The sequence below is a fragment of the Nyctereutes procyonoides genome, unplaced genomic scaffold, assembly GCF_905146905.1.
Source record: "Nyctereutes procyonoides isolate TBG_1078 unplaced genomic scaffold, NYPRO_anot_genome, whole genome shotgun sequence".
In the NCBI taxonomy this organism is placed as follows: domain Eukaryota; kingdom Metazoa; phylum Chordata; class Mammalia; order Carnivora; family Canidae; genus Nyctereutes; species Nyctereutes procyonoides.
Window position 1 is genome coordinate 20,817,049 of NW_026575035.1, and position 72,089 is coordinate 20,889,137.

The 72,089-nt window shown below is 38.2% G+C and overlaps 1 long non-coding RNA gene across 1 annotated transcript; it reads left to right on the plus strand.

Annotated features, from left to right (window-relative positions):
• Positions 1-17,581: 17,581 nt before the first annotated feature.
• On the plus strand, positions 17,582-29,641 carry LOC129505277 (uncharacterized). Its single transcript, XR_008663504.1, has 3 exons — positions 17,582-17,648; positions 28,441-28,520; positions 29,570-29,641. It is a non-coding gene; the product is annotated as an uncharacterized LOC129505277 (long non-coding RNA).
• The last annotated feature ends 42,448 nt before the right edge of the window (positions 29,642-72,089 follow it).

Here is a 72,089-nt window from a genome sequence, read left to right on the forward strand (position 1 = left end):
CAGTGACGGCAGCTCAACACCCATCGGCCCACTCCTGCCTCTATGCTACAAGCAATCCATCCTCATGATCACACATGTCTGCGGGACAATTGCTCGCAGGGAGGAGATTTCACCACGTGGGCACTTACTCTCCCTGGCACTCTTTTGTCATGTTTACTGGGCTGTTTTCTTCTTCTTCTTCTTCCTTATTCTTCTTCTTCTTCTTCTTCTTCCTTCTTCTTCTTCTTCTTCTTCTTCTTCTTCTTCTTCTTCTTCTTCTTCTTCCTTCTTCTTCTTCCTATTATTATTATTTAGTATGCTGTCATCTTCCCAACCAACTTACAGTCCCAAGACTGTAAGTTCTTTTATGGCCCTTCTGTGAATCTGCTGCAGCACTCTCACAGTGGCATGCCTTTGCAGGTTTAGAAGAAATGCCTGATGATTTTGATCAACTGGGCCTGCCCTGCAAATAGAACATTACCAGATACTGCCATAGATGAGTGCATACTATGCCAAATTTAAGTCACCAGGATGCAGTTAGGACTCATGTTGTTCCACTCTACACACTTGGTGGTCACTACCCTTTTTTTTTAGAGATACCACTCTTGCAAGAGCTTAAGCCCACCCTGAAAATGATTTGGAAAGATGGTGCCTGGCACATAAGAGCATGTTTAGAGGGGTAAGTGGGTCTTCTCAAGAGAACTTTCCTTAAGTTGTACTTATACTTAGAATTTAACTTTTCGTAGTCTCCCCATAAAACCTTTAATAAAATGTAAAGTATTTACTAGTTAACTGTGGGGTTTGATTTCCTTCAGAGGTGGAGAGTGAGGAAGAGCTAAGTTCTTTAATGGGGGCATAGGAGAGAATGTCATTAGGGGACTAGTCACATTTGAGTTATTTTCCAGAGTATGGAGGTGCTTCAGACCCACACCTAGTATTACACCTTTAAGTTGTCTCTGTCCACGGTCCAATTCTCTGTGAAACCAGGAGTGTGCATGGTCATCTGGAGGACAACCAGATTTCAACATACAGATTCTATGTACAAGCCTCATACTTGGCTTCTTTTTGGTTTTATTATCTCTATTTTTATACTTGCAATTTTCCTCATCAACTTATTTATCAGCTACCTTAGAATTGTTTCTAATAGAGTTAAGACAGAAAAGAGAAGAAAGAGAGGAAGAAGAAAAAAAAATAAACAATGGCTCTCAACACAGTGAGCCAGGGTGAGGCTAACTCCATTTTTCCTTGGATTTAACCAGTGACCCTAGATTTTTACGTCATCTTCTTTCCATATAAACACCACTTCCAAAAGCATCAAAGGTTTAAACTATGGAGAAATAGCAGAACTCTCCCATTATTCTAGCCATTGCTGCAAGTTTTTGTTAAAAGGGAAATAAGAAACAAATCCACCGTTTCAAAGCTGCTTATGTACATTGGAAAAAAGAAGGAAGGATAGAAGAGAAGATGGGAGGAGAGGAGAAGAGATGTGAGAGAGGAAAGAAAGGAAGACAGAAAGAACATAGAAAGACAGTATGCAGCGAGCCCGGGATTCCCTCAATTTAATTTCCAAGAAAGCTCTTGCACATTAAAGATTTAATCAACTATTCATTAGGAAGGGACATACTGGAATTAGAAGTGTGTATGTGTGTGTTTGCATATTTCAAGCTTGGGAACCCTCTTCATTCCACCATCTATCCAAAAATGTGGAGGCCCTATACCTTCATTTAGATTCACTGCCTTAGTAGAATTTGCTGGAAGGAAGCCTGTTGATTCCCACAGGAGTATTGGAACTTAACAAAAGTTGAGAACCTTGAGTGTCCACGAAGTCAAATCATTCAGTAATAACTGAAAGTAGATCTAACTAGTTTTTCTGTATGGAGATATTTACAGTACGGGTTGAAATTGTGTTCCTCTATAAAAACATGTTGTGTTTGTTTCTGATAGGTATCCCTGGAATGTGACTAGCCTGAAAGAATTTGTGTTCTCAGTTTGGGCATCTTTGGGCCATAAGATGAAGTGAAAACCCAGGCAAAATGAAGACAAGCTCATAGATAAAAATTCCCTTCCAAGTTTTCTCTATCTTTCCTTTGACTCTGAGAAAAGACTATAAATAATTATTTTTTTCTCCCTGTGCCCCAGGCTGAATCTAGGCCCTATTCTGCTCTTCCACAGAGTATGTAGCCCTTCCTAGGAGCAGGTGGAGAGTCAGTTCTAACACCTACCTCTTTTGGGGCCAACGTCTGGCACTTAGTCCAGGTGGGACCAATACACCTAAACCCCCTTCCAGTCACCAGCAATGGAAAATCTCAAGGAGTCAGTTCCCTTTATTGTTTTGGTTTTCACTTTCCTTTGCCTTCTAGCTTGTGAAGATTTCCCTTACCTATCTTAGTGATGGGTTAGGATTTTAAAGGCTGTCTTATCTAGCAGCATTTCAGTGCTTAAGGAACAGAAGGACTGTTCAATAATCAAGTCCCCCATATTTCTGAAATCTTCTGGTGGCACTATTACATTTTTTTTTCTGTACCAAAGGATCACTAAGATGTAACTAGAATTGGTGCTACCTTTATTTATACAATCACTTTGGAGGAGCTTTGCTTCTGAATCAGGAATGAAGCACTCTAGTGACCATTCCTAAAGAAATTACCTCCTTTAAGAAAACTTAATGAGGTTACCTCCTAAAGAAAACTATTTCTATATGTTGACCTGTTGGGTTAATGGAAGCTATGGTGGCTTCTCAATATTTCTAGGTAATGCTATCACATAAACTTCAGTGATCATCTTACAAGCCACTACAATTTAAACTTATCCTATCTTTGGTGTGTATTATCTAAGTGCATTAACAAATCTTAAAAATTGCTTGATTTTTAACCATTTTCTTATTGTTCAATTAAATTCATCTGTAATATGACAAAAATGTGTTTAAAAATGTGGGGATTTTGTGATGAACTATGAGAGGAAGGTACTTTCATTTGGTGGCAGGTGGAATGAGGTTCTGAGATTTTTTCCAGGACTCCGACTACCTGGGTGTTGGTAGAAGGTTAATCTTTAAGCCATTTGTATTGGTCAGCAACTTATTTTATTCTCTGTGCTTCCTTGACCTCAGATTTTAAACTGTTCTACAGAAAAAAACAATAAAAACAAACCAAACAAAAAACTAAAAAAACAAGCAACTACAACAACAAATGAACCAAATAACTGTTTACCATTTGTGCCAACTTTGAATGAAGCCATGGTTTTATTTGTCCGTTGCTCCTTTGTTTGTTTCCTTATTGATGAAATGATGGTGTGTTTCAACTTCAGAAGAGCCTCCTGGGATGAAAATGGTCAGGTCAGTAACCAGTTTCAACAACCATAGAATTTCTTACTCTATTTGCAACATAAAAAAATAATTTGAGTTTTTTGAATTACACAATAAAAGTGACATTTCTTGAAATATGAAGTAAATTTCCCTTCATTTTTTTATATCATTTTTATTTGACCAAGGGTGAAAGCCAAACTTAATAAAAAGCCATTCCCTTTCGCTTGAAAATTCAAATATTTGAAATAGCACTTAAAATGTCATCAGGAGCAATTTTAGGACACTTTAAAGACTGAATTTCCAGATGGTTAGAAGAATTGTCTACTTGTTCCTGTCTGGCAAAATGGTAATTCCCCTCAACATTCTCAAGCTCAGCCAGGAACAGGCCTAGTACTTACGAGATCCTTCACCACTTATCCATAGTTTTTTTAAATAAAAAAGTAATGTTCTTTCTCCAACTTTCACCCATCATACTCTGCCTTTAAATTTAAACAATTTAAATTTCTTACACTGAGATATGCCTCCCAACCTACCTCTAGTGGTATTCTGGCATAAATGGATAGTTGGTAACAGATCATAAGGTGATGTCATTAAAAGGGATCATATTGATTTTTTTTGTCAGCAAGTTTTATCAGGTTGTACTTGAATAAGCCCATCTTCTGAATTATTTTTAATGAAGTGAGCACATAACTTAAACTTTTTGATGATCTCATAGACTCATTCAATATATGGAAATCAATATGATTTACATTTGCTCAGCACATTCATGACTGAATGAGAGTTATCTGGCCAAAACCTTTTTCTGAAACACTCTGCACATCTTAGCATGACCTCAGACACAATGAAAACATTTAATCCTAGACTCTTGTTCATTAAGTGGCTATGTGCTATGCTGTAACCTAAATCCTTGTAAAAATCCTTCGAGATAGTTATTATTATCTTTAATTTACAGGTGACAAAACTGAAGTCAGAGGTTAAGCAGTTGGTCTTAGATCACACAGTGATTAAGTGTCAGGGCTATGACTCATTCAAGGTTATTTAATGCCAGGGATCTTTGCCTTTTGTCATCCAACTTGAATCTGACTCTGGTATGAACCAAGGCAATAACTAAATGACATTCACACTTGGTTTAAGATTAAAGAATCTCAATGACATCCTTATGAAGGCATCCAAACAAGTATGATCTCACTTGTGTAAAATCGGATTTTCCTTTTACATAGACCCCAAGGAAGGAATAGTGAAAGAGGCAGAAGTTCTGAGCTTTGGTGTCATGCTCAGGGAATCTCTCCAGTGTTTCTCACAGTAGTGTGAATGAGGCTTACCCTGACTCCTCCTCTTACCAGCTGGAGGGTGAGTCCAGTTCAACAAATATTTAATGAGCAGGCACTTCCTAAATAAACTACACCAGTTCTCGATCTGGAAACACAGAAACAAATAGGGCTCACACCCTGACCTTGATGACTGACCATTTTATCCTTTCTACATCTATTACTCTTCCTATCTCAAGCAAAGGAAGTTGAGAGACACATTAGTTACACACCCTTCTGCTGTAATTTGAGAATTGTAGATTACATGTTCCAGGTCTACCCCATCATGAATGGGTTAATTGGTTTGATTCACAGTCCTAGGTGAGGTGGCCGTGGAACAAGTATGTCTTTACTTCACTCACTAGGATATACTTCTCTTCTGAGAGTGAGAACTCCCTTTGCTGCCTGAAGCAGAGGAAGCAGAGAACTTTGAACCCAGGGTTCTGACGTCAAAGCACTCTTTATGAAGCCATGTTGCATCCACTTTTCCAACAGCTGACATGAATACTTCTAGCTACTGCCCTAACATTCTTTGAAGAATTTGGAACCCAAGGAAAGGGATCATGTGCCTATATTCTAAATCAGTGATCTTCAAAATGATTTATTAAGTGCTTTCTCAAAGAAACTTGAAAACATACAACCATTGCATATTTTTAGGTAAATATTTAAAATTCATCATAAATTAAGTAATTATGAGGTGCAATTTCTTCAATATTATAAATATTGGTAACTCTAAATGAAATTTTCACATCTCCACTTAAATGCATTTATTGGATTTAATTATCATAGTAATGTGATACCAACAATCATCCATTGAAAACATACCTGAGTAAGTTTCTGAACAGATGAAAATTTTATATTGTTACCTTTTCTTCTTGAGGTTCTATTATCATTCTCCATATTCCACAGAAACTGTATCCTCATATAATATATTTCTCTGCAGGAAATTATTCTATCGGTCACCCTGTAATTCTTCTCTGTTAAAAATAAACATACATAAATTATTTTTTTAATCTTATGTTACCATAACCATGACAAATTAGATTTGTTCTTTATTGAATTATCATTACCATTATTGTATTACTATTATTATTATTATTAGCAGTGGTGGTAGTAGCAGTAAATTCTGGTATTAGTTGGTACTTGAGTTCACATACTTGTGGATGAAAATTATTTACTGGTACAGCAAGGCAGGCATCAGCATCATTTCTAGACCTCAAAAAAATTATTCATTGATACCAAAATATCTTGTTCATGTATATAAATAAATGAAGAAATACATGGAATTTCATTATAGAACTCTTACCCTATTTTTGGACTCCTTCTGAATTATATGCCAAAAAAACAATCCTAGTTTGATCAACAATTATTTTAATACTTCTATCAGTTAGTGAGGCTATTAAGTCCTCCTGGTGACCTAGCTAGTTTGTCCTCTTATTTATTGAAAGCAGATATATGGAAAACACTTCACACAAAGCAGACCTGTCACCAGTCATTAGCAGTCCACTTCTTCAGCCTCTATACCAAAAAAGCTCTACCAAGTCTGTCAAATGGTCCTTAATCATACCTCTCTTTAACTTAAATACCCCTGTTTAAAATGATTTTTTTCAGAAATAGCTAGAAAAGAAAGATACTGATCCCAATATACATTTTAATAGAAAAAATATGTTTATTTGTTTTAAAGATATTTTCATTGAAATATTGGTGATCCAAATTTATTCAGTTAAAAAAAAATCCACCATCCAACCAAAAATCTGATTTATCAAACAAGTCTGATAAATTATATTTACTTTGTTTCCAAAGGCCTGACTCTTTTCAATTTGAATGAGTGTGTTTAAATGCATTCTTGAGACAACTAAATGACTTCCAAAGTCGAACAGATGATAAGTGGATAGCAAGCACAGAGCTCTGTTCCTCAGTCCTGACTTTCAGCACTGCCCCTTAGTACTAGCCCTCAGTATTACCGCTACCCTTCAGGACATACCTTTTCAGTATTGCCCCTCAGTACTACCTCTCAGTACTGACCCTCAGTACCACTTTTCAATACTGCACTTCAGTGTTGCTCCTGAAATTCTCTCTGCTTGGTCCTCATGGCCTTTCCCTCGGAGCAATGTAATCTCAACCAAAGAGATGATGGTAAAGAATTGTGCTGTCACTCTCATCCCTCATTCTGTAGTATACAGTAACTGAAATTGGAACATTCCAAGGAGGATGGAAATAGCTCACTTTTAAAGTCAAGCTTTCCTTTTATCAGAAATTTGTATAAGTAAGGAAGAGATATTGGTAGAATTATGGCACTTGATTAATGGTTTGGTGGTACTAATATTTTGGACTAGCCTTCATACTGCAGAGGATTTTGTACCACAGGGACAATTAACCATCTTGAATTCAGAGTGATGATAGTTATGAGAGAAAGTGGAGAAAGGAATGGCCTCCTAACTTGGCTAAAGGCAGATGCATTTTAGGAAGGAGTACCCATGAAAGATGAAGATACAGAAATTCACTCCTCCCCCATAAAAACTTGAAAAGTACTTGTGTACCCCCAAGGTTAAATGTGCCCCAGTTTGAAGATTGTTTCTCTAGGGTATAAAATGAAGAAATATCTGAATATAATTCATCAAAGGAAGATATTAGTAGAGTTCAAGAACTTTGGAAGGTTATGGTAGGCATTACAATTTCAGGAAATCTGGAAACAGCTCACATTAGTTCATGAAAGATCTTCCACAACAGGCCTATCTGGGTCAGTACCTGTACATACTAGGGAAAAGAAATGCAAAGCTCACAGGCTATGTATGGTGCTCTGAGCAAAGTCCTTCCTTAAATGTGTTTTAATTTCATTTAAACATTATGAAAACAAGTAACAGAAGTTTGTTCATATCAACTACATACCTATGAAACTTCCCTTTTGAGTTGCTGTAGTGAGGGAAACATGGTTACTGATCTTTCGATGGATCAATCTAACCCAGCTCCTTTGTGCAAATTTATTTATCAAATTTCTTTTTGACAATACAGATGCCCTGGAAATCCTTGTCAGCATAAGGTGATGAGAAAAGAAAAAAAAAAAAAGTTGAGTTGCTAAACTGTCTTCAATTCTCTAACTTCTCCAGTCTAACCTATGAGCTTGGAATGAAAAAATATGCTTTGCAGAGATTTATAAAGGTCAAGTCACATTTGCATGGTATACTAGCCTTTTCTGTCTTCCACATGATAAAGAACGTTTTAAAAATTCATTTTTTTTCCAATTGACACATGTATGTCAATGGATGCCAAACTGCTTAGTTCACTGAATTAACATTAAAAATACTTGCTGAAAGTTACACATCAAAAAATAATTCTCACAAGAGTGAAATTGCATGAAAATTAAGCACAAAGACTTCAGAGAGAATGCAGAAAATATGATCTATTTCAAGGGCAGGGTATTTCAATAGCCCTTGGTTGTCATTTGACAACCATCTACTTTGCACTTAATTCTGAGACTTTTTTTTTATATGTGACATGTGTTTTAGAAGTCAGAAGGACTTGGGGGATAATAATTTTCTACCAAAGAACAAAATCATTCCTAAAATCTGTGAGAGATAGACAATCCCCATTTAGATACTTCTGGGGGTGGCGTATGCCCTGGCTCACCAGGAAGTCTGTTTCCTGTGGTATCTCTGAAGGATTAGGACCCTGCAATTTTTTCCCACAATAAGGTGTCTTGAATTGCTACTCTTTCCTCCATGTGATTCCGCCCATGCAAAATGTGGTAAGGTTACTAGTACTTTAAAAACAGGTAACTAGTACTTTAAAAAATAAAATAAAGACATCTGCTTCCTCTGTCTTATCACCCATTTATTTCTCAATGCATGCAGTTTGATTTTGGTCCTCACAATTTGCCTGAAATTGTAAAAAGTCCACAGTGATCTCCAGAAAACCGTATTTGCAGTTACACATCTGACAACTCTGTACAAATACCTTTCCTTAAATGTAAACCTTCCTTAAGCCAGCCTTCTCCCCATCTCTTCTCTCCTTCTGAAACTTTCTTCTCATCCATACAAATCACCTTTAAAAGTTGTTTAAAACAACGATGAGTGTAAATTTTCTTTCCATATTGGTGGGTCAGGAATTTAGGAGCGGCTTAGTTGGGTGGTTCTGACTCAGACTCACTCTTCAGTTTGCTATTAAGTTGTCAGCATCACTGTGGTCATCTGATGGCTTGACTGGGGTTGGAAGATTAAATTTCAAGATGGCTCATCCACATTTCTGGATGTTGTTGGTGGTTGTGCATGGGAGGTCTCAGAGTTTCACCTCCTGTGTCTATCCAATGACTGCTTGAGTGTCCTTGTATCACTGCAGCTGGCATTCCCCACAGCAAGTGATTCAAGAAAATGATGTCTTTTTATAAGTTTAGAGCCTTTTTAATAAGTCTCTCCATGGTTTTATATCTTATTGTTCATCCATAACCCCAGGTAATTTATAATTCCAAAGGTAAGATGATTTTAATTTGAAACAAAGGAAAAATCTCCATGAAATATTTATTAACACATCTAGCTTAGGATTACTAAGGTGAAAATTCCATGTGCCCAGTGAAACTTTCTTAAACTTCTTTTGGTCACATAAAGCCTTCCTACCCTGTCCCCTTCCCACCCTTCCCAGTAATATTGGTAAACTTGTTCTAGTCTTTCTGTTCTGTGCACCTTATTTTTTGAAACAATTTTCTTTCTTTTTCTAAGATTTTATTTATTTATTCATAAGAGACAGAGAGAGAGAGAGAGAGAGAGGCAGAGACACAGGCAGAGGAAGAAGCAGACTCCATGCAGGGAGCCTGACTGAAACTATTTTCAAGTCTTACAACTAAGCTGTTCAAATTCAAATCATTGGGTTGAGCATAACCCTGCAAGTTGTCAAAAATCATATTGAACAGATTTTGCCTGAAGTAATGAAAATGTGCCATTCAGGATGGACTTTATGATTATAAGCAAAACAGATACCTTCCCACATGGTGTGATTTCAGAGAGGTCCAATCTAAAAAAAAGAATTCTAAAAACTTTATAAAGTGCAACTCCTGTAGAGGCCCTGGCCCTAAAATTTCCATTTTACTCTTTGGATCTTCATCTTCTCTCTTAAGAATGTTGATTGAAAAGTAATACACAAAGCTCTTCACCTCACCTCTAGGTGGTTCATTGTGTTAGTCATCACAACTCAAGATATGAAGCCTTTCTCCACAAAATGAATGGATGACATGTTTTGATTAAAGGTGGGGGCATTAAAAAAAAACTTTAGGGCTTGGAATGATGCTAAGATCAAGGTTAACCACTAAAAATGAAGTGTTAGTAGTCAGTAGATGGAAGAGCATTTTGGAAATAAGGATAGGAGAGGACCAAAAGAGGACTGATGGATAAAGGAGATCCTGGGAGTTCTATGTTACCCATTTATAAGTCCACAAGCAGATGACTTTCCGTTGTATCATAGGCACTCTTGGCCCTTCTAGTCTGATTCTATCATGGGTGAATTTGCACTGACCTCCCCACAAGACTAAGGTTAGTTATGGGTCCTACTATAACGCTGGTGACTATAGAATGGACCAATGCCCACTCACTCTCAGAGACTCAGAAGGCATTTCTTGCTTGGTCTTTTATCAAGCACCTGGCTGGGCCAACTGACCACATCAGAGCCTTTATGACAACTGGCAGTAGGCTACAAAGTACTCAGTATGAGCATAAGGAGAAACCAAGATGTCGGCCCACACATATAACTCTTTCTAGTTTGCTTCTGTGCTCTTTTTTATTTTTATTAGGTTTGTATGGACTGTGATGATGGAAAATTCAGGAAGTATTTGTTCCAGGCAGTTGCTTATCATATTGTCTACTGTAATTTAGAGACAGAAGGAGTTACCATTTTTCAGGAAGAAAGAAATTAAATGTCAAAAGTTAGTTGTTTTCTCCATATGCAATAATGCTTTCTCTTTCCCATCTTTGTGCAGGAAATATAACCTGTGATGATTTGAGAACAATATAATTCATATCTGTTTCCAATCTCACAACTGACTTTAAGAAAATACCTTCAATTATTTGTGGAAAACATTTAGCCCTGAAAGGAGATGATGATAATCTATTGTTCTTTCAGCAGCTGGTAGCTTTTGAATGGCCTTCATCACCAGCAGATATGGCAGGTTTAAATCAGCAACATAAGCCTGTCTAGTCCGATATACTGTCAAATATAAAATCCAACATAGAGGAGCACCATGGCAGTCACAAAAAAGATGTTTATTTCAGGACCATACACTCATAGTAAATAAATTGACAGAAAGTCTATTCAGTTCAGATCAACAGGCATTGGCACATACTTGAAGATTTTTAAAACAGACTCCAATGTTTCATTTTAGCTGAAGTTTAAAAATAGAAAATAAATAAATAAAAGAAGACATTCTTCAATGGCATAGCTGACTCTCTGACTCTCTGAGAGTCATTTATGCAAAAGGTGACTCTCTGAGAGCGAGTGGGCATTGGTCCATTCTATAGTCACCAGCGTTATAGTAGGACCCATAACTAACCTTAGTCTTGTGGGGAGGTCAGTGCAAATTCACCCATGATAGAATCAGACTAGAAGGGCCAAGAGTGCCTATGATACAACGGAAAGTCATCTGCTTGTGGACTTATAAATGGGTAACATAGAACTCCCAGGATCTCCTTTATCCATCAGTCCTCTTTTGGTCCTCTCCTATCCTTATTTCCAAAATGCTCTTCCATCTACTGACTATGTATTCCAAGTAACTGAAGTGACAAGAAGTAATTTATGCAGAAGGTGGAAATTGAGCTAAATATTAAACAATGGGAAGTGTTTTGATATAGAAATGAGAGACAAGGGTATTCTGAGTCCAGAAGAATGACATGACCAAAGTGACAGAAATGGGTCGTGATGTGTAGAGAGAGAGCAAATCATTGCCTGTTAGTTGGGAAGGAGGTCCAGTCAAGAAAAAGGTGATGTTGGAAGATATTTGAGAAAGATCTTCAATAGTGGAATAACGCTTTTGGAGGTTTTGGATTAGTTTACTGTAATGTGTGATATGCTTTTGAGTAGTTAAAGGCTCAGAGAATTCAATCTGAAACTCCAGAATGGCTTTACTGAGGGAGAGCTGGTATATATAGGAGTATATAGGAGACCATCGAGTGAGCTCAGGTAGAGACTAGAAGACATGGACCAAGGTCATGGCCATGGGGAAGGAGACTAAGGGCTTACCATGAATAAATACACTCTCAGTTTCTATTGCAAAGTAAAGATCCTTAATTTATATCAAAAAGGTAGTTGGGGGATAACTACATGGGTGTGTGCTAGGAGACGGAGACTCTAGCTGGGGCCAGTATTAACCATGAGTGGCAGCCTCCTGGCCTCTCCGCTGTTCAAAGGTGTTAAAGATGAAATTGCCTGTGACTCTCCTAGATTCTCTCTGCATGGCATACTCCACCACTGCATCTTTGCATGGACGGTTCCTTTTAATTATTAGGTCTTAGCTCAAATGTCACCTTCCCAAGGAAGCACAGTGCCCCAATCCAAAGAATCACGGATATCCGTCACCATACATTTCACATCCCCCCACCCCATATTCATCTGGAACTAATCTTCTTGGTGACACGTTCATATTATCCTATTTATTTGCTTATTTCTGTCCTTCCCTACTAGAATGTAAGAAAAAGATCTTTATTGTATGTCTAGGACTTCATTTCCAGTGCTTACATCAGAGACTGGCACATAATAAATGTTCAAAAGATCTTGATTGAATAAATGAATGAAAGGTTTTATAACCTATTCCTCCATTATTATTCTTTTATGCCTTTCTTATCATTGTATCTCTCTTGAGACTACAGTGCTAAAGACTAAGTAAGGAATACATAAATGGAAGGATATATGTTAGAAATGGTTGTTCAAAAAAAAATGGTTGTTCACTAACTTTCCCTCTCCCACACTAATGGATAAAGAAATTGCCCAGTGGTTAAAATCTTGTCTCAGATTCCACAAAGAAATTAAAGTTGCTACCCTCAATAGTACTTGTCAGAAATCCTCCTACTCACTAAACATCCAAAGAACTAGTTGGGTAATCATGAATAAGCCATCACTTCCTTAAACCCTGGCTTCCTTGATCAAAAATACATCTTTGACCTCATATTTATTTTTAATTATTTCTGCCTGCATTTTTACTTTTCATTCTGTATTTAGTCTCTCTCCCAGTCTACCACAAGTCCTGGGCAGTTTCCTGATGCAAAGCTAGATAAGATCAATCTCCAAAATTTGGTGAGAGGATTATCTCTAGCATAGATGCTCCCTGTCTCCCTGTAGGGGACATTTAGAAAAGTTTGTGCATCGAAGAAGGCCTGGAATAAGATTGTAGCCTATTTTGTTTGACCATTTCTTTTTTATTTATTTTTAAAGATTTTATTTATTTATTTATTTATTTATTATTAATTTATTTATTTATGAGAGAGAAAGTATGCAAACAAGGGAAGAAGCAGAGGGGGAGCAGAGGGGGAGGGAAAGAATCTCAGCCAGATTATACAGCTGAGCTCACAGCCCAAAGTGGGCTTCATCCCAAAACCCTGTCTGTGATCATGACCTGAGCTGAAACCAAGGGTTGGGTGCTTAACCCATTAAGCCACTCAGGCAGCACCCCTGATCTCTTCTTTTTTAACTACTTGTTGTTCATCTGTATAGAAAATGGTATTTGTGGAAATTTTCTCACTTTATTTATTTTTTAAAAGATTTTATTTATTTATTCATAAGAGACACAGAAAAAGAGACAGAGACATAGGCAGATGAGAAGCAGGATTGCTGCGCGGAGCCCAATGCAGGATTCCATCCCAGGACCCGGGACCATGCCCTGAACCCAAGGCAGATGCTCAACCACTGAGTCAACCAGGCATCCTGAAATTTTCCCACTTTAAAATAGTAATAATATTGGCCCCTCCCAATGGGCTCTCAGCCTTCCAAGAAAAAAATACTGGGGAAAGGAGAGTTCCTTTAAGTGAGATTAAGGAATTAAGTTCTGTGAGCTGGGTTCCTCCAAGGTTTCTCAGAAATCAGTAATAAATACTGTTTCAATTATCAGAAGGAGTTCTTAGACCATTCAAGGAGGTTATAAAAACCAGCTAGTCTATTCAAAATGCCATGTCAGATACTATTAAACACGACTCTTTGTCTGTCTTATCAACATGTTTCTTGGTAACTAGAGAGCTCAGTGATAGAGATAAAATATCAGTAACCAAAACATGTCATAGAGAAAGCAAAGTGTGGAAGGGATTACAGTAAGATTCTAGAGTTTCTTCTGAAAGTAGGATATATTCTTCTCTCATGCATTGTTTCTCAGAAAAAAAAATTAATCTCTATATTATTCCAAATTCTAAGCTACTAGAGGTCAAGGCCAGTATATTTAAGGAAATGGAGAAGGGAAATCTGTAGAGTGGTGTTTATTTTTATTTTCAATTACCACAGTATACGATGCAAAAACATGAGCTTTGATTTATTTTTACTTTGTGTCAGCCTAGAGATGTTCATATATCCTCTTTTCATAGGTTAAAAATGGTTTTTCAAGGTCATTACTTACGCAGTATATGAAGAGGATGTTTTAAGAAAGAATGGGAAGAAGTGCTGGAACATTCCTGTGGATACTGCCACTCTGAATTCTTAACCAAAATTTATATCCTTTCTTAGTGGACTATGAAACTCTACAGAAGCAGTGGAAAGCAATTTCAGAACACGACAGGAAATGTATTTATTATTTATTTATTTATTTATTTAAGATTTATTTTTATTTTTATTTTTTAAAGATTTTATTTATTTAGTCATGAGAGAGGCAGAGGAGACATAGGCAGAGGGAGAAGCAGGCTCCCTGTGGGGAGCCTGATGCAGGATTCAGTCCCAGGACCATGGGGTCACGACCTAAGCTGAAGGCAGACACTCTACCTTTGAGCCACCCAGGCACTCCCAGAACAGGAAATTCAAACACATTAGTTTTTTTTATTTCAGATCGTGGGAGCTCTCTCTCCACTGGGGTGCAGATGGTGACTGACAGCCTGGGCTTATTAAGCTCTATCCATAGTTTTTCAGTGGGATGTAAAGTCAAGGTTCAGAAGATATTTACTCTGGCAAATCTCATTTCCAGACATTACTAATTTTCTCTCAAATTAAGAAAAAAGGGTATTTTGCTCCTACAGTGTTTTCTTTCTTTTAAAAAGCTTCATTCAAGGCTGTGTACCAAGCCAGTAACAACTAAATGAGGTTCGAGTGGTACTTCAGAGTGCTTGAAAGAAATTGTATTTATTCTTTTTCCAGAGCCACTCTAAGGAGGTGAAACTCATATGCAAAGAATTCTAATATTTAGGCCTAAAAAATACCAAAGACTTAATGTCACTCTAAAAAAGTTTATGCAAGTCAGATAATGATGTCAGGGATCCCTGGGAGGCGCAGGGGTTTGGCGCCTGCCTTTGGCCCAGGGCGTGATCCTGGAGACCCGGGATCGAATCCCACGTCGGGCTTCCGGTGCATGGAGCCTGCTTCTGTCTCTGCCTCTCTCTCTCTCTCTCTGTGTGACTATAATAAATAAAGAAAAAAAAATTAAAAAAAAAAGATAATGATGTCAACAAAAGCCAGCATTAAACAAGCGGGACTACATTAATCTAGAAAGCTCTCTACAGCAATGGAAACCATCAACAAAATGGAAAGCTGACCTACTGAATGTTTACAAATCATATATCTGATAAGAGTTTAGTGTCCAAAATATATAAAGAACTGATACAACTCAATAACAAAAAAACAAGCAATTCAATTTAAAAATGGGAAGAGGATTCCATTAGACATTTATTCAGACAAGACATCCAGATGGCCAAATGGCACATGAAAAGATGCTCAACATCAGGGAAATGTAACTCAAATCCACAATGAGATAACATTTCATATCTGTTAGAATGGCTTAGAAAGAGAAGAAATAACAAGTTTTAGTTAAAACATTAAGGGAACACTTGTGCACTATTGGTGGGATTATAAATTGGTATAAAAATTTTTTTAAAAATTGAACTGCCGTATGAGTCAGCAACTTCACTTCTAGGTATTCATCCTAAAAAAACCAAAAACACTAATTCAAAAAGGAATCTGCACCCCATGTTCATTGCAGCATTATTTATAATAACCAAGACCCAAGCATCCATCAGTGGATAAATGGTTAAAGAAGTTCAATGGAGAAAGATACAATGAGTACTACTCAGCCATGATAAATGATGAAGTCTTGCCATTAGCCACAACATGGATGGACCTAGAGAATATTATGTCAAGTGAAATAAATCACTCAGAGAAAGACAAATATGATATGTTTTTACTTATTTGTGGAATCTAAAATACAAAACAAATGAACAAACCAAAAAAACCCTCAGAGATACTGAGAACAGATTGGTGATTGCTGGGCGGAGAGGGATTGGTAAAATGGGTAAAAGAGGTCAAGACGTACAAAATTCCAACTATAAAATAAAGAAGTTGGGCAGCCTGCGTGGCTCAGCGGTTTAGCGCCACCTTCAGCCCAGGGCATGATCCTGGACACCTGGGATCAAGTCCCACATCCAGCTCCCTCCATGGGGCCTGTTTCTCCCTCTGCCTGTGTTTCTGCCTCTCTCTCTCTGTCTCTCTCTCTCTGTGTGTGTGTGTGTGGTGTGTGTGTCTCATGAATGAATAAATAAAATCTTTTAAAAATTAAAAAATAAAAATAAAATAAAATAAAATAAAATAAAATAAAATAAATAGGTCTTAGGAATGTAATGCACAGCACGATGACTATACTCAATAATACTGTATTGCATATTTGAAGGTTGCTAAAAGTAAATCTTAAAAAGTTCTTTTAACAAGAAAAAAATGTTTGTGATATTGCATTGTGACAGATGGTAACTAAACTTATTGTGGTGATTATCATTATGTCGTACACTTGAAACTAATATCGTATTATGTATCAAGTATATCTCAATAAAACAAATAGCAAAATCAAAAATAAAACAAAGCAAATGACATCAAGTGTTCAATAATTCTGCAAACACATGACACAGTTCATCTTCTGTAGAAACCAGCCAAAGAAAGGCTCACTTTGAAAATTCCCGATTGAGCCCTCTAATGCTACGCCATTCCATATACAGAGAAGTAGCTTCACCTCAGTTCCCATCCTATGCAATCCCCCTATATCTAAAGGAAAGATAATATAATTTATACATCCCCCATGATGATCTCTTGCTGAGAAAGTAATTGCCCTCATTTAAGAGTTTGTATCAATGAATAATGATGAGATTGCTTTCAATTAAATGAATGCTAATACAGTAATGCTCCAATATGCATACACAAATTTGGTAAGATAATGATGTTTCTTGACAATCAGCGTTTCCAAAGACGTACTTTGTCTGCTCATGGTAACTCTCAATGTAGGCAGCTCAAATTATCCAAATTGATTTTTTTTAGTCTAATAAAATGACAGCTATTTTAAAAGGGTAGTCACCTTTTCCTTATGTCATTGACAGGTGTCCTTACATCTACCATTGTCTATAAATGGCGCTTGCACTGCCTGCCAGTCTTAAACTGAGACTCAAATGCCCAGCAAGTATTCAGTGGCTAAGTTCCCTTAGAGTTGATATTTTTGCAGACAAAATTATGCAGATATGATGCTACTTTTTGAGACTATATCTCTTAAGCTGGGCAGCTTTCAATACACTTTTAGAGGTTTCAACTCAGGGAACGGTCAGGGACAAACAAGAGAGAAAATATTTGTGTGGAAACTACTTGGCGAACAACACCAAAAAATAAAATCCTTGTGCCATGGACGTTTAAGCCTCTGTAAGAAACTTGGGTGTCTTACATTTGACTTTGTATCTAATTTGGAAATGACTTTGAGGAATTGTCATCAATTTGGTAACAGGGAAGAATGATTTCAGCCTTAAGGATTGCAGGGCAAGAAATAAATATCTCAAGAACTTGCAACCAACTTCTGTGGATATAGTGACTCTAATGTAGTAAGAGAATTGTACAGAAGCCACAGAGGAAAAACCACCATTAAGTACTTTGCACAAGTAAGTAATATACTCTTATGCTGTCCTTCTATAGCCCCATTTATTTTTGTCAGTTGGTATGTGTGTGTCCACCACACCCTCAGATGTAAGGATTAAGTGAAGTGGATTTAGCTGGGTAAGGCGACACAGATGAAACGGCAGGAACAAGGACTTGCCAGCTAGTGAGATGTCACAGGATGTCACTGTGACAATTCTGAATAATGTTACTGCTGCTGAGACATGGGATGTGAGTCAGCTGTCCAGACCTGTGCCCTCGGTGTTTGACATGGGAAGGGGTATAGGAAAGTGGTCCTCTTGGGGTGAGGGGTGTTGAGGCAGTGGAATAGTGAGGGAAAAACAAGGTGAGGGGCTGCTTATTGGAGACAGTCTGACTCCAGCCTCAACACAACATTGGCTATTCCTATGTTCCTGATTACTAAATAAGCTCTTTCTTTGCTTTAACTTGTATAATTTCAAGAGGTAAAAAATGCCTATGTCTTTCTTTGCACATGTGCTTTGGGTGAGGGGAAAAGGGGTCTGGCCTGTAATTACCAAGTAGGATTTTCACAAAATTTTCAAGATGCAGTGAGAACAAAATGCTATATTCAAACTCAACATTGTCTTGATTATGGGCAAAACAAATCACCCCCAAGAGAAATCTATTCATGGTTTGGTGGATTTCTTCTAGAATGGGAAATTAGACACCAATTAAGATTCTCTGAATGATGGGGTACTTTGGATGGCTGTCAGTTAAACATCTGCTCTTAGCTCAGATGGTGGTCATAGGGTCCTGGGATTAAGCACCTGCATCGGGCTCCCTGCTCAGCAGGGATCTTCTTTTCCCTTTCCCTCGGCTCCTCCTCCCAACTCATACTTTTTCTCTCAAATAAATGAAAAATAAAATCTTAAAAAAACAAAAGATTCTGAGTGACAACTTGGAAGCTGGGACTGTGGTGGCAGGGTGGTGCCATGGTGAGGTGATAGGGTGTGAGGTAAAGCAGCAGAGAGAGGGGTGAATCCTTGGCTGGGGGAGTCATCTAATAATGAGGATGTTGGGGCCTCTGGGTGGTTCAGTCGGTTAAGTGTCTGACTTTTGGTTTCAACTCTAGTCATGATCTCATGGATCTTGGGATCAAGTCCTGAATCCAACTCTGTATTCAATGGGGAGTCTGCTTGAAGATTCTCTCTCTCCCCTCTCCCTCTGCCCCTCCCTCCTATGTGTTCTCTCTCTCAAATAAATAAATATTTAAGAAATAAAAATAAGAAAAAAAAAGAAATAAAAATAAGGATGCTAATATTTTGTCATTGAATGTAACAAATCAGAGAGATGCAGACATCCAGGGAAATTGGAGGAAGGTGAATATTTTAATACTTTAGAAAACCCCAAAGAAACGCCATCATAGTGCATAATATCCCAGCCAAGATAATGTTAGAAGGTCAGCAGTGCTTGGAATACCCATCATCACCTTAGTGTGATTGGAGAAATAATTCATTGCTTAAAAACAGAGCAAGGCTAGTTCTCTTATCTAATATTGTCCAAAAACTCCAGGAGATGATTAACTGTGTCTTATATTTCTCTTTATGATCCTGTATCTTGTCTAGTTGCCAGAATGTCAGTTCTGAAGCTTTTTAGCTTCAGCCTATACTTGAGGCTGGGAAAATGGGACGTAGTAGTGATGGATTTCTGGGATGCTTGCTAATGAGGAAGGCAGGCAGAGGAAATGGAGTGAATTCAACAGAAGCTGAGCAAGAGCCCTAGAAAGTAGACAAAACCAGGACAGGATGATGTCTTATGAAAAAAATTGCTCAACAGGGCAAATGCTGTGAGTTATGAATTTGCCCTGACTCACCTGAGTTAAAAAACAAAAGATTCCGAGTGACAACTTGGAAGCTGGTACTGTGGTGGCAGCTCAGCTGAGTTATGAATTGCAAAGAAATGATGAGTTTAGGTATTTAGTACACAGTACATCAGTGAAAACAATATAGATGGGATGTAGAGTCATCCTGAGATTCATGTTAAAGTGGAAGAGAAAACTAGGGTAAAAACCAGATTGGGAAAGTTCGACTCTTCACAGGGACTTGCTTCAGTGAAAAAGCCAAAGGAGAGAAAAAGAGAGACTGATGATTCCCAGCAATGACAGTATAAGTTCCTGGGGAAAACTTCTCTTCACAAATAAGCTCCTTAGTTCATACAGATCATAAAAAATTAACACAATGTGCCACATTGCAGAACTAAAGATTAGCCTACTAACCTATGTATAATACCCTGAAATACTATTTTACAACGATTTCATAATAAAAATATTGTTCTGAATGAACAAGCTGTGGTACTTCCAGATAATGGAATGTTATTCACTGATAAAAAGAAACGAGCTCTCAAACCACAAAAAGACACAGAGGAAACTTAAATGCATATTGCTGAGTGAAAGAAGCCAATCCTAAAAGGCTCCCTACTGGATGATTCCAACTATATAGCACCTAAAATAGGAAAAGTTAGAGCAACGGTAAAAAGACTAGTGGTTGCCAGGGGTTCATGGTGGGCATGGGGCTGAAGCCATGGAGCCCAGGAGACCTTTAGGACAATAGAACTACTCTGCATGACATTATAGTGGTGGACAATAGAACTACTCTGTATGATATTATAGTGGTGGATACATGCATTTGTCAAAACCCATTGAGTGCATAGCATAGAGTGACCCCTAATGTAAACTGTGGACTTCATTTAATGGTAATGTATTGATATTTGTTCATCAATTGTAACAAATATATGACATTAATGCAAGATGTTAATAATAGGAGACGTGTGTGTGTGTTGGAGGGAGTTTATGAAAAGTCTCTATATTTTCTGTGTGAGTTTACTGAAAACTTAAAATTGTCATAAAGTATAAACGTAGTATAAATTTTTAGAAGTTGTATTATATAGGTCAAAAATAACATTAAAAGTTGAAAAGCATTTAGGATCACTTAAGGCTATTTTCTGAGTTTTTATGTAGGTTAATTTATTTTTATATTTTATATATATATATTTTAAATAACATTTTAACTATTTTTTAAATTTTTTAAAATTTATTTATGATAGGCACACAGTGAGAGAGAGAGGCAGAGACACAGGCAGAGGGAGAAGCAGGCTCCATGCACCGGGAGCCCGACAGGGGACTCGATCCTGGGTCTCCAGGATCGTGCCCTGGGCCAAAGGCAGGTGCCAAACCACTGCGCCACCCAGGGATCCCTATATTTTATATTTTTAACTTACTTTGCTATTTTTATATGACAGAATTTATGCTAATACTTTATTGCAATAAAAATCATTTGTTTATTCTTTTGAGTTTCTCATGTATATTTGTATGTTCATTATTAAGATTTTAGTTACTTTCTTCTGAAGAGGAACAATATGAGTTAATCAGAGACCTGCTTGCCTGTCAGGAAACCTATTAGTTCACATATTAAAGGGCTAACAAGAGCTATTTCACCCTTGGCTTATGAGAAAAGACATTTCATTTTAATCTTCCAAAGTAAATAAGCTCTGACAAACAGATATGTTTGTAAGATGTGTACAGAGCCCCTAAATCAAATGGCCATTTTCCACGCAAATTCATAAACTACAATTCGAACTGTATTTCATCTACCTGAAGGTCACAATCAAAGCAGTTGTCAACCAATAAACAAAAGTGTCTGTAATAAATGTGTGAATGGCCAGCTTTTGTCTCTGACTAGGGGAGAGACAAAATCAGCACCACCCCCAGGAAGAAAGTTCATTTTGTCTTCTGTCATTCCTTCAGTGCACAAGAGGCAACAACAACTAGTCCAAGCAAATAACACGAAACACATACCATATTCCAGCAAAGAGAAATTTGTTCTAAAATTCTGAGAGTGTAACAGGGCTGTAGTTTATGAATGGTAAGACAAGGAAAGTGCATCATGGCTCATCTGGTGTAGCACAGAAATAAGAGCTGCAGTTTATTAACTAAGACCTAAGTCACTGCCCAGAAATAATGGGGTGGGAGACATGATAACATGGGTAGAGAGAATATAATGATGTTCAATCATGTTCTCATAGCACCACCAGCGTGTGAGTCTCCCTCATTAGCTCCTTCTGGATTTCACCACCTTCAACTTGGGAAAAGCCACCCTTTCCCATGAGAGAGCTAACCAAGAGTCCCCATCCCCATCATCTGCTCTTTGCTCAGCAGCTGTTGGGTGTGCCTTCTGAGGAGCCAAGGTGAGGTCTCTGATTTATAACGTGTGCTCACATTTGGCTCTGGAGTTTGCTGTTGGCCAGGCTGACTCAGATTCCTTTAGTTTGTTTCTCTGGCACAAAAGGAAATGAAAAAGATACAATTATATTCATTTAATAAGTGTGTTCTTTTACATTTTATGTTGTTATTTATTTGTATTTTATTAAGTATAATGAACATATATGTCATATTAGTTTCAAGTATATAATTCCTTCTTTTTAAAATGCAAGCATAACTTTAGAGGTCTCCTCTCAGAAAAGTGGAGTAATAGGGATACAGATGATATCTTTGTGTTTGTAAATCGCATGATTTTCATGAAAATACATGCAATGGAGCTGCTTGAGCCATCAACATGTGGTTTGTGGCTAAAGAGAGGAGACCCCTCCCCCAGTTCAATCTGTCTTGGTTATCTCCACTGTAACTGGAGAAAACCTACCCACTTGGTTCCTATAAAGCATATTTGGCAAGGAACTTTCCTCTGGGGTTGTTTACACTAGCTTAGTGGTCGAAATGTCAGGCTTCCCCTTCTAAGTCCTCAAACTTAGCTGTGACAGTTTGAGGGTGGGAATAGAGCTGAAGGCAGATATATATTTTGGGTGGCCTTTTGTGAGGATGTTACGGCAAGGCGAGCTCAGAAACTCACATACCTTTTTCACATTAAGAAAATGAACATGGCAGAGGTATATGAGCATCCATAAATGCAGAAAGACGGAATTGGTATTTTAAATGAATCACATTCTACAAATTAACGGTCAGCTGTGGCATCTGTCAGCTCCAAATAGCAGAATTTGAATTTTATAGCAGCTGGGGATGGAAATTCAAAGTTCTCTCCTAAATACAGAGTGCCCAGAATTCTCTGGATAGAGTCACCTTTGGTGTTATACAGTTAAGACACTGTGGTTAAGGTTCAAACAGGGCCAGTGGGCAGTCCTTTCACTTGCCTCTAAGCAGAATAAATGAAGCTCTGCTGCATTTTTAGAGTTCTCTGGGATGGATGAAGGCTGATACACTGAATAAATCTCACAAATGGTAGAGTATAGTAAAAATACACCAAAATATAAATACCCTTGATCAAAGTCATCATTGATTAATCAGACAAGTGGTTTTAAAAATCCATACTAGAGTTTCCCAACCTATAAAATAAACAGTGACTTTGTTTTTCCTGGGGGAGGTGATGGGGAGAAGCAGACACTGTATCATAGCAGAAGTGATACTCCCTTGACTTAAACACTCATGGCTTCTGCTGTGTGCTCCATAACATGTACCTCAGGGTGTTATGATTGTTCCCTTTGCTTCCACCACACTTGGAGTACCTCAAGAGGAGTTACTGATTCAATATCTATTACAGTAATATCATTAACTGAAGACAGGTATTTGGCAAATGTATCCTATTTGACCCTCAGAGGATTAGCCCTATTTTGCAGCTGAAGAAATAAAGACTCAGAGAAATAAAGCTGCTCAAAGTAGCATACACAGAGCAGGTTCCCAGACGTTAGGATACATGAGAAACCCTTGAAGCGTTTGTTAAAATTTAGATTGCAAGGCCCCACTTTCAGAGTTTTAATTTGATAGATCTAGGATGGGAGTAGAGAATTTACATTTTTAACAAATTTGCAAGTAAGGGCAACTCGGGTCCAGGATCACATGTCAAGAACCTGCAGCCTAATCATTTGTGTTTGATGTGATACTCTGTCCTGAGTGGCTGGGCGACCTGGAAGCCATGCTCTTTCCACGGCAGTATGTTTACCCACTGGCCCTCTCTTTCTATCTTCCACAGAGCCTCGATTGCCAGTTACCTTGGGGTGGGGGTGGGGTGGAGGAGTGGTCAAGGAATACCAGTTGACCATCTGTTGCCATCCCCCTTCTTATGCACATACCACTTCCTTCACCTAATTCACCTAATTCACTCCTTCAAGTCTCCGCTTAAAATGTCATTTTCTCAGAGAGGCCTTCAATAAAATAATTTATCATTGCAAATTTACTCAGGTTTATTTGTCTCATGAATGTCTGCCTTTCAAAACTATAAGGGCCATGAGGATGAGACTCTTTTCATCTTTGTTCTTAGAATAGAATCATGTACCCAGCAGGTGGTACAGTACTTGCCCCTAGGAGGTACTCAACAAAATTACGTAAATGGATAAATGAGTTGAGTAAAGGAAACGTTGAGATCTAGTTCTAGTTCTGCTCTCTTACTAGCTGGATGAAATCAGGTCAGTGCCTTGATATTTCTAAAATCTAAGCCTCTCGTTTGTAAAATATAGATAACAATTTTGAAAGGGTTGTGCTGAGGGTTTTTTTTCTTTCTTTCTTTTTTTTTTTTTTTTTTTTAGCAAGCTCAATATATGAAAGACTTGCTCTAGATATGCACTGTTGGCTCTTAAATCCAGGCGGAGCTCATAGTAGATGTTCAACAATTGGTTGAATTGAATCAGATTTGGCTTGCTTGGATACAGTGATTTTTTTTATGCTCTCCAAGGAACTTCATTTTAACAGTTAATCATTTTAGAACATCAAACACCTCTGTTGTTAATTTCTGCTTATCTCTTAAGGGGCTTGGAAAGATACAATGTAAACTTTCACAGGCATTAATACTTCCTCCATTTGAGGTGCTAAATCAACCTGCACGAATTTTTCAAAGCAGTAGAGGCACATGCCACATTTGTAAAAGAATGACCTGATAGGACTTTATTTTTAAGCTGCATTTCATCTCACAAAGCTCTGTAGGGAGTTGAATAGTGACATTGGGCTTCTCAAACCTATTAGCTAGACATGTGAGTGAGCAAGTAAGCCCATTTATTAACCTCGTTTTTTGAGAGGTCCATACAAATATGGCAGAAGCTGTCAGAGAACAGAAAGGTTAATTAAAACATGGTAGACCCTTCCCTTTAAAAGGCAGTGAACCATTTACTGTTTTTAGTTTACAAACACTCACTCTTAATCGCGAGTGTATGTCAAATTACTTACATGTCAAGGTACACAATTATCATCAGTTCACTCTACATTTTTTTTGTATTTATAACCTAAGCCATTGCCCGTGTCATAGTTCACTTACAAGGAAAGACGTGATTGAGAAGAGGGCAACCCATGGCTCTCCCCCTGCAGAGCTTAAGCAGCTCTCTGCCTTATGTGCTCCACTAAACAATTCACTCAAATGGTAGAAACTTCATTCCTGTAAACAACCTCCCACTGGAGCCATGGTATGTATTCTGTGCAGAGCCAAATTTTCCAGCCTTGCCCTTTCAGAGCTCACCATTTATAAAACAACAAATCTATGCTTGAGAAACAGCCGATTGCCTCTAGATAACATACTTCTCAAGACTGCCAAAGGGGAAAGCAGGTTTGCATTATCCATTGGAAGTTGTGGCCTTAGACCTGATGCTGATGAGTGACTCACATCGCTGCTTCCCTTTGCCCTTAGAAGCCAAACCTCACATTTTTCTGATGACAGGTACAAGGAAACCATTTGGTTCATACTAATGGAAATGTAGTCACTTGTCCAAAAAGTTGGCTCTGAAGACAGAGAAATATTGAGAGATATATTCATAGGACGTACTTCATAGGCTCTCCTGTTGTGTCCAATTTACAAAGTTAGCTGTCAGGTGACAGAGCCGGGGATGCTCTATTGCTAGTTGTGATAACTGCCCCATCTCTTTAAATTAGAATACAGGTAACTCTTGAACCACAAGTTGTTGGTGCTTGTTCTTAATCCAAGAAGGAATAGAACAGATTTTCCAAGAAGGAATAGAACAAATAGACTACCTTTCAAGAGCAAGAGTAAAGTTCAAAGATCCATTCCAATACATAGAGCTAACGAGGTGTTGCGTTCCTGAATCACCCGTGGCTGAATAGCTCAGTTGACTTTGCAGATGTCTTAGAAGAGCAATCCCAGCATCTTGGAACTAAACCATCTCCCTCATTTTACAGAGAAGAAAATGGGAAGCCACAGAGCCTGTGCCTTCCTCCTGGAGGTCAGTGGCTGAGCCCTAACTCAAACCTTGGTTTCTTCCTTTAGAGACATTTTTCACAAAACCACCTTGTTCTGATGAGTGAGGACCAGAAACTGAGGTGCCCTGCTGGGCAACAAAGCAAACCTGGAGTGAATCCCAGCCCCTGTAGTGAAGAAGGGAGCTGAGCTCAGCTTTTCACTGCTGCTGATGCAGGAAGAGAGCTGAAATGCTAACAGTGCCTTGCAAGCCTTTCTTGCTGACTCAGGAAGTTCTTAGCTCAGCCACTTCCAATCGCCCTCCCTCAGGTCCTCTGCATTTTCAAACAAGACCCTTAGGAGCACAGCTACCTCTTTCCTCTTCCATCTGGGAGCGCTTTGAGTGCTATCAAATATTTCATTTATGGAGGATGAAGCACTGAGCATTAACAATTGTCCTTCAGTGTCATGTCCACCCCTCTGTTGTGTTAGTAGTTCTCACTGTGGGAGGCCACAAATCCCCTTGGAAGGGAACCATGGAATATATTGGCATGCACACTTTGGTCAGAAAATGCCCGTACACAAGGCCACATTTAGAGCTGAAGTGGGGGCCATTTGCTGAGGTGGAGAGCACATGCTGGGATGGGCAGCCACACGCCAATGTGGAGAGCCACACATCAGGCTTCTGCCAGGGGACCGCGCACAGGACAGGCCTGTGTTCAGTCTCCTTGGCCCTAATTCTCTGCCCTTTCCTTTTTGTTTTTTAAATATTTTATTTATTTATTTATTTATTTATTTATTTATTTATTTATTTATTTATTTGAGAGAGTGAGAGAAAATATGAATTGGGGAAGAGGCAGAGGGAGAAACAGACTCCCTGCTGAGCAAGGAACCCCACATGGGGCTCACTCTACCCCCAGACCCTGATATCATGACCTGAGCTGAAGGCAGACGTTAACCCACTGAGCCACCCAGGTGCCCTGTCCTTTCTTTTTTGTTGCCCTTTGCTGGTCACCTCTCTTTTCCTCTCTCCTGTGCACCCCTTCCCATTACCCTTCCCACCTTGGATGTGGGGCCACCTCTCCTGGATGCCCTTTTCTCACTTTCCACACTAAGTCCATCCTGTCTTTGCCCAGTGAGCATGCTGAGTTCAATCCTGCCCCATGCTCCCAGAGCTCCACTTATTACTATATTGCCTGTAGGATTAAAAATACATATGAACACATGTGACATAGATAAGAAAAATGCCTTAACCATAATATATCGCCATATGTTATCAGTGGTCAGCTCTGGGACTATGGGAGTATTGGTGATATTTACTTTCTATCTTTTTTTAACCACATTCAATTAAAAAATAAAAAAAAAAAGTAGTGTGCTCCATCACTCCCCTGAAAAAATTACAGAAAATAAATACATAACTCTTTTCTTGAATTCTTTTTACCAAAACTCACTTCATGGTTTCTCAGAAAAAAAAGATATGATGTTTTATTTGGAAGCTATTGGACCATCATGTGGAGACTTATGTTAAAATATGGAGTCCCAGTCATTGAAATTGTTTAGTAATATATTAAAGAAACTTACTTTTTCTCTCTGGTGTAGTTCCTCCCCACTATTTCTCCCATGCCTCCTCTCCTCTCACACCACAGCCACACACAGAACACCTCTCCCTGGCCACCAAATATGTGGAGGATTCCCCCCACCAAGCAATTCTCAGGGACACCAGCTGGGGGTACTACAAATTAACACAATTCTGACACCATCTACCTGACATTGCTCACTCCTCACTCCAGATGCCACAGCTTCTGTCCAATTGGCTACAAATCCAGGGCTCCCATGACTCCATCCTCAAGTTTGTTTGAATTGCTAGAATAGCCCACAGAACTCTGGGAAATACTCATTTAGGTTGAGCAGTTTATTTAAGCATGGGATAAAGGATATAGATAAATAGCCAGATGAAAAGATACTTAAGGAGAGGTCTCAGAAGGTGGGGAGCACCAGAGCTTCTGTCCCCTTGGAGCTGGGGTACATCACTCTCCTGCTGTGGATGTGTTCACCAGCCTGGAAGTTTTCTAAACTCCATACTTTTGGGATTTTCGTGGAGGTTTCCTCATGTAGGAATGATGGATCCTGAACTCCATTTTCAGGCCTTCTCCCTTCTCAAGAGAATGGGGGTGAGGCTGCAAATTCCAAGCTTCTAATTACGGTTTGGTCTTCTAGGAACCATCCAGGGGCCCACCCAGAGTTGCCTTATCAGTATTACCCAGGAAATTATAAGGGTTTCAAGAACTCTGTGCCAGAAACCAGGGGACAGAGAACAATCTATATTTTCTATTACCTTACAAGTAAATACTAAGGAAAATTAAAAATACTTAGTATATTGTGTAAATTTCAATTAAACTGAATGTATACTAAAATGTGCCTGAGACTCATGTCTCATGGAATTCGACACTTTTCTGCATTTTGTAGAAAAGTGTGATAATTTTTCAATATATTCTTTTCCCCAGTATTTTATTATGAAAAATTACAGAAAAATGAAAGAATTGTGTGGGGAGCAATCTACCACTTAAAAGATTCTAAAATGCCTATTCATCTATGTAGACTTTTGTTTATTCATAATTCATCTTTTTGAAAATATACTCTTTTTAAATTCTGTTAGCCTTTGCAGAGATAAGCAGAAACCAGAACTCCTAGACGTGATTTGATAAACATGGAGAATCAAGCAGGATAACTTGACTGGTAAACATCGCTTGAAGATCTTAACTATTTCCTTTGGCTGTAGATTTCAACTGCACAGTTTTTAATGTCTCTCTTTTGCTTTGTCCTGATGTGTTTGGTTTTGCCAAGTCCCTTTGAAATCAGCACCTCATTTTGTTTAATCAAAAAGAAATGATTTATGAAAATAAACAATTTTAATAAATGTTAATAGTCAATATTTTATATGTAATTTAAAAAATAAAAATAAATTGCTGTTTTTATTAAAACAGCAATTGCTGGGGCACCTGGTTCAGTCAGTTAAACATCTGCCTTCAGCTCAGGTCATGAACTCAGGGCCCTGGAATGGAGCCCCACATCAGGCTCCGTTCTTGGTGGGAAGTCTGCTTCTTCCTCTCCCTCTGCCTCTCCCCACTGCTCATGCTCTCTCTCAAATAAATAAATAAATAAATAAATAAATAAATAAATATCTTTAAAAAAATAAAATAGCAATTTTTATCTTACCAGTACTCCTCAGGTTGTGCTTGTGCATGTGTGTGTGTATCTCAGAATCCTTTAAATAATATTCTTGAAGTTTATCCCAAAAACATGAATTTCAACCTTTGTTCCCCTTCTTGCCTCTATGTAACCCACTGTCCACTCATTTTTTTTAATATAGATTATATCATATAATTTCCAACTTGAAACTCATCCATGCCTTCCATCACAATTAAAACCCCAATTTCTGTTAATGGCACAGAAGGTGTCTGCATTCAGATCTCCTCTTCCTCTCTGGCATGACTTGGCCACTTGTTCCCTTGCTCGTTGCACTTCATCTGGCACTCTCGCCTTTTTCTTCAAACACTCAAACCGTGGTCCACCTGCAGGAGTTTTGCACCTGCTGTTTGCACTGCATGAACACTTGTGTGTTGGCCCTTTCATGACATTTAGTTAAATAATCCCTTTTAAGCTAAGCTTTTCCTGATAACCTTTGCCAAAGCATTTTATTTCCTTGGTAATACATCTTTCATAATAATGTATACTTATTTTCATTTTTATTTATGTCTTATCTTATGTCTATTTCCTTTGTAAAGAGACAGAGATTATATTCGCCCGGTTAACTAAAGTAACATCTACATTTAGAAGAGCACCACCTGTGACCTGTGACCTGTGACCACCACTCAGTGAATCTTAGTTGGGAAAACAAGTAAGTTGCAATAGTTGTTAACTTTGGGGTTTGAGTTGTGCAACCTCTTTGAAAACACTTGGTTTATATGTTCTTTTCAGAGATTTCTTCATTCAAGTGGCTTATTTTCTGAAAATTAGCTGGGTTGCTCTTTAAAACACAGATTCCTAGGAATCTGGAGATAGGAGGCTTCAGGAGGGATTCCTGAGCTGAGTTTTTAACAAACTTCTTCAATAATTCTAGTGTGCAGATAGTCTGGTGGCTAACGCACCTTATAACTCATGACTATATGATTTTGGCAAATACAGAATTCAATAAATCAATCCCTAAGATCCTTATTTGGGGGGAAATTTGGGACTTTGGATACCCTGATATCTAATCATGCTTATCAAATATTTGCCCTGAATGTAGAAAGTGGATGAATGCACAAAAAGTGTATTTCTACATGTATACTTTAACAGTGACTACTCAGGCTGCTCCATGCCCTCATTAAAGTACAATGTGTTGGAATCTTCATATTTTATCCCTTTCCATTTAGAAACAATCCTGATAGTAAAGAGAGAGAAATCGTTCTCCTGAATAGGAAATAAAATTATATTCAGCCTAAGTTTAGTCTGGAGTACTGGGCCTGGACTGATTTTTTTTATTATCCACATAATTAAAAGGAAATTGTAATGCCCATTATCCAAAAACTGTTCATATACATTAAGCATAATTTAACAATTATAATATTTGCTTTCCAAATACAGTTTGCTTGGTTTGGGTTAATATGAAAATGATTTATATCTGAATACATAATAAATATACACTGGGTTTTTGGTGGACTATTCTGGGTACCCAGGGGATGCTATTCTGGATTAAGAATTAAATATTAGATCTAGATGGACCTTGAGGACTCATTCTTGTCTAGTTGAATCCATCCATTTCACAAAGTCAAAACCGAGACGCAGAATCAGGGAATGCTTTGCCCACAGGGGCTGTCCTGTGCTTGCAGTGGAAAGAAGCAGATACTTCGATACCAAGCCACGTGCCAGGAGTACATGCTAATGCTGACACTGTGGACAGTGCATTTTCAGTTTGTCTTTGTGTACTCTGGGTTAGCAAGTCGATATTTCAATTTACCCCACACCCTTCTTGTTTCTCGAGTCTTAATGTTACTTGAATTTTTTTTTTTGAACGCTGTATCAATTGTTTTCTTTAGCTCTGCCTTAAACCCAGTAGTCAAAAGAAAATGTTCTTCCACTTACTTAATTGAAAAATTCTACAACATGTACCAGAAGGGATTGAATTCATCTTCAGTTAAAATCTCATTGAAAGCTGCTTGCGTTTTAAACACATGAGCAATTTAGCCTCACCTTAAAGCAGAAACAGTTTTATCAACTCACTCCTTCTTTTTGCTCCTTCAAGTCACTCCATTCCCAAAACTTAGAGTGATTTTATGTGTAATAGCCAAAGAAGGTTTGTGTGTAAGTGAAAATGATAAAATTATTTTGATAGCCATAATAATGCATAATAATCATGTCAATATCATGGTTATCATTGTGATTTACAAAGTTACCAAGTACCCATGGCAACGTGGGAACACATATCATGCTCCCCCCAAATATGATCGACAGGATGCTATGAGCTCATCAGTAACAGTTTGAGTTATGAGATGCAGTTTCATTTTCCAGCCTGTGTTTGAGGATGTGAATATATAATTCCAACACAAACATTCTAAACTTGGGTAGCAGTTTATTTTAGGAAATAGCATGGCAGGCTGCAACTCAAGGTTAATTGCGACAAACAAAAGACAGAGTTTTCAAAAGTAGGGTGCGTACCAGGAATGAGGATGACTAGGTTTTATGTGTCTCTGTGTTAAATTTTAAATATCCTCCAATTCTGTCTTGTTCTTTAATGATTCCTTTCACAAGTCACCAGATGCTTCTCTTGGAGCTTCTGTTGAGTTGTGAGAAGACCAAGTATATATCCCAGTGCTCGAGGTTTTCAAGTCTGAATTTGAATCCCAGCTTCAACAATTCTTAGTTTTGACTCTGAGCAAGTTATTTAACTTACCTAGATCAGAGTTACCTTTATCTGTAAAATAATATTATGTATCTCATTGATCGCTGTTTAGATTAAGTAAAAGAAAGGATATAAATTACTAAGCAGGGAGCCTGGCACAAAATAAGACTTAATAAAGTTGTAATGCTGCAAAACTCCTTGAAGCACCCACTCAATTTGTTATAACGAAAGTTAAGGTCAAAGAGCAGGTTGGCTTGTAACTATACCCATTCTCCTCTTTGGTCAACCAAAGGCCTGAGTCACCAAAGTATTTATATTTTCAATGGGTGAAATCCATGAGGAAATAGCTTTAGGAGATTATCACCCAAAGTAGAAGTTTGTAAAATGATCAGCAAGATTTTCTTGTGGCTTCCTGGAAGTTCTTTAACAATAGGTAACTTTTATTCTTCTATTGAAAACAGGCTTATTGAGCATTTTAGGGTTAGAAGAGATTACATAGTTTCCAAATGGGCAGTATATTTTGGGATTTTGCTAGGTCATTAAGTGGTAGAAATTGTCCATAATTTTCTGAAGACAACAATCTAAAATTGGCTCACATTTGGTGTACTTCTCCAGACATCTTGGCCTACCTGAACTTTCTCTAGAGATTTTGGTTGGAGGAAAATATAAAAATGGTATCACCTTGATTGTAAAGAGTAATTGCTCTCTAGAGTTATTTGGGATGTGTGCGTGTGTGTGTTTAGTGTAGACACAACCAATATAAATATGAGAAAATTTATTAGGTAAAATTACTTGTGGTTAATTCGCAATGGTATTCTAGAATTATAGGCTTAAATTTGAATCTATTATTTGCCAAAGTAGTGAGAAACACATTGTTGGAGGGGTGCCTGGGTGGCCCTTAGTTAGGCATCTGCCTTTGGCTCAGGTTATGATCTCAGAGTCCTCGGATTGAGCCCCACATCAGCTCTCTGGTCAGTGGGGATCCTTCTTCTCCCTCTCTTCCCCACTCATGCTCTCTCTTGCTATCTCTGTCTCTCTCTCTCTCTGTCAAATAAATAAATAAAATCTTTTTTTAAAAAACCCACATTGTTGAGGAAAAAATGTAGGAAGCAAAACCTCAAACATATAGGGCAGGAGGTTCCTCCTCACCTGAAGAGGTTCTAGGAGACCTTGCCTAGCTCCATGTACCTGTCCAGCTGCTACTCACTATTCATTGAGTTCAGGTGTCATCTCTCTGAAGCTTTCCGGAATATTCACTTCACTTCTCACAGAAATTAGTTGTACACATAATTCATTGTTGACACCCTGTTTTTGTAACACTTAATAACATTTGATTGTAGTAATGTGTTTACCAATACTCTCTGTCTAGGCTGTAAGGTCATGAAGGGTAGGGACCAAGTACTTGACACATCAAAGTTGGAAGACATGGAGGTGAGGGCAAGAATAAAAAGCAAGGAAAGAAAGCAAAATGATGACCTCAAGTCTGTGATGATTGGTTTCCATGAAAGGCCAAGGCCACTGGTTATCATTATTTGCAGTCTTCGTGTGAGCAAAACAGAAGTGAAGATGTGGAAAGGTAAATAAATGTCATGCTTTCAGAAACCTGGTAATGTTGGTGAAGGAATTATGGTCCATCAACAAGGTGAAAACAAGATCATCCTGTCTGGATGAATTTGCTTCTGGGTGAGAAACTTTATATGAGCATAATCTTTCAAAATAAATTGATATTGCAAATTTGTCATTAGAAGTTACTAGGACCTCCAATGATAACTATAATAAAATTACCTTCTGAAGTCAGAACACTTTTCTAATTCATCTACCATTATGGTAAAAATACAATAACATTCTATCATGTGCGTAAGTCTGATAATTGGTGATACCATTTAAAAAATAATAGCTTAATTCACAAAAAAAAAGAGTGTGGTCATCACTAAACCCCTTCTTCCTTTTTAAAAATTATATCTGTAAATAAGCATCTCTCTCTCTCTTTTTAAGGAAGAGAGTATGAGCAGGTGTTGGGGATGGAGGGAGAAGGAGAGAATATCAAAAAGGCTCTAAGCCCAGCACAGAATCCAACAGGGGACTTGATCTCGGGACCCTGAGATCGTGACCTGAGCTGAACTCAAGTCAGGCACTTAACCGACTGAGTCACCCAGGTTCTCCAAAGTATCCTTTTCCCCTTCATTTTTTTCCAACTTTCTTTCTTTAAAACTCCAACCTCTTAATGTATATCAGATCATCAGTTTAATCACAGTCACCACATGATGCTCTGTGCATCTTTCCTTGGCTCCATTTTGGCCTTATTCACACCCAACTGGCTCACCTATAGATTTGCCAAATGATTATTTTCTGTAGAATCAAAGACGAATTTTTTTTTAAATCAAGACAAATTTTTTCAAAGAGATAATGAATAATTTTACATTTTAAAAACATTGTGCTATATTTGTTTATTGCTAAAGCATACAGTTCCATCTTTAGTTAATAAATCTCCTCCTTCTCTCTGCTGTTCCCTTTAACATCTCTCTCATACTTCATTTTTTTTATCTGCTCTGCTCTTAAGGAGATTAAAATACCTCAGTATAAATACCCACTGGAAGTAAATATTCCATGGCTTCTATGCTTGACTTGGGAAATTCTGAAAGTTATTTGGAAATGGTTAAGGTATGGAAGGTCCGTTGAGGAAGGAGAATTACCAAAAAAAGCCTGTCTTTTCTCTGAATGCAGCTGGAGGTCACCAGAATAGAGGCCCCTCATGAGAGGTCCTGGGGGATGGAATGGCACTTTTAGAAAATGTGACAAGTCCCATCACCTGGGACTGTGAGGATTTCTCTTTTCATTGTAATTGACAAACACCAGCCATTACAGCCCCCTTCCCCTTCATCAGTCTAATTTCTTTGATCTGGTCCCACCTGCCTTGAAGCCTCATCTGCCTACCCCTCACTGTGGATCTCCAAGCATACCAGACACCTGTCTGCATTTGACCTTGTAGAAGTTATTACCTGTTATTTAGATAGAATCTGCTTCCTCCTTGGACTTCTGATGACCACTGACATTCTACTCTTTCTTCAAGGTACAGACAAATGCCCCCTGTCATGGAGTCTTCCCAACTCCCAAGGCCAGTAGCCAGCCCTACTTTCTGCCCAGTGATTGCTCTTCCCATTTTTGGGATTGGCTCCTCAGGCCAGAACTCACATGAGGGAGATCAGATGTACCCTGAGAGGGGTTTATCTGATCTCTGGACAAGTTTGGATAGCTTAAAAAATCCCACAGTTTATCTGGGTCTGCTCATCACAGATATCTAGGTGAAATGAAAATACTTAATTCTTTTTGCTTCAAAAAATATTTGTATCTTCCAGAGAAAATACTTTTTTTCTATTTCTTGATATTCACTGTAAAAGTACATTTGCCATAATACTACAGAACATTTAGAAAATAAATGTCTTTTTAAATAATAGAAAAATTATCCACAATATCATCATCCAAACATAATTATTGCTATATTTTTCCCTTCAATCCTTCCTAGAAATGCCTCTTTTATGTAGTTGTAAACATGGTGCACACACAATGCCATGCCTTGCTTTTCTGTTTTAACACTACACAGTAGTTGTCATTTGTTGAAATAACGGGACAGATATTTTTTAAATAGGACTTTTTTTTAATCTTTTTTTAAAGATTTATTTATTTATCTATTTATCTATTTATTTATTTATGATAGACACAGTGGGGGGGGGGCAGAGACACAGGAGGAGGGAGAAGCAGGCTCCATGCTGGGAGCCTGATGTGGACTCGACCCTGGGACTCGATCCTGGGACTCGATCCAGGGACTCCAGGATCACGCCTGGGCCAAAAGCAGGCGCCAAACCACTGATCCACCCAGGGATCCCCAAAATAGGACTTCTTATGCAATATCTTTATCAGTTCCTTAGGATTGAGTAGAAAGGTATAAAAATAGAAAGTTTCTCCTATTGTCTCCTGGGCATGTCACGCCAATGCAGAACCCAGAAGGAGCCCATGGAAGCTTGGCTGTCAACCGGCCTGCTGTCTGCCTGGGCTGACCTCCTTCCCCCATTGATTTTCCAGGTCCTCTACCTCTACCACTCTTAGGGGTCTCCGAAATTTCTCCAGTCCAATCTGAACACCAAGCAAATTTTACTTGGATGACTTATCCCCCTACATCTTACTTTGAAACTTTTCAAAACCACAGAGGGAACTCAAAAATGTTTTAGTAACTGCCATTATCTCTACCACCCAGATTCCCCATTCACATCTCACTGCACCTGTTTTATCAGGCATCTTTCCATGGTATTGAGGACTTCGCCCTCTCTCCTCAAGGAAATTTCCCTCTAGCCTCTGGCTCTGTGTCCTTCCCGGTTTCTTCCAGGACCCATTCCTGCAGGATTTGGCATCTCAGGCTTGACCTACAGAACAGCACTGGATAATAAAACACTACTACTGCCCATTGAATTCTTCCAGAAAGTATGCATTGTTTGTAATTGCATCAACAGTCTACAAGAGTGCTATATTAACTCTGCTGAGTATCATTTAAGTTTGGAGGAAGAATTCAGATTGATAGTATTCTTCAAGTTCTATTACACTCCGACTTGCTACATAGCTATTTGTACATCATTCATTTATCTTTAAACCCTTAAGCTTCAAGGTAAGAACTTTTTCAATCCTTCAAGGCAGAAAAATGTAGTTGAGGTTCATTTTCTCCCATGGCCCCTAGCCAAATGCCTTACATATAGAAAGTGTTCCATAAACGTTTGTTGGGGAAGGGGTGGTAGAGAGAAGAACCTGTATCTGTCACTTTTGATAGATCAGCTAATCATCAAAGAAAACGACTGCCAAGATGTTTAGGATAACTGAATCAGGAGAAAGGGCCTTATGATGCATACTTGGCTAAATTATATTGACCATGGTTTTTATTTCTTTTTAATTAAAAGGTCTGCTAACTGTTCAAGCTTACTTTATATCCATTACAGAGCTAAAGACACAGTAGCAATGTATTAAATAAGGTGAGTCTGAAATTCTATACCCTGGAGTCTATCTTGGTTGTACCAAGAAGGTTTTGTGTCTACCACAATTGAAACATCATGAACTATATAGTAAACATCATGATGAAACCTTATAAATAAAAAAATCATGGACAAACTCACTGATGACTGTCACCTCAATAAAAGTGAGGGTAAAACTCCAAAATGAGCATAAAAAATGCAATTTGTCCCGATGGAAATTTCAGGCAACTGACTCTGAGTAGTAAAACTGTACCAAGGCAGTCTGGAAGAGTCCTGTACTATCTGTGTGGTACCTTTCATGGTGAGATGCTTCAACATTTTCCAAATAAACAGTTCATTGTCCAGAAGACCTATCCAAAGTCACTTTGTGACAGAACTCCACCAGTTTAGCTTTCTTACCCTATACTTTACTCATCTTGTGTCATAGTCATTACCTGCACCTTATTCTCCCAAATTGCTCCATCTTTGTAATTTTGCAGTGCAATACACCAGGCACTGAATAGAAGAGTCTACACTTTCCTAAGTCCCTGGCTTTCTTTGTGCACAGTGGCAGAGACCAGGCCTAGCAGATGCCAAGCTAGACTTGGGGACATAGCAGTTGGGACCCTGCCCTCACAGTACCTACCAACCAGCAAGAGGCTTGCCAGACACACTGAGCTAATGGTGCCACCTGATGGCTGATATGAGCCAGGCTTCCTGCCTTCTCATTATGGTTAATGTCTCTCCTTTCATCCTGGCCTCATTTTACCTGTTTTTCTTCTTTTCTTATTTCAACACATTCCTCCTTCATGATTTTACTTCCTCTTCTATCCAGCCTCTACTCCACCGTGTTCTTACACTCTCAATATCTCTTCTCCATTCTTTCCACTATGTCTTCCCTAAAATCTCCCAATTTGGGGTCTATCCAACCAATATTACCCCATGGGCTTCTGAAGCTGCTGGAGGTACATTCATGATCTCAGCTGGGCTTTTGGCTGAGCTCAGCATTCCTTGCCTGAGCTTCCCTATGTCCCCACAAACCATCCCCCTCAACCATCCTGACCTCTGCAATCTCCCCACCTCACCTCTCTTAGATGATGGCCTTCTACCCACCTTGCAGAGAAACTTGAAATCATCTGCCATGTACCTTCATCTCTCAACCTCATGTCCTCCACAAGGTTAAAATCAGTTATATTTGCATTTGCCCTACTTCCTTTGATCCAGATATAACCCTTCTACTGCTCCTAACTTTTGATCTAGTGTCTTCCAGCACTTTATTTTTGTGTCATTCCCTTGATTTTTTCCCCCATGTACCCTATAACATGGCCATGTTCCTCCCATTGTAAAGAATCTTCCTGCCCTCAACCCAAACATCTCCTTTTGGCTAGCCCTTTATCTGTCACTTCTCACTTTCCTCTTAAAATTAGATTCATTTTTTAATATTGTAAACTTTTCTTTAAAATATTTAAAAAATGGGCAGCCCAGGTGGCTTAGCAGTTTAGCGCCACTTTCAGCCCAGGGCCTGATCCTGGAGACCCGGGATCTAGTCTCACGTCGGGCTTCCTGCATGGAGCCTGCTTCTCCCTCTGCCTGTGTCTCTACCTCTCTCTCTCTCTCTCTCTCTCTCTCTCTCTCTGTGTGTGTGTGTGTGTGTGTGTGTGTCTCATGAATAAATAAATACAATATTTAAAAAATAAAATAAAATAAAATATTTCAAAAATACTGGAATGTTTAAAGAATGATGTAACAGTCATATTCTCAAAACTAGGCTAAAGGAATAGAACGAAGTATGTCTGAAACCACGTGTGTAATGCTCTCCAGGTACATCTTCTCCTGTCTGTCTGAGAGTCAACACCATTCTGAATTCAGTGCTTAAAATTTCCCTTTAATAAAGAAAGATAATATATATATGAGCTAGGGCCAAACAACTCCTGATAGGCTTCTTTGGGAGTATATATTGCACCTGGGACTATTTCTCTGCATCATGAACCAAACTCTATGAAAGGCAGTCAGCTTTCCAATACAGGAAAGCCCTCTGCAATATGCCCAGTTTACACCTCAAGATGTCCTGCTTCTTGGACCATATGACATAGCAGACATCAGATGTTAGAGGTATATGTAATAGAAAAAGATGCCTGTGAGATTTATGGCAAGCCACAAAAGAAAAATTACAATGTCATTTCCTAGAGTTCTGGAGTAAGGCCATGCCATCTGCCATGAAGAATCGGACAACTTTAAAAATGCAACTATGGGCATGCTAATGGACCATGGTAGAAATGGAACTTTTCATCACTGGACATCAAGTGACCATGTAATCAGAAATGTTCATCATGTAAGGAGTCTGACTGTCCAGTCAGAAGATTGGGCAGGCCCAACATCCATACTAAGGATGGTCTGCACAAGATGCTAGGATGTTGTCCTTCTTCAAGGAGACAAAAAGCCACTTGGTAGCAAGTTAACTACACTGGACCTCAAGCACTCTTGAAGGGACAACAATTCCATTTTTCAAGAATAGATATGCACTCTTGACATAGATTTACCTTTCCTGCTCAGAGAACCTGCACCAGTTCCACTGTCTGAGTATTTACAGAGTATTTGGTCTTCCTATCAGGACATTGGGTGGTTACCCTGATAGGTTACCTAATGTCACATCAGACTAAGGGACTCACCTTATAACAAATGACCAGCAATGGGCATAAAATCCATTGGTCATATCACCTACTGCAACCCAGGACCTGATCACCTGACAGAGGATGAAATGGAAAGTACAATGGAGGGATGATCTCAGAGGCAGCACTGTGTGAGGATGGTGACCATCCTCCAGGACACAGTATGCAATCTAAATAAACAACTATTATTGGTGCTGTGTCTCCATCAGGTACAATAGCTGGGTCCAGGGATAAAGAGGTACAATAGAAAATGGCCTCACTTGTAATCATTCCCAGTGATTCACTTGGTGAGTTTGTGACTCCCATCCCTACAACCATAAACTTTGTAGCTTTAGACATCCTGGTTCCTACCACAGGACAAGAAATCAATCCAATGTGCTTTCAGCAGTGATCACCACCTAGAAGCTCAGGCTTCTTGTGTTCACAAACTAGCAGACAAGAAAAAGAAAGAATACTGGCTGGGGGGATCCCTGGGTGGCACAGCGGTTTGGCGCCTGCCTTTGGCCCAGGGCGCGATCCTGGAGACCCAGGATTGAATCCCACATCGGGCTCCCGGTGCATGGAGCCTGCTTCTCCCTCTGCCTATGTCTTTGTCTCTCTCTCTCCCTCTCTCTGTGACTATCATAAATAAATTTAAAAATTTAAAAAAAAAAAAAAAAGAATACTGGCTGGTAGCACTCAGATGATGCACTAGGATGCTTCCACGTCTGCCTTTGCCTCATTTTAAATGAACACACAGTCACAGCCTGAGAGGTATATGGTAACCAGCCACTCAAATGCCACGAAGTGAGAGTCTGGGTCAGACCATCAGGTAGATGCCTGCTGAGGGGGAGAGGGATCTAGAATGGATGGAAAAGGAAGGAAATACTTTTGGATGTGGGACCAACTGCAAGAGCGGGCACCAGAGACCACAGTTCACCCCACTACATCCTTTCTCAGCTTCTCCCAAAAAAAAACACCCTCCAAGGGGTCTAGAGAAAAAGCTACTTCTAAAACTTTTACAAACATATATGTATAACAAAATATTGAATCTAAAAGGTTCAAGGTGTAGACTCTAGTCTATGACATATGAAGTTATATCCTGGTGGAGACAACATTAGTATGCTTATTTTATTAATAATATAATTACACACTGTGATGAAAGAAAGAAATGAAAATGGTGTAACGAGAGGATCTTACACAGGAGGAATAAGAAAAGGTGAGGCTAGTATTTAGCCATTCAGCCCGTGTTAGGATCCTGGCATTCAAATGAGAAGCAGTAAGAAGCCAGTGAGAGGATGTGAGCAGAGGATTGCCATGACCAGGTCTGGGTTTTGCAGTTACAAAAAAGAGAATGAAAATGAGGAGTGCATATGGGGAGGTTAAATAGGAGCTAACATGCTGGGCAACAGTATGCATGGAGCTAAAGGGAAAACACTGTTGTCATAGGGAAAATATTGTGGAAGACCAAGATTTGGAGGAAAGATCATTAAGTTCAGCTTGACCTATGGTGAGTTGGAAATAAAGTTCTCGTTTGAATCTTCAACTGAAGATAAAATCTAAGTATTTTAAGTGAAGGTTCGACCTGCAACAGAAAGGTCTAAATTTGGATGTAAATGTGTAAGTCATGAGCCTATCTATGGATGACTCCTGAAACCATGGGTATGAATATAATTGCCCAGAGGTAAAACCTATAGTGAGAAGAAAAGGTATATGAAGACCTAAATAAAGAAACTCCCAACATATAGCAAATGAATAGGCATCTTCCTCATTTGTATTTGGTTGCAAGCCTCTCTTGAAGTAATACCTTCTTCCTGAAACATCCTGACCTAAAACTATCCCCCCACAAATAGAGTCTTATCTTTGTGTAGCCATAGTATCCTACTTGGATTCTAGACATTGAATTAATTTGCAAGTTAATAGACTTAGAGCCTGTTCATTCAATTATTTATGCATTTATCGGTTTGCTGAATATTTACAAAGCCTTTCTATGTATCAAACACTGTGCTAGATGCTGGGAATACTGCGGCTAATGGAATATATATCTTGCCCTTGAGTAGTTGTGGCAGAGATTGGCTTAACATTTATCAATTTCCTTTCCTTTTCCAACTTTCCATGAAGTCATGTGAGAGCCTATTACGAGTTTTGGGCAATGAACCGTGGACAAAAGATGTCAAAGGTTGGTCAAAATACCCACCATGAGATCCTCACATCCTCTCTTTCCTCTCTGTGGAAACCATGGAGGCCATATGTCTAAGATGGAAGCATCACAAAGTGAAGGGAAACCGAGTTTCTGAGTCACCACTTGGACAGGAGCTGCCTAGGAGAAGCGCAGACTTTCACTATGTTATTAAAATTTAGCGTTTCTGTGTTCCAAACAATAATTCAATTACTTTGAGCATTGCAATGTTCAGTTTAACAATGGGAATGATTTTGATGACATTGTGGCAGAGGAGACAGTGCATGAGAACTATGGAGTCCTCTACTTATTACTCACACCAAGCTATGAACAGACTGGAAGGTTGGAGCTTAGTGGCAATTGAGAAGGGGTAGGAGATGAAAGTGGACAATGGGCTGACTGTGGGACCATCTATGCTTTAAAAATTGACAAAAGTCAAGGGGATCTTCCCAAGATTCAAGAATTTGAAGAGAAATATGATAATATTTGAATTTTAGAACAATCAATCCTCATCAAAGTGAGAGTTAGGGTGAAATTATTTTGGAGTTAGGGTGACTAACATAGATAAATTTAATCATCCAGCCTAAAGATGCTCAGAGCTTGTATGAAGTCAGTGACAGGAGAGGTGGAGAAAAAAGGCTAGTTTACACAACACAAGGATGGGCTGGGTTTGAAGGGGGTTAGAATTACCCCTAGACTCTAGACTTGGGGGGAGTAGTTTTATAGAGATGACACTTTGGAATATATAATGAAAAAAACACACGCAATTCATAATAGCAACATGGAATTAAAACATTCTTAGGAAATAAATATACAGAACCCAAAAGAAGAAAACAAATTACAGAGAGATTTAAAAGTAGTCTAACAAATGAGAGGCAGATCACAATGTGGGGTAGAATGAAATTTCATCATAAAGATAGTAGGCCCCCCCCAACTGATCTATGCAATTCTTTTTTTTTGTTAATTTTTTTTAATTTTTATTTATTTATGATAGTCAGAGAGAGAGAGAGAGAGAGAGAGAGAGAGAGAGGCAGAGACATAGGCAGAGGGAGAAGCAGGCTCCATGCACTGGGAGCCCGACGTGGGATTCGATCCAGGGTCTCCAAGATCGCGCCCTGGGCCAAAGGCAGGCGCTAAACCACTGTGCCACCCAGGGATCCCGATGCAGTTCTAATAGAAATAAGAATGAACAAAAACTTTAAAAATGTTCCCACATTCATTTGTAAGACAAACTAAAAAAAAAAAATTTAAATAATAGAAAGTAAAAGAGGGGACTTGCACTCCTGCACATCAAAAGCCACTGTAAAGTTATTCTTTTTTTAAAAATTATTTATTTATTTATTTATATTTATCTATTTTTTTTGCACCCTGAGCCCACAGGGTGGGGGTGGGGGGTCACAGAAGTGCAAGGACCCCCTCTGCCGGCCTGTAAAGTTATTCTAATTGGGATGCTACTGGTACTACTGAAATAGTCTGCAGCAAGATTAGTGCAACAGGAGAAAATATACAGAAATAGACCTTAATAATAGAAGAATTAACTTTATGATTAAGGTGGCATTTCACATAAAAGAGTTCTTAAACAAATGGCTATTTGAAAATACTAAGCACATATAACTATATTATTAATGTAAATTCCAGATGAATTAGAATAAAATGTTAAAAGAGCATAAATATGACCTTGAAGATACAGGTAACAAGGAAGTTCTTCTTTTCTATAAAAAATTATAATAGAAATATTGTTTCCTGGATTACTTTAAAATAAGTTTTCTAATTTGAATAAAAGCCCAATCAAATAAATGTAAAGAAAACAGCAGACTGGGGGAAATTTATAATATGCATGATGAAAGGTTTATAGCCTTCATGTGTCACAAAAACTCTTACCAATCAATAGAAAAAATTAAAACTATCAATAGGAACAATGATTTAAAATAAAAAATTAAGAAATTCACAAAAGAAGAAATTCAACAGTCTGTAAAAGTATGAACAAGTGAATATTATTGGCAGAGAAACACTAACAAATAATAAGTAATGTTAGACTCAGGAGATACAGAATATGTTAGGAAATAGTTTCATATACTTTTTTTTTCTAGTAGAATTCTTTTTTTTTTTTCCATTGGAGTTCAATTTGCCAACATATAGCATATAACCCAGCTGATCCCATCAAGTGCCCCCCTCTATGCGCGTCACCCAGTCACCCCAACCCCCACCCACCTCCCTTTCCACTACCCCTTGTCCTTTCCCAGAGTTAGGAGTCTCTCGTGTCCTGTCACCCTCACTGATATTTTCACTCATTTTCTCTCCTTTCCCCTTTATTCCCTTTCACTACGTTTTATATTCCCCAAGTGAATGAGACCATATAATGTTTGTCCTTCTCTGATTGACTTACTTCACTCAGCATAATACCCTCCAGTTCCATCCACGTTGAAGCAAATGGTGGGTATTTGTCGTTTCTAATGGCTGAGTAATATTCCATTGTATACATAAACCACATCTTCTTTTTTTAAATTTTTTTTAATTTCTTTATGATAGTCACACACAGAGAGAGAGAGAGAGAGAGAGAGAGAGAGAGAGAGGCAGAGACACAGGCAGAGGGAGAAGCAGGCTCCATGCACCGGGAGCCCGACGTGGGATTCGATCCCGGGTCTCCAGGATCGCGCCCTGGGCAGGCGCCAAACCGCTGCGCCACCCGGGGATCCAACCACATCTTCTTTATCCATTCATCTTTCGATGGACACCGAGGCTCCTTCCACAGTTTGGCTATTGTGGACATTGCTGCTAGAAACATCGGGGTGCAGGTGTCCCGGCGTTTCATTGCATTGCATCTGAATCTTTGGGGTAAATTCCCAGCAGTGCAATTGCTGGGTTATAGGGCAGCTTTATTTTTAACTCTTTGAGGAACCTCCACACAGTTCTCCAGAGTGGCTGCACCAGTTCACATTCCCATCAACAGTGCAAGAGGGTTCCCCTTTCTCCGCATCCTCTCCAACATTTGCTGTTTCCTGTCTTGTTAATTTTCCTCATTCTCACTGGTGTGAGGTGGGATCTCATTGTGGTTTTGATTTGTATTTCCCTGATGGCCAGTGATGCAGAGCATTTTCTCATGTGCGTGTTGGCCATGTCTATGTCTTCCTCTGTGAGATTTCTGTCCATGTCTTTTGCACATTTCATGATTGATTGTTTATTTCTTTGCTGTTGAGTTTAATAAGTTCTTTATAGATCTTGGATACTAGCCCTTTATCTGATATGTCATTTGCAAATTACCTCTCCCATTCTTTTAGTTTTGTTGACTGTATCCTTTGCTGTGCAGAAGCTTTTTATCTTGATGAAGTCCCAATAATTCATTTTTGCTTTTGTTTCCCTTGCCTTCATAGGTGTATCTTGCAAGAAGTTGCTATGGCCAAGTTCAAAAAGGGTGTTGCCTGTGTTCTCCTCTAGGATTTTGATGGATTCTTATCTCACATTTAGATCTTTCATCCATTTTGAGTTTATCTTTGTGTCTGGTGTAAGAGAATGATCTAGTTTCATTCTTCTGCATGTGGCTGTCCAATTTTCCCAGCACCATTTATTGAAGAGACTGTCCTTTTTCCAGTGGATAGTCTTTCCTCCTTTGTCAAATATTAGTAGACCATAGAGTTCAGGGCCCATTTCTGGATTCTCTATTCTGTTCCATTGATCTATGTGTCTGTTTTTGTGCCAGTACCACACTGTCTTGATGATCACAACTTTGTACAATCTGAAATCCAGCGTTGTGATGCCCCCAGCTCTGGTTTTCTTTTTTAATATTCCCCTGGCCATTTAGGGTCTTCTCTGATTCCACACAAATCTTAAGATGATTTTTTCCAACTCTCTGAAGAAAGTACATGGTATTTTGATAGGAATTGCATTAAATGGGTAAATTTCCCTGGGTAGCATAGACATTTTCACAATATTAATTCTTCCAATCCATGACCATGAAATATTTTTCCATCTCTTGGTGTCTTCCTCAATTTCTTTCAGAAGTGTTCTGTAGTTTTCAGGGCATAGATCCTTTACCTCTTGGTTACGTTTATTCCTAGGTATCTTATGCTTTTGGGTGCAATTGTAAGTGGGATCGGCTCCTTAATTTTTCGTTCTTCAGTCTCATTGTTAGTGCATAGAAATGCCACTGATTTCTGGGCATTGATTTTGTATCCTGCCACATTGCCAAATTGCTGTATGAGTTCTAGCAATCTTGGGGTGGAGGCTTTTGGATTTTCTACATAGAGTATCATGTCATCTGCAGAGGAAGAGTTTGACTTCTTCTTTGCCAATTTGAATGCCTTTTATTTCTTTTTGTTGCCTGATTGCTGAGGCTAGGACTTCTAGTACTATGTTGAACAGCAGTGGTGAGAGTGGACATCCCTGTCGTGCTCCTGATCTTAGGGGAAAGGCTCCCAGTGTTTCCCCATTGAGAATGATATTTGCTGGGCTTTTCGTTGATGGCTTTCAAGATGCTGAGGAATGTTCCCTCTATCCCTACACTCTGAAGAGTTTTGATCAGGAATGGATGCTGTATTTTGTCAAATGCTTTCTCTGCATCTATTGAGAGGATCACATGGTTCTTGTTTTTTCTCTTGTTGATATGATCTATCATGTTGATTGCTTTACGAGTGTTGAACCAACCTTGCATTCTGGGGATAAATCCCACTTGGTCATGGTGAAGAATCTTCTTAATGTATTGATGGATCCTATTGGCTAGAATCTTGTTGGGAATTTTTGCTTCTGTGTTCATCGGGTTTATTGGTCTATAATTCTCCTTTTTGGTGGGGTCTTTGTCTGGTTTTGGAAGGAAGGTGATGCTGGCCTCATAGAACAAGTTTCAAAGTACTCCATCTCTTTCTATCTTTTTGAACAGCCTTAGTAGAATAGGTATCATTTCTTATTTAAATGTTTGATATAATTCCCCTGGGAGGCCATCTGGCCCAGGACTTTTGTGTCTTGGGAGGTTTTTGATGACTGCTTCAATTTCCTCCCTGGTTATCGGCCTGTTCAGGTTTTCTATTTCTTCCTGTTCCAGTTTTGGTAGTTTGTGGTTTTCCAGGAATGCGTCATTTCCTCTAGATTGCCTAATTTATCGCCATACAGCTGCTCATAATGTGTTTTTAAAATCGTTTGTATTTCCTTGGTATTGGTGGTAATCTCTCCTTTTTAATTCATGACTTTATTAATTAGAGTCTTTTTTTCTTTTTAATAAGGCTGGCTAATGGTTTATCTATCTTATTAATTCTTTCAGAGAACCAACTCCTGGATTTGTTGATCTGTTCCGCACTTCTTCTGGTCTCTATTTCATTGAGTTCTGCTCGAATCTGTATTAACTCTCTTCTTCTGCTGGGTGCAGGTTTTATTTGCTGTTCTTTCTCAAGTTCCTTTAGGTGCAAGTTTAGCTTGTGTATTTGATTTTTTTCCAATTTTTTGAGGGCTGCTTGTATTGCGATGTATTTCCCTCTCAGGACTAATTGAAAATCTTTTTCAAAAATTTTGAACAGTTGTATCTTCATTCTCATTAGTTTCCATGAATCTTTTTAATTCTTCTCTAACTTCCTGGTTGACCCTTTCATCTTTTAGCAGGATGGTCTTTAACCTCCGCATATTTGAATTTCTTCCAAATTTCTTCTTGTGATTGAGTTGAAGTTTCAAAGCATTATGGTCTGAAAATATGCAGGGGACAATCCCAATCTTTCGGTATCAGTTAAGACCTGATTTGTCACCCAGTATGTGGTCTATTCTGGAGAAAGTTCCATGTGCACTTGAGAAGAATGTGTTTGGATGTAAAGTTTTGTAAATATCTGTGAAATCCATCTGGTTCAGTATATCATTTAAAGCTCTTGTTTCTTTGGAGATGTTGTGCTTAGATAATCTGTCATTTGCAGAAAGTGCTGTGTTGAAGTCTCCCAGTATTAGTGTATTATTATCTAACTATGTCTTAACTTTGGTTATTAATTGATTGATCTACGTGGCAGCTCCCACATTAGAAGCATAAATATTCATGATTGTTAGGTCTTCTTGTTGGATAGATCCTTTAAGTATGATATAGTGTTCCTTTTCATCTCCTACTACAGTCTTTGGGATAAACTTTAATTATCTGATATGAGGATTGCTACCCCAGCTTTCTTTTGAGGACCATTTGAATGGTAAATTCAACCTTTTATTATTATCCAACCTTTTATTTTCAGGCTGTAGGTGTCCTTAGGTCTAAAATGAGTCTCTTGTGGACAACAAATAGATAGGTCTTGCTTTTATATCCAGTCTAAAACCCTGCATCTTTTGATGGGATCGTTATGCTCATTCATGTTCAGAGTTACTATTGAAAGATATGAATTTAGTGTCATCATAACACCTATTCAGTCCCTGTTTTTGTGGATTATTTCTTTGGGCAGCCTTTACAGAGTCCCTCTTAATATTTCTTGTAGAACTGGTTTGGTGGTCACATATTCTTTCAGTTTCTGCCTATCTTGGAAGCTCTTTATCTCTCCTTCTATTCTGAATGACAGCCTTGCTGGATAAAGTATTCTTGGCTGCATGTTCTTCTCATTTAGGACCCTGAATATAACCTGCCAGCCCTTTGTGGCCTGTCAGGTCTCTGTGGAGAGGTCTGCTGTTAATTTAATGTTTCTCCCTATGTAAGTTAGGGATCTCTTGTCTCTTGCTGCTTTAAGGATTTCCTCTTTATCTTTGGAATTTGCAGGTTTCACTATTAGATGTCGAGGTGTTGAACGGTTTTTATTGATTTTAGGGCAGGATCTCTCTATCTCCTGTGTCTGAATGCCTGTTTCCCTCCCCAAGTTAGGGAAGTTCTCAGCTATCATTTGTTCAATTACACTTTCTGGTCCTCTGTCCCTTTTGGCGCCCTCGGGCACCCCAATTAAATGTAGATTTTTTTTTTCCTTCTGAGGTTGTCATTTATTTCCCTTAACCTATCCTCATGGTCTTTTAATTGTTTTTCTCTTTTTTCCTCAGCTTCCTTCCTTGCCATCAACTTGTCTTCTATGTCACTCATCTTTCTTCTACCTCATTAACCCTCGTTGTTAGGACCTCCAGTTTGGATTGCATCTCATTTAATTGATTTTTAATTTCTGCCTGATTAGATCTAAATTCTGCAGTCATAAAGTCTCTTCAATCCTTTATTTTTTTTCCAGAGCCACCAGTAGCTTTATAATTGTGCTTCTGAATTGGCTTTCTGACATCGAATTGTAATACAAATTCTGTAACTCTGTGGGAGAGAGTACTATTTCTGATTCTTTCTTTTGTGGTGAGTTCTTCTTTCTAGTCATTTTGCTCAGTGCAGAGTGGCTAAAAACAAGTTGTACTGGGAAAAGGAAGAAAAAAAAAGAGAAAAAAGGGGGGGGGAACCCCAAACAAAGACCAAAAAACAAAAACAACATCAACAACAAAAGGAGGGGTATCCTCTGATTCTATATTCTGTAAGTCCCTCGACTTCCCCTGGAGCTTTCCAGCGCTGCTGTGTTAAGAACTTGCTCTTCCCTGTCCTTCTAGCTGGTCTCCTGGGGGAGGGGCCAGTGTGTTGATTCTCAGGTTTGTGCACCTGGGGGAGCTGCCCTGCCCCCTGCCAGGTGCACAGCTCAGTGGGATCTGTTTATCCTGTGAGGTCCCTGTTCCCTGGCTGCCCCACTCCACCCCAGGCACAGGGTGACACAAGAAGGAACAAGACTGGTAGCGGCCAGCTCTCCAGCCCTGGAGTAGTTAGTTCCCGCAGTAACTACCTCAGTCTTCCCGTCTGCATTGGCCTGTATTCTCCGGGCACAGGGGTCACTGATCTGCACAGCTCAGGGGCGCCCAGCGGCAGGAGCGTCCTCCCTGTCCTGTGCCTTCTCAGCCTCCGCCTGTCCCAAGGGGAGTGCAGGATCCTGGGCTGTGTCCCCCAGCGCCCTGGGCTCCAGGGCCTGCGCCACTGGAATCATGTTCCCGGGGCTGCACAGCCCCCTCGGCATGGAGCTGCCACCTGAGCTGCTCTCAGGGCCCCGCTGGGCACCCAATCCAGCCCTTTACCACATTTGGCCTGCAGTGTGTGGCACACTCTCCCCCCGGGCACACCTCCTCTGTTAGTTACCCTGGGAACCTGGGGGGCTCCACTGCCTCTCCTGGGGTCCTGCCCAAGTTCCCTGCAAGCGCCTTTCCATCCTGGAAGATTGGTAGAGTTCCTGCTTCTGGGGGACTGAGCTTTCCTGTCCTGGCGGCTCTCCCCACCCAGCCTTAAGCCCTGCTCCTTGGCGGCGGGGGGGGGGGGGGGGGGACGACACACCATCCCCCATTGGATTCTTTTTTATTTATTTCTTCTGTCTTCCTACCTTATTAGAAGCAGGAACTCTTCTCACTGTAGCATTCCAACTGTTCTCTCTTTAAATCTCAGGCCGAATTCATAGGTTTTCAGGGTGATTTGAAAGTTATCTAGGTAAGTTGGTGGGGAGAGTTGACTTGGAGACCCTACTCTTTCACCATCTTGCCTCACCCCTCTCATATACTTTTGATATTACATAAATTAGTACCACCTTTCTATGGGGCAATTTGGCAATAAATTTCAAAAGCCTAAAGAATACTTATTTTATTTAATGCAATAATTTGATTTCCATAATCTTATCCTACATAAAAAGATCAGCAACATGCATACAAAATTATGTATAATTTTCATCAGTTATAATGTTAAAAATATAAACCATGAAGTCCAATAATGTGAGATATAAAATATAAATCATGATATACACATATAAAAATAATACATTGAAGATATCTACATGTATGTTTAGAAATATATTTTATCACCTGAAATAATCATAAGAAAGCTGAGGAAAAATCTGGTTACAAACAGTATATACAACATGTTACTAAACAACTACGTTTACATAAATTTACTATGTCTATGCCAGATATTGGCCAACTGCAACCCAAAGGCCAATTTTGGCCCATGACTGTTTTTGTAAATAAAGTTTTATTGGCACACAGCCACACCCATTTGTTTATATATTGTATGTGTCTGCTTTGGGGTGACAATGGCAGAGGAGATTAGTTGTGACCAAAACCATCTGTGTGAAAAGCCTAAAGTATTTACTATCTGGCCCCTTACAGAAACAGAAAAACTCTGTAACCAAAATTTTAGGAAGCAAGTAAACTGCATCTAAAAGTAATCATTTCTAGGAAGGCCTGAGTGGCTCAGCAGTTGAGCATCTGCCTTGGGCTCCAGCTGTAATCCCAGGGTTCTGAGATCAAGTCCCCTTGGGGAGACTGATTCTCCCTTTGTCTATGTCTCTGCCTATGTCTTTGCCTCTCTCTGTGTGTCTCTCATTAATAAATAAAATCATTTTAGAAAATAAAATAAAAGTAATTATTTCTAGCATGGGATATTTTTGCATAGAAAAATACAGTCTACGCATACAAAAATACAGGAAACAAGTAAATGGCATCTAAGAAGTAATTATTTCTAGTATGGGAAATTTAAAATATTTTTTCTTTTTTGTATTTTTAATATTTTCCAAGAGAGAATTTTTATGATACATCTTATTGCAAAATCTGGCAATATAAGAATTTGTCAACATTAGCTATACACTGTATGTTTGCCAAAAGGGTAGACATATTTCAAAATATAAGTAACCATTTTCTCTGGATGGATATAAGTATGAGAGATTTATTTGCTTGTCCTTTCTGACATTTTTTTCTGTATATTTTCTATGTATTTAATTTATTAGAATGAACATATGTATGCTACAGTACTTAATCAGACTATAGTTAAACATGCATTTTAATAAGGATCCTGGAATTTCTAATTCTGATTATTCCCTCTGATTTCTAGGAGGATTTTGGTGTTACATTCAACATCTTTTTACTTTCCATAACATGGAAGAAAACTTTTTTTGGAAGACTTGGACGATAGGGATTTTCAATGTTCCTGACTTTGAAGTTTAAGTCAAGTCATAAATTATAGCAAACATCTGGCTTCAGTTATCTGCAGTTTAAATCATTATACTTCAAAAGAAATGAATCCAGGAATGAAAAACATATAAAAAAAGAAAAACCAATGGTCTCTTTTCCTGTGTTGTGCTCTGTTTTTTGGATCCCCATAGATTTATTCACAAGCACTTTCAAAATCTCTGGGAACCACCCATTCCAATATCACACACTCTGTTCAGACCACCAAATTGTAGTGGGAGGTTTAAAAAGTCTTAAGTGATCTCACAAAGCTTTCTGATCATATTTTCAAAATTTAACAAAAAGAGCTCAAAAACAATAACAAAAACAAAACCTGTCTTGAAATAGATGTGAAAGAAAGCCTTATGCAAATGACTAGCTAATTGATTTTAGCAATATAATAATAGTTAGATTAGGTGATTAAGTACAAAACCAAAGTCCATATCACAGGGAAATGGAATGCTCATAATCAGGATATCTGTCCCATCACGAGTCACATGTTCCAGTTAAGAGCCCAAAATGTGGGCTCTGTCTCAGATATTGCTGTCTGTCAAAAGGCTACCAGTGGTGGCTATATTCACCTCCCAGCCACAAGTCCAAAACATAAATATGCCCCAATCTAGATGCCTTTTTCTGAGATCTTCCCCAAACTATATAATTTGCATGGATTTCATGGTTGGCATGAAATTCTGGGAAAAATACATCAATCTATCAGTGACCAGCTTATAGACTTAAACAGTCTGAGATGAGCTTTTCTTGTCTTGAAAAGTTCAGTACTCCTTTTGCCAGCTCACAGTATGCCCAGCAGCCAATGTGGATGCTTACTCTGAAGGCTGTCTCATTTGTTCCTTTGGGCAACCATCTCGGGCATATTTTTATCCACCTTTGCCTTTCACTCTTGTAGTTCTTTGGTGGAGATATCCCTTAATGTCTTAATTTCTAAAACACTGATTTAGTGATAACTCTTTAGAAAAAGCATACAAGAAAGAAACATGGTCATATTTCATGTTCATATCAACTAAAATATATTTCTTGGATATTAAGGAAAAAAGGTAAATGTGGCTCTCAGTGTCAATTTCTTCCTATTTGAAATTGGAATTAGGAGCCAGTAGATGATCTGGCACAGGTTCCTGCCTGTTAAAGTAATTTCATCCACCTGTTGGCCTGGAATTTCTAATGCCATTGGAATTTCTGTCTGATCATTATTCTCTTCTATGACCCAGTAATAGGTCAAAGACCAAGAATTTTTGAGGCCTGAGTGGCCTTTAAAATTGCCAGCAGTTCTCTCTGGGACAGCAGGAAAAGTCTTTGGGGAAGCCTGGAAGTGGGCTAGCTGGGATTCTTCATTTTCCAAGACCAGCATCCTGCCCTTGGTTGAACCTCTTCCTGACTCAGGGCCCCAGCATGTCGCAGCAGCATGTACTTAGAAGGCTCCCTTTCATGGTTTCCAACAAGGTCTGGGGGCTACTCCACTTAAGTCAAGACCAGAAGGAACAGGGTGAGAAAGAAGCAACCCAACCCACACTATCCTTTAATCCTACATTGGAAAGTGGGCAGTGAACACTGGGCCAGGCTGCTGTGTGAACAGTCCTGGCCTTGCCTGGTGCCCAGGCACTTCCTAGCCTTTTAAATCCTGAGAGAGCAGGGTCAATCACTGCAAATTCCCACTCTCTGTGCAAGTCTAGTGCTCACCCTTTCACCTCTAAATCAGGAGCACTCTTCATTCATGGCAATTATGAAGGAGACTTCTTCAAAGGCAGCAAAATGCAACTGCAAAAGGCTAATTCCTTGCATACATACATTCTCCAGCTTATAAATCATCCTATGAATACAGTGAAAGCATGAGTCATAGAGGAAGAGATGCACATTGAAAGAGTTAGTCCTTATGTTTAAAAATGAGGTCACCTTGAATTCTGTGTGAAGGGTGAACAGGAACACTGTCAGCCCTGGCTTTTCATTATTCAGATTTTAGCCATTAATTCGGTATCTCCAGTCTAACTCAATATAGATAAACAGAAGAGTAAGAATTTCCAGAATGAAATCAGGGGCTCAGTAGGATTATTAATACTTTTTATTATACAAGTCATTCATTTAGTGGAACAATTTTTCAATTTTTTAAACTAACGTATATATAATGCAATATGCAGTAATAGCTTTTTTTTTCTTTATCTCCTCCTATAGGATGGGTTTGGAAAAGCAAAATAGAGCAATTTGTTTTATGAAATTAGAGATCAAACAGACTGTGTCATGTTAGTGGGTGATAGAGGAGTTTGTAGCAATATTATTTCAATAACTGCTTTCTGCTTGTTTTAATATACTTTTTAAAAGACTTATTCATTTATTTGAAAGAGAGGAGAAAGCATGCAAGTAGAGGGAGGGGCAGAGAGAGAGAGAATCCTCAAGCAGGCTCCCCATTGAGTGTAGAGCCTGACACAGGGCTCCATCCCAGGACCCTGAGATCATGACCTAAGCAAAAAACAACTGAGCCACCCAGGCACCCCAATATATATATATATTATATATATATATATTATATTATATATATAACAACCTACTTTTATTTCTCAAATCTCTCTGAAATATTTAATTTTCACATGCCATTGCAATAACCTTTGTTGAAAAAGAGAGAACAGTCCAAAAATGGAGTCATTTGTGCTAAGCCCCATACCACCAAACTGAGGCATAATATGGAATATGTAATCTTTTTTAAAAAAGATTTAAAAAAAGATTTTATTTACTTATTCATGAGAGACACACACACACACAGAGAGAGAGAGAGAGGGGCAGAGACACAGGTAGAGGGAGAAGCAGGCTTCCCACAAGGAGCCCACTGTGGGACTCATCCCAGATCCCTGGATCACACTCTGAGCCAAAGGCTCAGCCACCCAGGTGTCCCTGGAATATGTAATCTAATTGTAGTGTCAGCCTCTCCCAGGAGTGGAATCTTAAACCAGCCAATCTAACTACCTGGTTAGCACCAGTAAGGTAATCTGTTTGATAGACACTTGCTCCTCCCTAAAGGAAGGTGACCTTGCCGAAAATAATCCATTCTTTGCTAGTAACTTTTTGTCCTGCCCACTTCTACCTGTAGAAGTCTTTCATTTTGTACAAATCTTCAGAACTGCTTTCTATTTGCTAGATGAGATGCTGCTCCATATATGAATCATTGAATAAAGCCAATAAGATCTTTAAGATTACTCAGTTGATTTTATTTTCACACCTTCAATGGGGGAAGAGGGAGTGAGGGAATGAGAGAAGAAGGAGAAGAACACTAAGAAGGATGTATCGTATTTTTTTAAAGGAACAACTTTTTTTCAATCCTATCCCACTTGTGTTGTTATGTTCACACTATCCAAAAGTAATATAAGTAGAACAGACATTCTGCATCCAAATCTGTAAGTTGATCTAATACCAGATATCTCTAACTTACAGATGATATAAAAACAATATTTTAAATCAGCACTTAAAAATATTGTAAGAAAGAGTGGTCCCTGGGTAGCTCAGTCAGTTAAGGGGCACACTCTCGATTTCCACTCAAGTCATGATCTCTGGGGTCTGGGATGGAGCCCTACGTTGGGCTCCACCCTCAGCGGGGAGACTATTTAAATACTCTTTCTCTCTCTCTCTCCCTCTATCCCTCCCTCAATTCTCTCTCAAATAAATAAATAAATAAATAAATAAATAAATAAATAAATCTTTAAAAAAGAAATACTGTGAGAAAGAAAAAAATCTTGGTTTTCTTCATCCCTCCTTTTCTTCCTCCCTCCCTCCCTCTCCCCCTTCCTTCCTTCCTCCCTCCCTCCCTCCCTTCCTTCCTTCCTCCTCCTCCTTTTTCCCTTCCTCCCTTCCTCTCTCCCTTTGTTCCTTCTTCCTTTCATGCTTTCCTTTCTCCCTTTATTCCTTCCTTCCTCCCTCTCTCTCATCCTTCCATCCATCTTCCCTTCTTTCTTTCTTTGCTTTCTTATTGTCCTTTTTTTTTATTTTTTCTGATTAGAAATACAGTGATGAAGGGACAAATCTTTACTTTTCTGTGAAATTGGACCAAATTCTGATCTCTTAAAAGTGGAACCAGAATTTGGGTGTTGAGACATGATACTAGGACACAGATGCTATATTAGTTTTCTATCTAAAAATTTCCCATTACCTACAATCTGGCTTAGAATCTATATTTTAATACCTTACACAAACTATCGATTGGCCTGAACCCCTAAAAAAATAAGGAAGTTAGAAGTCATTAGTGCCTGGAACCTGATTGTACCTGCTTAAAATAAATTCTTCATAGATTCAAATAAGAAATAAACATTATTCCTAGCCATCCTTTTCTTTCTTTTTTTTTGCATTCCTTCTATTAATATTTATATAAACATATAATGTACCAAGGAACCATAAATATTATTTATAACCATGTCCTTTATTATCAGATCTAATGGAAATAACAAAAACTCTATTACATTAAACTCCTATAATTTTCCCTGTGAAAAATAGTTCTGTAAAGAACATAAAAATGATATGATCAATATCTAGTGTTTCACAGCCTAAATATCTTAGAAGTCTAGAAATGTTCTATTATAAGACATTATCTTGAAAAAATTACATCTGATATCTCTTATCAAAGTAAAATGTTTTATGAGCTCTGTATAATTTTCTGAGAACTGATGTGTTTTAACTATTCTGAAATGTTTCTTTTGCTGTTTAAAGCATGTAAGTTCTTTCAAAATGGAGATGAAATAGAGAAAATGTTTGCCAGAACTTTCAATTAAATACAAAAAGATATCCTTTTGAAAACAGTTCTTGCCAAGTTACATATTCTTGCAACCAAGGAATTTCTAGACCAAGATTTTCAAAGAATAGTTAAAGCCCCTCATGATGAATTGGATACCACCATAAAGAAAAGTCTTTGTTATGATTTTTTTTTAAGTTAAGATAGTGAACTACCATGATTTTTTTCTTTCATTAAGTCTACAAAACTGTGGATCATTCTTAACATTTGGATTTAAAAGATAGTACTGAGTATGTAGTGCCAATTACCTATATTTAGGCTTTTAATTTAAAGAAGTTATTGCATGCGTTTCATTTTTTAAATGAATCTATTTGTGAATCAACACAACATTGTTTTTCTCCTGTTTACATTTAATCACAGATGCTGTGCACATTAAATTTTCCAAGTACTTACTTGGTAGATTTCCTTCCCAGTTATATGCTTGTAACAATTCTTGTAGATCATAGCCTATGCCAAGTCAAAAGGCCAAGTACCTTCGCCCTCAAACAAAAATAAGGAGCTTTTAGCTGAATTCATTCCCAGAACTGACTTCCTCCCCACTGCTCTTAGCCCCGAGGATCCTTCTCCTGTTGGAACCAATTGAAGTGTCACACATCAGAGAGAGAACAATGTGTCCTGGAGGATATTTAGGTCAGAGCTCTGCCTATCAATCTGAATTGAGACTCTTAGAGAAAACAGCTTTTTAATTGTCTAGCACTGTATATTTAGAATGACTTCAAGGCATAGAGATGTTCACATTTAGGTGGGAAGTGTATGCATTTTTGAAACCCCTCCTCAATTGAAGAATACCTCTAAAAATATCCTAAAACCCTATTGTATTCTGGGCCCTGTAGCAAGAGGACAGTCCTGCTCAAAGAACTTAAATTCTGATGATAAAATTTGACAGTTGTAAGGCTAAACTGAAAGCTGAATTTCAGACTGTGCTTTAATAAAGCAATTATGTAATATATGAAACCACAGGGAATAGAGGAAAGTCATGCCATCTAAAATGGGCACAGCGCTGCTCCCAGGTCTGGAGGAAGGAGAAATAGAAGAGCATCCACAGGAACCAGTGGAGCCCCATAAGGAGTGTAGTGCCAGGCGAGTTCAAACATTGATACATTTACCCAGTCAATCAGTAGAAAACAGAGATAAGATAGATTGAGCCCAGATTGTAGAAAGCCTTAACTGTCATTCTGAGAAGCTGGAACTTGGTAAAAATAAAATAAAATAAAATAATAAAATTATAAGATATCCAATTTGTTGCTGGTTTACTTTGTTCTGTTGTGTTTTATTTGTTTTCTGCAGAGAAGACAGAAAAATAAAACTAACATTGTTTGAGTAATTTCTATTGGCCACATATTATACAAGGTATTTTGTATATTATTTGTTTTATCCTCACAAAAATCCAATGAATTAGGGCATATTTTGTTGACAAGGAATCTGAGCCTCAGCTTCACTACCATACTGGGACAGTGTGGGTTGCCTGTTTTTCATATTTCTCCTTCAACTTTTTTCCTTGCCCACCACCATGACAGAAACTTCAAAAAGTAGAAACTGTCCCACCCATACTCCCCTGCAGGTTAGCAGTCTCCGGGGGACACAGTTTTAGCCAATAGAAACATAAGGGGAAATCTGTTAGGAAAAGAGAAAAGTTTGGATTGCTTACTAAAAAACAACAAAATCCAAGTCTTGCTGGCACTGCCCCTATCTCTTCTTACCTGCAATGCAGAGGTCATACTGCCTGGCGGAAACGCATAGTGATGCCACAGTAACCTCTTAGTGTACTAGCAAGAAGACTATCCCTGAGGTCTTGGGGCAGAAGACCTCACACCAAACTAGGATGCTTGAACCACACGAAGAGTTAAATAAATCTAAAACTTACAGTGAGAAGCAAGGGAAAAGAAAAGGGGAAGTAAAGGATTCCCTAGGTCTTGTGTCAAGGGGTCTTTACCGACAGAAAGTGCTTGAAGTCAACACATGTTGCTCAACTACAGTCATGCAGTGGCAGCCCTTATCACAGTATCATGCACCAATAGCCTGAAACGCAGCCAGGCCTCTTACGTACATGCCAGGCATAAAGGACATATGAGTTTAGGATGGGTGTCATCAATAGGGGGCTGATTTAGGAGCAGCCTAGCTTTCAAACCAGAGGTAGCATCATCCATAACTTGTGCATATTTAAGGATTACATGGTTTTTCTTTATCTATCTATAGGTAACATCCTTCTTTGTTCTACCACAACATATAAATGTTTCATTTATTGTGTATCTAATGTCTCTTACAGATTAGTAACTTCAAATCTACATATCTTATAATTTCAGACAATCATTCATAAGTTACTTGCTTAAAATCTATACTTAAGACTTCTTATGAGTTATATTCATTTTTTTGTTTTTCTTCATCCTCTATAGAAGACTTAAATATACTCTATTAATACAGCACATATTCCTTACAGAGGACAAATTATAAGACAGTTTTTTTGTAACCATATAGCTATAAATCTGTCCGAGTGGAGGGCAAGACAGTTTTTATACTCTGCAGTTGAACCAGGGCCAGAAACTATCTACTTCTAGACTTCTTGCAATGTGCAAAATATAAGATCCTATTTAATTAAGCCACTATTCACACCAAATTTCATGTGCATTTAAATGCCTCCTGGTGAGATTCCTTGTCACCATTCATTCAGCAAATGTTTGAGGACTTGTTGTATATCAGACACTATTTAAGAAATTTGAGCTAGAACAGTAAAAGTAGTCTCTATTGCCAGGAAAATTACTTTCTAGTGAAGGGAGAGAGACTATTTAAAAACAGATGAAGTCTTGTATTTCTGATTCTGGCCATGACAAAGTAATTGATCTAAATTTGCCCCCATCCTATAGTCAACTAGAAAAGTCAGCAAAATATAAGAAATACAGTTTTCAGATATGAGAGAAAAGTCAGTGCAAGACTATGTATGATCCACGAGGGAAGAAAAACAAATGATAGGGGCTGACAATCAATTCTGCCTTCTACCTGGAGGCAGACCATGGTGCAAAAGGAGGAAACCAATAGAAGCCCAACTGAATTGCTAAGCTGAGAAGATAAGGATCAAAATTTAGGGAGACTTGGTCAGCTCAAATTTGTTTGGCAGAGGAGTGCCTGACATAAAGGATCTATGCCAAAAAAAAAAAAAAAAGGCTTGAGAGTTCTTCAAGTGGGGTCTCTTTGAGGTTTGGACTAAATACTGAACTGTACACTCATGCAATGAGATTCAACAAAGCAGGGCAAAGAATAACCACAGAGGAAAACATAATTACAGGGTAGCTGTACATCGAACAACCACTAGAGCTTGCACAGAACTGGGAAACGTTGGAGTTCCGAGCAACAGAGAAGAGAGCTCACTGAATAACCAGGACATCCAATAGAGACCCCAAAGACTTTTACCTTGGTAGTAAAGATAAACTAGCACTAGATTAGAATCAATACTAAACCTAGGTAAACAAAACTAAAACCACTTTTCAAAATATCAAGCTGTTTGATATGTAAATTTAGTGCCTGCAGGAACAAAACCCAGCACTCCTTAAAGGAAAACAACCTAATCTCAATAATCAACAATGTAATATTTACAACGTTCAGCAACCAAATATTGGTCGACATGCCAAGATGTAGAAAAATGTGACCAGTCCTCAGAAGAAAAAGCTGTCAGTAGAAACAAATCTATAATTGACAAAGATGATTGAATTTGCAGAAAAGAAGTTTAAAACAGCTATGATAAATATGTTCAAAGACTTAAATAAAAATATAAGCATAATAAATAGAGAAATTAATAATATAAAAAACCAAATGGAATTCCTATGGCTGAAAATCGCAATATCTGAAATTGAAAATGTATTGAATGAGTCTGACAAGAAATTAAATACAAAGCAAGTGAATTTATAAACATGACATTAGAGGGGTCCCTATGTGGCTCCCTCCAGTAAGCATCTGCCTTCAGCTCAGGTCATAATCGTGGCTGGGTCCTGGATGGAGTCCTGCATCAGGCTCCTTTCTCAGGGAGCCTGTTTCTCTTTCCCCTTCTGCCACCTACCTCCCGCCTTTGTGCACCCTCTCAGTCAAATAAATACAATCTTAAAAAAAAAAAAATGACATCAGAAACTTTTCAAACTGAAACAGGAAAAAATAAAGCCGAGGGAATGAACAGAATCTCAGTGATACATGAGATAATATCGAGCCATCTAATTTGAAGATAATGAGTTCCAGAAACAGAAAGGAGCAGAAAAAAATATTTAAAGAAATATTGCCAGTGATTTTCCATATTTAAAAATATCCCATGACAAATCCAAGAAAGTTAAAAAACATTAAATAGAATAAGAGAAAATTAAATCACACTAAGGCATGTTATAATCCATTTGCTGAAACTCAATGATAAAAAGAAATCTAAAATAATTCATTTAGTTTTACAAAATAAAAATTATCACTGACTTTTCACCAAAACAATCTAGAATATGATGGAACAACAACCTTATTTTTTTTTAAGATTTTATTAATTTATTCATGTGAGACACAGAGACACAAGCAGAGGGAGAAGCAGGCTCCATGCAAGGAGCCCAATGTGGGACTCGATCCTGGGTCTCCAGGATCACACCCTGGGCTGAAGGCAGCGCTAAACCGCTGAGCCACCCAGGCTGCCTGGACCAACAGCTTTAAAATACAGTTGACTGTTGAACATGATTTGAACTGTATAGGACCACTTATAAGTGGATTTTTCTAATATTTAAATTGAGTACAGTATTGTAAATATGTTTTCTCTTCCTTGTGACTTTCTTAGTAACATTTTCTTTTCCTTAACCTATTTTATCATTAGAATACCGTATTTAACACATATAACATACAAAATGTGTGTTGAATTGGTTATCCATAAGGCTTCCAGTCAACAGTAGATTATAAGTAGTTAAATTTTGGGGGAGTCAAAAGTTATGTGCATATTTTAAACTACGGGGGGGGGTGTGGGGAAACAGTATACCTAAATCCCATGTTATTCAAGGGTCAATGGTACTGAAAAGTAGAAAAAACTGTTATTCTAGGACTTTATATGCAGAGGAAATACTCTTCAAAAACAAAGGTGAAAAAAATAAAAAAATCAAAAGCAAACAAACAAAAAAAACACACAAACAAAGGTGAAACAAATACATTTCAGACAAATAGAATCTAAAATAATTCATTGCTAGGATACTTGCTTTACAAAAAAATGTTAAAACATGTTCTTTAGGATGAAGAAAAATGATACCAGATGGAAATTCAGATCTATACAAGGGAATAAATAACCAAAGAGTGGTAAATCTGTAAGTACATAAAACAGATTTTTATTCTTTATGTTTTTAAATAAATAGTTGACTGGTTAAACCCAAAAAGGATAACTATATATTATATGGTCTATTGTGTATATTATGGCAAGGAAAGAACACAGATTGTAGGGTTCTTGCATTTTACATACAGTGGTATATTAATTTACAGTAGACCATGATAAGTCAAAGAGCATAGAGTGCATAGAGTAACCACAAAAAGAAAATAAGCCCCCCAAATGCTCAATTAATCTGAAAGAAATCAGTGTGCACATTAAAGCTAGGCTCTTGAAGTAAATCTCAATGAGTCAGTTATTAATAAGTAAGCTGTTTAATTGGCTCGCTGTCATACCCCCTCCAGGGAAGCTATGTTATTTTTCGATAGAGGCACCTGGAAGTATATGCTCTCCAAGTATTGTTTCACAAACAGGGACAAGGAATTTTGCTGGTTTCATTTCTCCTGATTCAAATCCAACCGTCTATTAAAGAAGCATGCTTCCCGCTGTATTGTGTAGTCCCTTGATGATTTCATAGGTTGATTTTCATTTTGTAATAATTACTCAAGAAGTAGATTGACAGTAGAACAGCTTGTGTCTGCTATTTCCACTCCAAATTATGTGGATTTAGAAGCGTATCTTTATGCCCAGTTACCTTGTTTCTTCGGCATTCTGGAGGAATGTGGGGCCTCTACTTGAAAATTCTGATTAAGATGGCCCACATTCTACAATCACAAATTTCTTTCTTTTTTTCTTTGTTTCTTTCTTTCAGATTTTATTTATTTGAGAGAGAGAGTGTACAAGCAGTAGGGAGCAGCAGAGGGACAGAGAGAAGCAAACTCTCCACTCAGGGCTTGATCCCAGGACCCAGGATCATGACCTGAGCCAAAGGCAGCTGCTTAACAGACTGAGCCACCAGGCGCCCCAATAATCATGACTTTCAATCATTTATTTCACTTCTGTTTTAAGTTCCTCTAAAAAGCACAGCATTACACTAATGTCTTAATGTAAAGACAGTGATGTGCGCAGAATCTTAAACTCAATTTTAATAGTTTCTGAGATTATGATATAAAACTAACCTGTGTGTCCCTATTTACAATTACCTGAAAGACAAGGCTTATATTTTATTCATCTCTATTTCCCTTGCATTTAGCACATTTTGTCACAATGGGGAAATTCAGTATCTTCCATTTTAAATCTTAATTAAGATAGATTAATTGGGATTGCAAATCAAGTGAACATTTTATCATTGCTCACTGGTAACATTTTCCAGTCCAGAAAAGAATTCTATTGCCAAGAGGATTTTCTATAAGGAGATAATGCCAAATTGTAGCCTTGCTATTGTTAGAACCAATGGAGGAATTCCATTTATTAGGGGTAATCACTTGACTACACAGTATATGCCATTATCCACAAGTACAATTATGAGGTGAGAGTACATGACATCATCATTCATAAAAACAACCACACTATCTATACCTATCATCTATAGAGATCCATGGTATGGCACTTATCTAACAATCAATCTAGCTGATCAATATCTTAAGAGTATAATAATCTGAGAGGATGTAGCGGCAGGAGAAATTCCAGGGAAAGGTGTGTGTATCTTGTGCTAATTTGTGTGTTTTAATATTTTCTCTTGTGTTAACAGTATTTTTAATTCTTAAGCCTAATTCAAAGAAGATTTTCCAGCCCTCCAAATTATGTTCTTACCTCTTCCCCGCCTCAAGTACCTGTTAATTCAGAGAAAACTACCTGAGCACACAATTTGTATCTTAAATTATGTGAGATCACATTTCCTCATTATAGTCATTTGAGTCAGAAATCTGTTGAATGTTAATTTACTGTGCAAGAAGCATTGAAGTTCCACAAATGGAAATAAACTAACAGAACAACTTTTTCCTTTCATTACTTGTTTATGGGACTATGAATGAAATTTCATATGTTGACATAATTCATTAACCCAACTTTGGTGTTTTTGCTTCTGAGTTAGAAGAAGCCTCTGACTTAACAGTGGATTTGTACTCAAATGACCAGAAAAAGTATTGAAGACTTCTGGAAAAAAATATAGTCCCCAGTGATAAAATACAATCTCAGAAAAACAAAGTTGTATGGAGTAAGGAATCCTAAAGAAGATCTTCTAAAGAAAGACTTTCCTATCAGAAAAACTGGTGAAATTTAAGATAGATATGATGTGTTCTCCAGTGTTTGAAGAGTTGAAACAAAAATAGAAAATTATTTTCAGGGTAAGGTATAGGCTTAAGCATTTTATTCTCAGCAAAGACATTTTCTCATTAGAAAAAAATTCTTATTCAGGTAAGAAAAAAATTGACTTCACTGTGGAAGTTTGCAGTTACTTATTGCAGAGCATGACAGTTTAGATGAATTATGCATTCTTTTCCTCTCACTATATTGTGGGTGTTCTGTTGTTTATTACAAAAAAAAAGTATTCATCATGTTTCTACTGCAAGAAATATATCTCCATGGTTTATGCAAAAGACTCAGCAACATCTCTTTCATTCTTTTTTTTTTTTTTTTCATCTCTTTCATTCTTAAAGCATGATTAAGCTGGTGGCTGTTAACAGGAATTATTGAATTTGAATACCTTGTTTTTTTTTTGTTTTTTTTTTTTTGTTTTTTTTTTTTTTCAGAGCAAAACGGTGTTTTTATTAAAGCAGGGCACAGGACAGCCTGCTATTTTAAAGAGTATATTGCAGTCTTATAGACAGAGCACCTTAGGAAAACATAGGATCTGGGAAGTTTCCCCTGTGTCCTGTACCTTGTCCTCTTTTATTTGAAGTAAGCAGAAGGGATGAGTGGAAAGAGACAGAGCCCGCAGACGGCAAATGTTTGAAAATAGCTCTGACATGGTATGGTTTTTCTCAGAGCCTCTATTTCACCTGGAAGTCCTGACTGTACTCTTAAAATGTCAATTCCAGAAAAATCTCTGTCAGCTGCAACTTTTCCTTAGCCTTGGATCCACTCTTCTAAGCCTTTTTTCCTTTTTCCTTTGCTATTTACCTGTCCTCATCATTTAAAAAAAAAAAAAGTAAAAATAAAGAAGCAACAGAAAAAAAGAAGTTCTATTTCAGAATGTAAGTAGGGGGGAAATCAACAACTATATAACTGAGCACTCAGGGGTTAGTCACTTTTAGAAAGACTTCTATTCTAGGCATTTCTAGTTGTACAGAAATGAAAAAGATAGCCATGAAAGAAGTGAGCTTCAGGGAAGGGGAAACTGTTTTCTCTAACAACTGAAGTCCCCTACTCACAAAGAAAATCCTGCAGGAGGAAAAATCTATTCTTTAAACCATTTGCTACTGGAGCTCTCAACTATAATGGTATTGAGCAGGAACGACATACTAGGGTTTTACAAAGCCAGTTAAATACACTTAAAACTAAATATGAAGTAATGAGAATTTTTTTTTCCTTGATATAATTCTAAAATCACCCATGGGAAAAGAACTTTTTTTTCCTCCCTTAACTTTCTACAATTTTTTCTAAAACAGAAGTTTAAAAATCAAGAAATCCATAAAATGAAATCTAACAAGAAGAGTTCTGGATATTTTGGTGTGCAAATGTGTGATTCTTCATACAAGCAGAAATTATTTTTCAACTTATTATTTTTCAAGTTTAAATTAAAACTCTCATACAAAATTGGTAGGAGATATTTTCTGACATTTTTAGGCTTTCAAGATGCAACATGAGCCATATATGGCCTTAAAGGTCTAGATTATTTTTTAAAATGTCTTCTAGTGCTCTGGCTTTATGTTAATGGCACCGAACTCATGAACTATTGAGAACAGACTGAGTGTTCTATCATTCTATCATTGTGCTGGGTGCTGTTTGGGTGTTTGCTTAAATTGTAGCTACACCATTCCTTAACTGGAAAGTCCTATTAACTTCTTCAAGCTCTGGTATCCTTATATATAAAGTGGGTATGCTAAAAACAGTGCCTGCCTTATAAGGTTGTTGTAATAAGATGTAATGATGTTGTGAATTAATGCACATTCTATGGCATTTAGATAGGGCTCAGTAACTATTATCTACTAGTAAAGGTAAATTTCCTAGTTAGGTGCTTGTGGATCCATTACTTCTAAGGAATATGACGAATTCTTTTTAATGGTGATACTCAAAACAGGTGTGGTTTGATAATTATGAAAATAAGAGCGTGGTAACGAACAGAGTGGGGAATGGGAAAAAGGAAAAAGATGAAAAAGACAGATTAGCCAACTTTAAGTGAGTTCAGTTCTTTCTTCCACCATTGGCCACTGTCTATCTCAATGTTTGAACATGGGAATTGGGGCTGTTTGTTACTAAGTGTAGAAGAATGTTTAAGTGCCTTTAAATACTCACTGTGATCATGGAAATTATGAACAGTCCTGTCTAACTTTTGCAATCTCCTCTACCACTGTAGTTATTTCTTAAGACACAGAGCATATATAATGCTTTTGTTTATAAAGAGGGCTTGTAACTCACTAAGCAAAAACACCTACATGTGCACTTGTGTATATATGCTCGTGAATCTGTCCATGCCCTGAAAATATGATTCCCAGGAGGTAATGACAGTTGCATACATGAGGCTGAGAACTCTTGTTCAGTTATGAGTGTGTAGCTCAAGGTCACAGCAACATATGCCCCTTTTAGGCATTCTATAGGAGGTCCAGCCCACCTTCAGGGCTTTTACTAGGAATACCACTATTCTTCATTCTAGCAAGTTCCTTATGAGTTAGTCCGCTGGCCTTCAAACATTTTGTTATTCATTGTGATAAATTCCTTACACATTATAATCAGAGAAAAGTGTCACTACATAACAAAAAATGAAATAATAGTTTGAAAGATTTTGTCCAAATATATACAGATTTGTACTCACTTAAACTGACAATTAGTAAGTACCAGAAAATTCCTTATGCTAGAGGGTCCACCTGAAATTCTTGATCTGAAAACAAAGATAATTTCCTAAATGTCATATCACACCACCATATAATGGGCTACCTCTGTTGGTATTGAATGGTACATGAGATCTGTAAAGAATCTCTTCTAGAAGGCGTAACAGCATATTTCAACTAGCCTTTATGACCTGCTGCTGTTTAGTTTCTGTAATGAGTACATCCAAGTGAGAATGAGTTGGCAGCAGGAAGAAAGCTAATTAAACCCTTTTCAGGTCACATTATTGAAAATGAGGCCATCTGGTTGACTGTCACAGTGGGCATGAGAGAGTGCTAATGTCTCTGAACATGTAGTATGGAAAACATAAGATTAAAATGTCAGACTTGATACCCAAACATCTTTTTCACCATTCAACACGTAAGGAGGAAGGTTATCACTTGAACTGAACATCATTTAAAATAGAATAACGCCTGAGTGTAGCTCAGTAGCTGAGTGCCTGCTTTTGACTCAGGTCATGATCCTGGGGTCCTGGGATTGAGTCCTGCATCAGGCTCCCTGCAGGAAGCCTGCTTCTCCCTCTGCCTATGTCTCTGCCTCTTTCTGTGTCTCTCATGAATAAATAAATAAAATCTTGAAAAAAAAAAGAAGCTTTGAATAAACCTATCCTGTATATAGCATAGGTCAACCTGTAGCAAATGAGCAGCCCTTTTTCAGGCAGCACATTGTTCTTTCCAAGAGACTTGCTCTAAGGCATTCAAGACACAAAATGCTCCTTTTGCATATGCATATGCAGTTAAAATATTCAGCTGAGAAAGTGGTGCCTGTGTGGCTCAGTCAGTTAAGTGTCTGCCTTCAGCTCAGGTCCTGGGATCCAGCCTTGTCTCTCCTTGCTCAGCAGAGAGTCTGCTTCTCTCTACCACTCCTCCATCCATGCTCATGATCTCTGTCTCAAATACTCTCAAATAAATAAATAAAATCTTAAAAAATATATTCAATTGAGATACCCTATAAATTTCCTATTACCCTATAAATATTCAATTGAGATACCCTAAAATTTCCTAATTTGCTCATATATCTACTAAGCTCCTAAGTTGTAAGCAATAAGAACTGACTGACTGACTAAGAATTTAAAAGAAGCAGCTTATTAAAAGTTATTGATTGACTATCACATAGGATTGTGAGGAAGCCTGGAGGATATCATTGTGTCTAAGCTATCAAGAATATGTGTACCGTCCTGCAGAACCAGCCCAGTGAGGAAACACCACCACGACAGCACTATGCTGGCTTCCTACAGCTGCTGTTACTCATCACCATGCCGTGACACACCTCTGCACTCCTGGCGCCTCAAAGCTGATCTCCAGCTACAGAAGTGTTCCTCAGAGAGTCGCTCTCACCAGCTTGTTCACTTCAAAATGGAAATCTGTGGAAAAAACACTGATCTGTTAAGCTTAGGTTACATACTTGCCTGGGTGATGGGAGTTACACATTTTTGGGTCCTACCTCAGGGAGTCTGGACCACAGCCTAAAAAGAGGCTGCAGATTGAAAAATCTGACCCTATAGTCAGAGAGACCATATATTATCACACACATTGGAATGCTTTTCAGAGTAAAAGGAGGTGTGCTATTAAATAATTATCCCAGGAAAAGAGGTATAAACTGCATCACTTTATTTATTTATTTATTTTTAACTGCATCACTTTAAAGAGAAAATATTATTTGATTATGGTAACCAAGTTTTCATGCCCAAGCTCTGTTCTCACTGCTGCCGTGAGATTTTGCTGTGTGCCAGCTTGGCTGTGCTGCCCCCAGGTAGGAGGCTGCCTCTGTAAGGGCTGTTACGAGAAGCCAACAAAAAACAGCACGCTGTCACCTGATACGGGAACAGGAGGGAATCACATGCCTCCCTCAAAGATCCAGGCTTTACTGGGATAGGGTTGGCTCTCTGATACCTGCTGAGCTTATCTGTCCACTTCTCCAAATAATGCACAGTAAAGCACATTAATTAAAAACACTTCCACAGATGTCCAGATAAAGCCACTTTTCTAATTGTATGTCTAATTCAATCTATTGCTCATCTGATGGTGGAAGAAACATGTGGTCCCTTTAATACTTTATATATCTGTATTAATTATTTAGCTTCTATGGAGATAAGTACATTGGCTATAAATGGAACAGATTTGGGATTAACCCTGACTTCTGGTCAACAGATGAGGCATTGCTGAAACCATAAACACTGCCACTGCATTGGGAAATGAGGCCATTACAAGCCAGTGTGAGAAACAGCCTTCTGTGGTGCTGCAAAATTCTCCTGCTAATCTGAATGCTCTAAACCTTAAAAGCAAAGATTTTTTAAAATAACTGATTTCTCAAAGTTTATGTAATTTTTATCTTATTTTCTTACTTATTCAGCTTCAAAAAATTACTGTGAAGGTTTATTTAAAGCTCCTAGTTTTGCTGCCGAATTTTATTACTCTGTTTTCATTTTAACATGTACTATGTGCCTGCTTTGTCAAGTAGTTTCAAGGGACCAAGTCACAAATAGCACATGGTCCTTGTCCTTGAGATATTCACAGTCTACTGGAGAGATGGACACATCAACAAACGTGCTCCATAACACTATAGGTGACTGGACTTATATGGTTATTCAACCGTACTCGTAAAGTTGAACTTTTGGAGAGAAAACCACATGTATTTTAAACTATGTGGACAAAAGAAGGAAACACCACCAAGTAAAGCTTTTATTCTTAATGCCTGCAAATAATAATTTTAAGTACAAAAATATATAAAAAATGGCTATAATTTTTAGTAAAATGTTTTAGAAATGAAATAACTAAAAGAAACACGGCATTTCTAAAGCACAGATGTGGCCATTCCTGCAAAGAATTTATGGTCCTGTCCTTAAGACATTCACAGTTTATTGGGAAGGTGAACATGTCAACAAATGTGCATCATGACGTCACAGGTGACTTGACTTTGAACTGAATATTTTTCAACCACTTTCATAAAGTTAAACTTTTGGGGTATAAAAAACCATGTGTATTTTAAACTACATGGACAAATGGTGGAACAGACTGCCAAGTTAAACCTTTATTCATAATATCTGAAGAATAATTTTAAATATAGAAATATATATAAATCATTATAATTTTGCTTAGGTTTTTTAATGAAATAATTAAAAAAAAACCCACTGCATTTCTAAAACACAGATGTGGCCGTTTCTGCAAAGAATTTATGGTCTTTTTGTGGCCCATTAAAGTCACCACACCTGACTGTTCACAGACCCAGAAAACCATTGCCCCAGTCATTGAAGACCAAGAATTAGTCCTCCCCAGAGTCAGTTATTCTGCCCAGGTGAACTGCTGTGAAAACAAATTGAATTATCAAGAGTTTTTCTGCTGATTCTAAAAGACTTTGAGAGCAGAAAGGAAAAAGAAAGATTGAATAGTTAGTAAAAACTTGGCAGATAAATTGCAATTTTCTCTGAAAGTCTTGAAATCCAACATGACTATAGTTTCCCATTGACTGTGGAATAGTAAAAGCTGCCCCAAGGGGTTGTCCCTGATGAAGAGCAACTTCTTCCATTGACAGGTGAGAAAACTAAGATCCTAGGCCATCAGAGATTTGTCCAAGGTCACAAATTTTGTTAAATAACTGGACAACAGAATAAAGACAATCAATCCTTAGATAATAAAGACACTTTTACAAAACTATATAAAAATCACAGCTTACTTAAAATATTTAAATAACCACAATGATTAAAGGTCTCTAGTTTCCTTTTATGAAATAAGAGTGTTCACCCTGGTGTGTCAGTTCTTGATTATGATGGTTTTAAAATTGTGCATTTTAGTCTAATTTTCACACAACAATACTTAGACTCTGAAAAAGATCTTCTAGGAGTAGTCATTTGCCCTAGATTATTCAAATCACAGTCAAGGTCACCAAAGAGTCAGGCACAGCCCAGATAGTTCATCTACTCATGTATTTAATTGATATTTACTTAGAATTGAAATGCGAGGCACTATTCCTTTTTTTGTTTGTTTGTTTGTTTTTGTTTTGTGGCCAGACACTATTCCTGATGAGGGACTGTAAGACTATACTAGTGATTTAGAAGCATAAGGATGTGAAGATGAAGATATAAAAGGTGATGTCTAAACGAATCATGGAATTAAATTCTGATCCTCTTCTTTAGGACTTTAAAGATATTTAATGGGGCATGGAAATATGCTATTCCTTTATTTTAAAGATTGACTCACTTGCTCATTTAACACATATTTACTGAACATCTGAGCTGTGACATGTATTGGCTAAATCAAGGGTACAGAGAAGTTGTAGTGCTGGAGAAATGGATGTGAATTTTAGCACTTACTCTTTGTTTAAAGAGCAAACCCTACTCTTTCTGCTTCATAGACTTCTAATAAGCTAAATGCAGAATTAACAAGATAACCATTCAGGGGTTACCTTTGTAAGAATAAGAAACAACTTATTTGGAGGATGAAATGCCAGTGTCAGCCATTGGGGAAAGACTAAGGAATGTCTTGAACGTGGATATCTCCATTGCTATTGTTTTCCTTTTTTGTGAAGGGAGTGCTGAGAATGACCTTGAAATCACTTAATCATCTTTCATCCTGAATGGTCATCATAGTATAGATGTAGAAATAAACTCAGCAATGGATTGTGAACTTGTATTAAAGAATCCTGCATCTCATTTTGGGGGAATTCAAAAGCCTGAACTGTGGCTCACCCCTGTTGCTACAGGTCAAAACATACACGATTAGGAAAGGCAGGCTCATCTGTTTTTCAAGAAAAGTGGAAATAGATGTCAAGTTTACTCAGGTGTTTAAAACAATAAGGTAAAATAAAATTTCCCCAACCAATGCATCATTCATAAGGAAAGATTCTTTATTCTCAATAATTCTTTGTTCTTAGTGAAGGATTAATAACAGATTATTTATTCTTTTTTTAAAGATTTTATTATTTATTCATGAGACAGAGAGAGAGAGAGAGAGAGAGGCAGAGACACAGGCAGAGGGAGAAGCAGGCTCCATGCAGGGAGCCTGATGTGGGACTCGATCCCGGGTCTCCAGGATCAGGCCCTGGGCTGAAGGTGGCGCTAAACCGCTGAGCCACCCGGGCTGCCCGATTATTTATTCTTAATAAAGGATTCTTGATGGTTCTGTCATGTTTGATGGGTACCTCCGACATCATTTCAGCCCCATATGCAGCCAAACTCATCCTGCTTATAACTAACGGGACCCACAGATGTGGGAGAGCTCAGTCCCCTTTGCTAGATAGTTTCGATGAGTCCCCTCCTGCAGAAACCCTCCTCACAAAATTGAGATGTGCCCCCATTTAAAATGCCAGACTCGGGGCACCTGGGTGGCCCAGTGATTGAGCATCTGCCTTTGGCTCAGGCTGTGATCCTGGGGTCCTGGGATTGAAGTTCCACATCGGCCTCCCCACAGGGAGCCTGCTTCTCCTTCTGCCTGTGTCTCTCTCTATCTCTGTCTCTCTGTCTCTCTCTCTCTGTGTCTCTCATGAATAAATAAAATATTTTTAAAAAATAAAATAAAATGCCAGGGTCTGTTCATCGAGCAAGAGGACTCATAAAAGTTTATTTTGGCACCGCCATTTAAGAGTTTGAACATCCTCTTGGCAGCATTGTTTTGTATGTCTGCAGAGCCTGAGGGGGACTGTGAAC